Raw genomic sequence first — 59,983 nt, 5'->3', positions numbered from 1 at the left:
TGATTCTTTTTCCCTTCCCGAGAGATGGGAAACTCAGGAATGGACACAGAGAAAGCTGTGGACTGCATGAATGGTAACACTATGAGAGGAGCATAAGTATGTAATCACAACCAAAATCATCTTTCAATTGTGGGTGTCAAGAGACAGTTTGGGAAATTCAGACTTGTTCTCCCTCATACACAGAATACCTCTAGTATACAGAAAAGTTATGATTTTTCAAGAACACCCTGTGGAATTAAAACAGTGACTGACACACATGCTTGGCTATCCTTTATATATGTATATATATATGTGTGTGTGTATATAAGTGTGTGCATATATATATATATATATATATATATAAAAGCAATAATATCAAAAGACAGTGGGAGAAATTACTAATTTAGGTATTTTCCTGTGACTTAAATTAGCAAAATACTTTTTTTAGAAATATTTGCAGAGAGACCCACTGCTGCCACCTACTTGTACCACACAGTATCTCTTAAATTACCAGGTTTCTTTTTAGTTTGGATTATGTTATGCTAGTTTCACTTCTAGTTGTTCCCAGTCCTTTGTCTTAGCCTGAATTATTGACTGATAGGAAAACTTCCCAGTTTTGAAGAACAGCTGTATAGTAATGAATCACTCTGGGTGGCACTGAGATACAGCTTTTAAAAAGAAGGGAATTGGCTATTTCTGCCCAGTTCTGCATGTCTTGTTTTCTCATTCTACTAATTGGATGTTAACGCTTAAAAAAGAGCAAGAGTTTATGTTCTGAATTTCTGCTCTCAGATGCGTGCTCTTTCATTTAGAGAAAATACGTTAACCTTTTTGAAAGAAAAGTCTATTCAAAGTTCAGTCATATGGTACAAGACAGTTGAGAGCTGTGAAAGAGATTGCTGAGGTACTGGCACTGATATACACATATGGTCAACACAAGTGTGTCAGCCGTCAGGATGCTCTTCCTTCCCCTGACTGCCATAAACAATGTTTCTAATTTCCAGATTTCTGTCTATGGGTGTGGGAGGATGTCATAGCTGTCCTGATTCCCACTTTTTAAAGCTTAGCACTCAATATAGCCACGTCTTCTGTTAAACAGAAATAATTCAAAATAGTTGTTTCAAAAATTGTGGAGATTTCACACATTAAGAACATCTATGTTGTAATTGCTTCCATCCAATTGTATGCCTTTCTGGTCTTCATCACAGATACAGCCACTGAATTTTCTGGAGGTTCATGTAAGAAAACACTGGTTAAAAAAGGTCAAAAGGCTCTTGTGGTTTTACAGCACTGGGCAACTAAGCAACATGCAACCATTCACTCACTTCCCCACCACTGGGGCTGGGGAGAGAATCCAAAAAGTGGCAACACACATAGGTTAAGAAATAAAGAGCAAAGGCTAGAAAACTTGTGGGTTGAGGTAAAAGACAGTTTAATACATAATGCTGAAGTCGTGCATGCAAGCAAAGCAAAACAAGAAATTAATTCACTGCTTCCCATGAGCCGGCTGGGAGTGTTCAGCCATCTCCAGGACAAGAGTTACTTGAGAAGACAAATGCCATCACTTCAAACATCCCCCCTACTCCTTTCCCCCCCAGCTTTATATACTGATCATGATGCCACATGGCCTGGAATATCCCTTTGGCAGTTGCAGTCAGCTGTCCTGGCTGTGCACCACCAGCCCCTTCACAGGTGAGGGACGAGAGTATGAGAAGCAGAAAAAGCCTTGGGTCTCTGCAAGCTCTGCACAGCAATAACAAAAGACATCTCTGTGTCATCAACACTGCCTTCAGTACTACCCCAAAACACAGTCCCATACCAATCACAGTGGAATTCACTCCACCTCAGCCAAAATCAGCACAGCAGGGCTTAGGCACCCCACAGTGGGAAATCAGGTGCCCGGGAGATACGGCCTGCACCATCTCAGGCCGAATTTCTCAATTTGAGAAGTCCCAGATATAATGCACAAGTACAGGCCTCAAAAACTGCTTTTTGGACTACGTCCCAGAAGCGGCTTGGGGTAAGGGTAGCAGAGCTGGCTGCCCTGGCAAGAGCCGTGTCCGGAGTCCCAGAGGGTGGCGGTGGTCGCTCCTGAGGCCGTATTTCTCCAGGCGGCTGGTACGCGGCGGAGCGGGGTAGGCGACTGCAGCGGGCAGGGCTTTGGGGCCAAATCCAGAGCACAGCCGCAGGGCCAGCAGACAAGCCCCGCCGGGGAAGAGTGAGGGAGCCCGGGCGCTCCCCAGCACGGGCGGAAAGGCAGAGCCGGGCTGTATGGAAGGCTTATGCCCCGGCGGGGGCTGACCCCGAGGCGCTCCGCGGCTCCCCGGAGCAGGGGTGGCCTCCGAGAGAGGGGCGGGGGCAGCCCGGGGCCACCCCCCGGCCGGGGCTGCGGTGCGGCGGCAGCGGAACGCGGCGGCGGGCGCGGGTTGCGGAGGGCCGGTTTGAGGCGGGCACCGCTCGGCGCGGCGCCGGCATGAGGGAGCTACCGCCGGGCCCGGGGATGGAGAGCGACATCTTGGACGCGCTGGAGGCCTTGGGGTAACCGGGGAGCGGCGGCGGCTCCCCCTGCGAGCGACGAGGGGCCGCGGGCGAGAGGCCGGAGGCGGGAGCGAGGGGGAGCGCGGGATCGGCGGAGGAGCGGGCCCCGCGCAGCGGCGGGTGCCGGGGGAGCCGGGCCTCGGCCGGGAGCGGGGTCACGTCGTGGGCGGTGGGCTCGCCCCGGCTGCGGGGCGGGAGGGCAAGGGAGCCCGGGCGCTCCGTGCGCTGCCGCAGCCGTGGTCGGCACTGGGGCGGCCGCTGGAGGCTGGCGGGGCAGCGGCTCTCGCTTGGTGCCTGCCCGCCTCCCGCGATGTGCCTCGGATGGTGCGGGACAAGCAGCTGTGCGAAGTTTGATTTTCAGTTCTGTTATTCACGGTGCTCCAGGGCAGTCACTTATTACTGTTAGGAGGAAACTTGACTAAACACTTGAGTTAATACTTGAGTTCTTCTCTGTCAGGTGTGTTCTGAGAGATCAAAGTCTGTTTTCACATACACATGTGAAAATGCCTGTCTCATATTTTCTGACAAACTGTTGTGTTTATAAATGACCAATAGTTTTTGGTGTGTTAAAAAAAAAAAAAAAAAAGAAAAAGTCTGAGTTATTCCTTGACAAAAGTGACATAGAAAGATTGATTCCTGTAAGTGTAGTTACTAACCAGCTTAGAGTAAAATAATTTGAAAAAATGTACATTTTATGTTACGCTTACTTCTTATTACTAACGTTCATCTGTCTGTGCAGGTACACGGGTGCCCTGTTGGAGGAGGAGGCCCTGAAAAAAGCAGCAGAAAATGGATTGTCTTCACCAGAATTTTTTGAGCTTTGCATTTGGTTAGGTTCCCAGATAAAGTCACTTTGTAATATGGAAGAAAGCATCACGGCAGCAGATGGTATATGAATGTTAATTTATTATTTGCTCAGTGGATTTAGACCCATACTGTTCAGCTTATAGTGAAATTACAGTGTTGAAGTTTACAGGAAACCTGACAGGTAGCCAAACTCAGGCTGATATTTGTGTGTATGTGGCTCTTAGATTAAGATTAATTAACAGTCTTGTTTTGTGAAGACTCTTTCAGAAGGAAAAAAGAAGGTGATTTGGGGTGGTTTTAGATATACCTAAATGTAAAAAGTACGTTCATGCCTGTAGTCATGTTTTGATGGCATAACTTGCAGTGGCAGGTGTTTTCCAGCTGTTCGTCCAGCGTGGTGTTCCGTGTGTTACACAGATTATTTCTGTCGAGTGCTGGAGCTTGGATGAGATTTTATACTTACGTTTTCACCAAAAAAGTAGTGGAACTAAAACCAATCACTGAAAATAATGGGTTCATGACCCCTGTCACTTCTTCATCAGAAAATTAGTTACATTGACACACTATTTAGTGACATATACTGTTCACTTCCTACTGTTGTTCATTTGTGTTCATGTCCTCACAGATTGCTGTAGCATTGCCTCATTCAAAGTATGAGTACAGGATACTATTAGGAAGCATGTCTGCTTGTATGTGGGACATTTTTAAGAAAAATGCTATTGGGGTGATAGGTGGTTAGTCTTTGGGCTGTTTAAATCTGCAATATAAATGTATTTAGAATAAATAAAAATAGATTGCAGTTTGATGTTTCTGTAAAAAGCCATTAATTGTGCATTTATTTCCGTAGGTGTGAAAGATATAGAGAGCTTCCAGCTGGAAATTAGTGGCTTTCTGAGAGAAATGGCCTGTCCGTATTCATCACTGGTGTCTGGAGACATCAAAGACAGATTAAGAGAGAAAGAAGATTGTCTTAAACTCCTGTGTAAGCAATAATAATTTTTCCCATTTGTAATACAGTATTTTATGTGCATGCTTTATCATAACTGTACAATTTACACTGAAGGGTTCTTTATGTATTTTTAAGTTGATGTGTACAGTCATTATATACCAGTTCAGCATGCATCAACTCACTTGTGCAAAGTGAGAAATAGAGCAGCATTAGAAAGCTGTTTAGCAGAAACTAAAATTTCTTTAAAAAGCATGGTGCAGCCTACTGAGGCCTCCTGATCTCTCTCTTGATCCAGTTGTTCCAGCTCACCTAAACTGAGACCTTCTTTCCTGTATTTGAGAGGTTTCAGGGCAGCTTGAACAGAAATGCTGCACAATTTGAAGGTGCTGAAAGCAGAATTGAGAGAAACAATGTCTGAGTTCAAGTTGGACTTGGACAAAAGAGTCGCAGCAGGAGCCAGTGTGATAATACGACACTGGCCAAGGAACTTGGGATCTGGCAGCAGAAGGGAGTTGAACAGTTAAATGCAATGTGTAGACTGAAGGTAGGAAGTCAGGTGAGCGGAAATTGAGGTAAAGAATAGGAAATATACTGACCTGTTCAGGAGAGAACTGAGAAAGTCTCCCTTTTGTCATGGTTATCTTACAAATGTATATATTGTAGCTGTACTGAGAATGTCGGTGCAGAAATACTTAAGTGTCTCTAAATCTGCTTTTCTCTCTAGTATTTCTAAGTACAGAACTTCAGGCTTTAAAGATACAGCAGAGCAAGAAAATTAAAGGCTGTCATTTGGAAAAGCACAGTGAAATTATTCAGGAAGTGCAAGCTATTTGTGATGCACTGGGTCTGCCAAACTCCACATCTTCTGGTATTCCTTCCTTGTTAACCAGTGTGGAACAAAAGGTATGGCCTTTTACATCTTCTCTCTATTGCTAACTGTAAGAACTGTCTCTGTAAGCATTCATCTTGGAGTTAAGGGCCCAGCAGCCTCACCCTTTAAAGCCCTATCTGACAAGTGCAAAAGAATTTTAATTCTGAAAATGTTTTAAGTTAAACTCTTTTTAGTTATGAGGTGAAGTATTTCAGCATTTCCCTGAGGTTGCAATGTACCTGATCGGACGTACTTTTCCATGCAAATTCAAGGTGTAAGTTTTCCCCTTACCCATTCAAATGTGCTGTTGCAAGCTGAAAGCTTGGGGTATTAACTGCTTGTGCATTTACATATCTGTAGTCATTTCTGGGATGTATTTAAATTTAATATCCAAAACTTTAATTAGTTCTTTTTAGTTTATTTCTTAATTGCACGTATGGATTTGTTGGTGGTATTGCCTTAGTTGCAGAAGAGAATGAAAATGCCTGAATTGCCAGTATTCAGGGAATACTGAAGGCCAGCTTAAACCTTAGTCTGCAAGATAGTTCTTTCTGTTGTGGCCCTCCATGTTCTAACTCATTTCACTGATGTGATATTTAATCTGATTTCATTACTGCAGAAAGTAAATAGGCTCTTGAGGTGGAATTTGTCAGCTAAAAGTTTTGGTCTTTATCTCTCTCCAGTGTTTGGGAAGAGAGTGACTGATCCCCCCTTAAGGGTAGAATAAAAACTCCCTTTGCTTCTGAGTCTTTGAATTTAATAATTTTACGTGATTGTGCTTGTTTCTTTCCCTCTTCCTCATCAACCACTGACCAATTGAACATTCAGAGATTTTGGGGTGAGGGCCTGTTACTTGCATGATTTTTTTACATCTGTCTTCAGTGTGACGAGACAAAACCTTTAATAAGTTAATTAATGAAAGGCATCACCCAGATGCAAATGGAACTGCCTATGCCTACACTACAGCTGTGCTTGATCTATTTAGTTCTAAGGAAATCTTTACCTATAGTAAATATTTTTGAAAGGATGAAAAACAATTCTAGCACTGTTCTGGGAATGAAGATGTCAGAGTTCCAGCTGATAACTAATGGCCTGATTCTGCTGATCTCCCTCTGTGAGTGTTAGATGTGTTTACACCCATGTGTGTTTATAGGCTGCAGCCATCACCAATTCCATGCTTCACTTCTCAGGTACAGATTTAGTTTCATCCCATTACAGGGGGAGGACTCCAGTTCCACAGTTGTGGGACAGCAAGACCAGACCTGGAGCACCACTTGCTTCATACACACGTAGTGATACCAGATAGAATGTTTACTTTGAATTATTAGACACCTGATACCTGCCACCTTTTGCAAAGTCCAACATTTCCTATCAGACAGCATCACAGGCCTGAATTGTGCATAGTGTTGCCATCCCAGCTTGTATAAACTGTTACACTTTCAGAAGTACTAAAATGAGCAGAATCTTAAAAGTGTGTTATCTTTGGTTTTGGTTGTTTTTGTTGTTTTTGTTGTTGTTGTTTTTTGGGATGTTTTTTGTGTGTGTGGTTTTTTTTTGTTTTGTTTTGTTTTTTTGTGGGGTTTTTTTGTGGTGTTTTTTGGGGTTTTTTTTTTTGTTTTGGTTTGGTTTGGTTTTGGTTTTTTTTTTTTTTTTTTTTTTTTTTTTGTGTGTGTTTTTTGTTTTTAATAATGCTGCCTGGACTATTTTCCAATAGTTTTCAAATCTGTCAGTTCCACAGTGGTTATACCACTTGTGCTCACTACAGGGTGTAGAAAGGTGGCAGAAAAGTTTATTCATCTTCTGTGACTTCAAATTAATAGTGTAATTTGTTCTCTGTGTGTTTCATCCCTTACAAACAAGGATTTTTTTTTCTTACTTTGCAGGAGATTTTGTAGAATTTCTGCTATATGTTTTCTTGTCTGTCATCCATTACTTTATTATAGGACAAGTTTGGAGTTACTTTGATAGATGACAAAGTTGGAGACCTACAGTTATAGGTATAGGTGCTTTAGAAAGGTGGTGCCACCAATTAAAATTCATTGGCTTTGTAAACATTTCTTAAGAGCACCATTTTATTACTTTTTTTTTTTAATATGCTCACACAAAAATTCACTTGAAATGATCCATTCATTTTTCCAAATATTTTTTGGCTTTTGATTTAACTAGGTTCTGCATGAAGTTGCACTGTTGATGTTTAGTATTGTAGCATTCATAATACAGACTTACATACTGATCTAGTATTTTTATTTAGTGTATCTGCAAATGTACCTGAAGCTTTTCAACATGTCTACTCTTTGTCTCTGTCTAGCATCTTCAGCATTGTCAGTAGCTGTGGGAGTAGTTCTGAGAATAGTTTGGCTGTGCAGCAGCAACTTCCCAAAGGCCAGATCACACACTGTATTTTGGTATGGAATATTAGAACATTTATTGCTTTAAGTGATTTTCCACTTTATTTAAGAGACTAGTATAAAATCAGGATTGCTGTCTTCATTCAAAATGAGTTTTATAGTAGCTCAGACTTTGAATGTACAATCTTAGCAAGCATCTTTTGCTGTATCTTTATCTCCTGTAATTACCCAGGGTAGTGGTTATCAGTATACCTAAAAATTATTACAGCTTTCTACCACTAAGTATATCTTATTTTATTATATAGTACTGAAAATCTAATAGTAATTTTTCAGTTGTTTAAGATGCTGTTCCCTTGTAAAGTGTATTTACAGAGGGGGAATCTAGGAGGCAATCTGAAATTTAGTGCCAAAACCTCCATAAATTCTAAATGAACAATGATGAAAGATTCACAGAAGTTCATGCCAGTGTTGTGCTTTGTAATAAGTACTTACATCTGGCTGTTTTCCAATCAAGATAATGTGAATTTCATGCCTAATTACCAAGTGACATTCTAATACTGTTTATTTGAAAAAAAATTTAATGTGATATTATTCAAACGACTTCTGAACTTTTTTTCCCACATTTTTAAAAGTACTCCACTACTTTTCAGGTATCAGTAGAAGGAAAAGAAACTACGAAGGGCTACTGAACAAACTAAGTGAAAATTAAGCTAACATAAAACGTAGGTGAAATGTGAGAAGAATATTTTTTAAAATATTTGGGTATACATCCTGGAATTTATGAATATTTAAATTAATGTGTTTCATTTAACTGTTTATCTGTAGTAATTTTACAGATGTAATGGTGCCTGGACAGTAAGTATTAATGTTACTGCAGGGAACAAGACCTTGGAGTTGTCCTGTTCACCAGACATCAGGGTCAAACAAAAATGTATTTAAAGTTAGATAAATACTGAATTTATCTGCAGGTATATGAAAGAGAGGCTTAAAAATATTTTGTGCTTAAGATTTAGGTGATCCCTCTGCAACTGTGCAGTACACCTTATGACTAATTAAGGGAACATTCTTTCCTCACAGTTTGCTATTTTAAATTCATAACAAGACACCTTTCTGCAGGTCAGGTTTTTCCAAAATCTCGAAAAACCCTGGAACTGTATACATATCTGATGTTTTTCTGTGCAAAAGGTGTTAAATGTAAAAATTACAGCTCTGTTTAGATAGAAGATGAGGATATTTAATAAATACATTAATATGGTAATGAAATGTAAGCTAATTTTTTTTCAGTAGTTCAAAGTTACAAAACACATGAGAAATACCATGTTCAATGAAGATATACTTTATTTGGTAACAGTAGAATAACTGTTTATTTTTATGCAGCAGATTTGAATTTGGTATTTTTGTCTAAAGCAGATCCAACAGCTTATTTGTTTTCATTTTATAGAGAGTGTGTGAACTCAAAGCAATCCCATAAATTCTTAGTGTTACCAAGATCATTGATGACACAGTATGTCAAATAGTCAAATATACTTGTCTACACCTAGTTTTAATTATTTGGTTTGCTTTTTACACCTGATTATGTAAAAACATTAGGATGATTTGGCTATTACAATTTGTTTTATGTTTCTTTAAGTATGTTGTCACTGCTCCTTTTTCTGGGCAGTGCATTTGTTTTCGTTCCCACTTACATGTGCAGACTTCTTTCTGGGTTGTGGTGGGTTTTTTAAACTCCTGCATATCCTTCTCAATCCAGGGCAACTGTCACGTGTGGAAATATGGGTTATAGCGGAGATTCTCACATCCATGGTATTCTTGTCCTCTGGCAGATTGTTGTGTGTCAGAGTTCCTGTACTCATTGCTCTGTCATCAGTCATGGCTGGACAATGTATTCTGCAGCTGTAAGGCAGCTCAGCTTATTTCTCAATTATAGCTGTAGGATTTCCCCACCAGCCCTGCTGGTGGGAGTGAGGAGTAAGTGGAGATTCACTAATCTGTATATGACTTTACAGTGTGTCAAAAACATAGACCAGGAGCATAGACCAGTTCATCAGTGAAGAGATTCCTCCTTAACTGTTACTGATTACTAAAGCTGGGCTGGAAAGAAATTACATACGTATTCTCTTTAACTTGGAAAGAAAATATTGCAGAAATTTGGGGGTAGTTTCTCAGTCAATAAAGGATTGTTTCATTTAGCTGTTCTTGTTTCTTTTAGTTCTGATTTTCATAGATTATCTTCCTTAATTGTTCTCTCTAAACTTCCTTTTCACTTTTCAGTTCATGGAAATCAGTAGTATGCAGCAGTGATGGACTTGTGATGGCACCATGTATGCCTTTTGTATGTGGAGCCCAGTGTGTGTTTACCTCTTAGTTGTCCTTGCAGCTGCAAACTTACAATAATTCACTGTTTTTCAGATCTTCTTTGACACTCTAAACTGTAAATTACATTGAGGATTTTTAATTTTTTTTGTATTGGTTTTTGTTTCAGCAGCTGGTCTCATTTTGATAGACTCTCTTCCTTTCAACCTTTGAGGTAATATTTCTGACCTCAATGGTATATGAATAGACATCTCTTGCCCAATAGAATTTTTTATTTGTCTGCTGTTCATTCCTTTTTCTATACTAATTACTGCTCTGTTCATCTCTTGCTGTCATACTGATCTTATTCTATTGCTGGTTATTAACTTCAACTTTTGATTCTTCCGACATTTATCTGAATTCAAACATAGTTTGTGCTTAGGTACATTTGCATTTTGCAGTGGAATATGGCACTGTGTACGTGCTTCAGTAAAAAAAAAAAAAAACAACAAAAAAACTTCTAAAAAGCATTTAGAAGGCAAGATGGCCTTGGAGTGTTTTTTGTAAAGAAAAAGGCAATAGAGAAGCAAGAATTATCAGAGAAAGAGGGGTGTTGGGATTAGTATGGTACATGGAACCAAACTTCACCCCTTAGTGTAACCTCTTTTGATATGAATAGAAAACAATAATAGGGAGTGTTATAGTAATTAGATAGCTAGATATTTTCAGATACTACTAGGCTGTTTCTAATAGAGTCAAAACAGTGTTTTCCCTTTTGGTCACTGGACAGTATATTTACCTCAGACTTTTTCTGGGCTATTGTGTTTTTAACCTGCAGAGTGCTGCCTAGTGATGATGTAAAAAGCAAGAACAAAATACATACACCTTGGTTTTCACACAAAATTTGAGATCAGATTTTTTCTTCATATACATAAAAAAAATTGAGATAATTACAAAAATCCTGACATATGAGAGTTGATTTTGTAAATATTTCTTTTAACAGTTAACTAGGTGCTCTAGAATTTGATTTTTGACTTCTGTAATTTTTTTTCATAGCAATCAGTAGAGATGATATTTGTGGAACATGTGAAGCTCAAAACTGAGCTTTGAACCATGCCTTTATGACAAATGTTATGTAAATGCCTGTGTGCCCACAAGAAGTCTTATAATCATTACAAATGTATCTAATGCCTGTCCCCAGTTACAGGTTTTACTGTAGATCATGCAATACCTTAATCCTTCCTTAGACATATAAAAGAAAATTAACTCTAGTTTTATTCATTTTGGTTGGTTCCCCATGGTTATTTACTAGAGCGAATGAAGATGCCGTTCTCTCCATCAGACTTCACAAAACTTGGATGAACAATAGTATGCATACAGTTAACTCCAGGTGAAAAATCAGTTGGATTATGTTCAAGTTATGTGCAAGTGTTGTGGGCATTCATGGTAATGATTTTAGAAGAGCTTTGCCAAAGGAAGTTCACTCAAGAAGAAGTGTAGAGGTTTCTTGTAATGAGATACGAGAATGCAGTGGTGTTTGGAAGGTAGAGAGAGCATATTTCATCTCTGATTATTTAGGGCAAGAAGTAGTGGAAGAAGTATAAGCAAATTTGATTTGCAGTGAATGCAAAAGTCTTAAACATAGTGTTAGCTGGAACCAATTATAGGATTAAAGTAAAAGGTAATGAGTCAAGAATGGCTGCAGACCTGTCATCCTGCCTTTCTTAATAGCACCTATCACCGGATTTTTTGTGGCCCAGTTCTGTTGCCAACATTTGGCAACAGAACTCCAAACTTCAGTTGTTGTAGGTACAACACTTAGTAGTATCTAAAATGAATAATTTAGCTAGTCCTACTTTCTGTATGCACTTGATAAATTTGCTGTGTAACTGTTGTTCTCTTAATGGGAGGAGAAGCGATGGGCCATAAAATATTTTTTCTATAGAAGCTAGTCATCTTATAAAAGTATTCAGGAAGTCTTTTTACAGTGGATCATAAGCTGGAAGATGTGTATCTATTTTCATGAGTCTGCTAAAACAAATGTGCTGTGTTTGATCTTCCAAGTAGCAAAATGAGATTGTGATGAATTTTGCTGAAATAAATCTAAATATCATTTGTGTTCTGAGATGTATGTGGTTTTTTTCAGATAAAGGACATTCTCTCAAAAGTTAAAAATAACCACGTGGGGAAATCACTGCTAACAAAACCTCTGAACTCTGACCAAGTGGTAAAGAAAAGCTTCTCCATTTCTTTCTAGTATTTAACAGGATGGTCAAAATAAATGCATATGACTTCATTTAGCTTTGCATTTTTACACTCACTGCTCTATTGCTGAATATTAAAATTAAAATTCAATTGCTAAATACTAACAATGGTAATCAGATACTTCCAGAATTGACATTATAAAACAGACCTTGTGTTGATTCATCGATTGTTCACTTTCAAATCATTTTGTATATACATACTATTGTAGCATTACATAGACGCTATGTAGTTTATAGTGGTCACCTCAGGATAGGCATCTTAGCTGATGGATGGGGTTAACTTTGAATTGACTCACATAACTTTATATATTTGACTGTTTGAATTTCTTACTGTAACACTGCAGGAAAGACTGGAAAAAATCAACGATGCTCTTTGCAGTGAGTACGAGTGTCGACGGCGGATGTTGATGAAGAGGCTTGATGTGACTGTGCAGTCTTTTGGCTGGTCTGACAGAGCAAAGGTAAACTTGATGTATTTTTTGCTTCCTGTAGGTGGGAGTCTGATACTGTTCCAGGAAACTTCCTATGGAATATGTATACCATGTAAATATACAAATACACTTCCATCACTGTTACCTTTTTTCCAGCCTGTTTCTCAGTTTAAGTTGTAATACCCAAATCTCAGGTGTTGAGGAAGGGGATGGATTTAACCAGGTGGCACAGTCCATCATTTGTGACTGTTAATAGCTTCACAATTAGAACTTCTAGCATCCTTTGTTGGGGTTTCTCACTTTAATTAAAGTTCCCATCTCCCTGTTTCCTTTACTGTATCTAACACCGTCCAATGAAGTAAACTAGGACGGAACCTCAGCATTTCTCATGCAGATGCAAAAGTAAGACAAACGGCAGGCCTTAATATAGATTGGGTGTAAAAAATGACTTCATAAAGTCTGTGAGGTTACAGTGCCTGCCCCCTATCTTGGATTCAGTGCTACTAGATGCACAGCTGTTCAGTTGATCAGATTATATGAATAGTAGCTTGCGTGAGAAAATCACACAATTGCTTGTAATCCTTCAAGTCACTAAAAATTCCAAAGCACTCCTCTGTATTTGTTCTGCTGGTATTGCTTTAATTGTGATAATTTCATTTGTGCTATTTCCTAGAACTCTCTATATTAAAAAATAGTCATGATATTTTCGAGCTGGAAATACATCTTGTTTGTATCCAAAAGAGTAGGGAGGTGAGGTACACAAAGTTTGTAATTTGATAAAGACACATAAGAGAAGCTGGAGGCAGATGTTTTTGTTCATGAGCTGGCAAGATCAGCTTTCCTTCCAAAGGTTTCTTTAGAAAGCTTAAAATGGATAAATCTTAAAACTTGGAAAGCTTACTGAAAGTATGGATTGTTACAAGTCTTGGTGACGTCACAATTTGTCATTGACACATGCAGAGTCAACTTCATGAAGTGTCACTGTAAGACATGAGTCTAGGTGCTGCTGTGCTGTGTTGGAATAGCTCACTGTTTATTTCTGAAGGGGCTGTGAAAGCTTTTATGCTGCAAGAAAGGAAGAGGGGGGCATTTAGCTCAGAGAAGCCAGGAGATGTCCCTACTTGTGTAACTTGCTTACAGCTGTACCAGTACAATTATGTATCTTCAAATTTAAAGTTTGCTTCTGAAATGCAGTTGATGTGACTGATGACTAACTTAAGCAGACTAAAACTTTGTCACTTGCTATTGTTCCATTCAAACAGTGCGAAAAACAGTGAATGCCCTTTTGAAATAAAACAATAGTTTAAAAAGATTTTTGGTGATCAAGTAGTCAGATGATTCATTTTCCTGTCATATAAAGACTGTTGATGTGAAATATATGCAGTTACAGAAATAACCAGGTTACATACTAATTCAAAATTACATACTGTTTTCAGTCTTTTTCTTTTTTTCCCCCTATTTCTCTTGAGGGATATTCATAACTTCTTTGAGAAGGTTTTGGGCATTGAAAGTGTTCTGGCATTGATGTCATTTAGAGATTTTATTTTTTTTAAAGCCAGGAGACAAATTGTTGTCTTTTTAAAATTTGTTAGCTTGCCTTTTTTCCCTACCATTAAGTAGATATTGATAAAGTTTCTCTGCTTTTGGTGATGTGCCATTTTTGGGATTTTTTTTTTTGTTTTTTTTTGAAACTTGTTCATTCTCTAAGTAAGTTTGCAGACTGAAATGGGTTCACAAATGATGGAGTCATTACCTAGCAAAACAGTCTTGTAAAGGTTCAGCACATATTGTCTGATCTAGCCAATATCAAATGTTTTATTTCACTCAGAAGGTCATTCTAGATTTTCCCAGAAAGTGTATTTTTTTCTTTTCTGCTAAATAAATGTAACATGAAAGCATGCTTGGTAAAAATCTAATGTTGTCCCTTGCTCAGTCTCACTTTTTCATGGCTTGCGTTAAGTGTTTTGCTGCATTGATATATTCTCAGTTTTTTTCCACAAATTTACCTTCCTTGGAAGCTGCTCTGTTTTCATCATGCTTAGAAGTGATCTGTTGAGTATGGTTATGTAAAGCCCTTGAGAGAGCAGTATGGACTCCTTAGGTTTTAGTCTGTAGACATGTTGGAAGACACTAAAGAGTCTGTTTGATGCCAGCAGATGGAGGAGTTTCTTTTGTACTGGTGCCAAGTTTCAGCATCAATTAAACATAATCAGCAGTGCTTTCTGTGTAATGGCTCCACCAGCAGGAAGAGAACTGGTGATAACTGGTGATAACCGGTGCTGTGTTTTGCAATATAGTTTGTATTTTCAGAAGCTACACCTTGTGTTCAAAGTGAAACTTACAGAGACCAGCACATGGTTGATAGTAAGTCTGTTGGTGTGTTTGATACCTGGCAAGTAAGTTGTGTTTGTTGTTTTCCTGTAGGTAAAAACAGATGAAATAGCACGGATCTATCAGCCCAAGCGCTATGCCTTGTCTCCAAAGTCGACCATTACATTAGCTCACCTTCTTGCTGCTCGTGAGGATTTGTCCAAGATCATGAGAACAAGTAGTGGGTCAACACGGGAGAAGACTGCCTGTGCTATCAACAAGGTATGCTCTTCTGGCATGTGGTAAATGGACATGGGATTTATAGACCCATTGAAAGGAATTCTGGAATTACATTGGTTTTGCTTGGTACCTAAATTTCATTTTTTCCATTTAAGAAAGAAAGGTTTGCAGTATTCCAGTAAACATTGCAGAAAGTACTTTTTTTTATATTTGTAGACTGTCAGTCATACAACAGGATGAAACAGAGTAGTGTAGATGAGGGGGAACAATGTGGGGGGGGTGTACATGTGTTTGTAAATGACCTGTTGAGTTCAGTGGTACTGCACATCTCAAGGATACATATAAGTATTTGTGGTATCAGGTCCTGGGCTACTTTGCCAAGATATTACTGTTTGGTTTGTAAACCCACATCTCTAGTTCATCAGTATATTATAAATGATTAAGGTTTCTGTAAAAAATGTAATTTTGCTGCAAAGTAAAACTGTTTGACTGCAGTAATGAATCCCCATTGTGCTGCTCTCTTGTGTGTGATAAAAGCTGAAGCTTGCGAGTAGTGATATGAGTTTCAGCATTCAAATGGTGACTAAACTGCTTTTATTGATCCTGTATTTACAGATTTTTCTAATGTTTTTTGCCTCATTTAGATACCCTTTAATATGTTTTGATCCTTAACATTCTGAAATTTCTTAATTATTGTAGGATCTCAGAGAAAGCTGGGGCTTTTTTCTTGAGAGGACTTTAGTTGGAGTGCCTGGGACTGATCAGGGAATGTTAACACTGATCACACAGAGTTTAGGAAATATGAACGTGACAACAGAAAGACCTACTTGGATGCATCTTTGTTTTTCAATATATTTATTTAGCTTTATCCAGGGCAGCTTTTCTTTTCATAGGTTGAACAGTACCTGCCATAGTCAAGATGCCTTTTTTTTTTCCTTTTCTTGGAAGTGTTACTGCAGCCTATTGCGTATTTTGGTCATTCTGGCTCTTTGTTGAGTTTCAGCAGTTTCTAATGTTAGGCAAACTGGTATTCCTTTGAGAACTGCACATCAATTTGCCAGTTTGTTTTTTGCTGGCTGGTTAGGTTTGAACTTGAAGAGCCACATCATAAGGAGTCTTTTCTATATGAATATATATGTGTGTTTGTATATCTTATATATGAAATATGTATATTGCTTATTGCAATATTGATACTTCAGGTGTGCAGTGTTGTTCATAAAAATCCACAAAAATTATATGAGCCAGTTAGCTGCAGTTATTTCTGTTCTGGAGGTGAAAAATGAGAGCACTTTCAGTGTTCTGTTGTGGTGTTACAAGGACAGGAGATAGTGATTCTGCTGTCAAGTACTGCACTGAGAGACCAAATTTCCTGAAAACAGCAAGCAGCATTTCTCTGTCCACAGGAGAAAATCCTGTGTCTCTTAAAGTTATTACTACTATTTTTTAACTCTGAAACTGACCTATTTTTCCATACAGGTTCTGATGGGGAGAGTCCCTGACCGTGGAGGCAGACCAACAGAGATTGAACCACCTCCTCCTGAAATGCCTCCATGGCAAAAAAGACAAGAAGGTGGTGGAAGAGGAGGCTGGGGGGGTGGTGGTGGTGGTGGAAGGGGTAACTGGGGGAGTGGAGGGGGTAGGGGAGGAGGAGGTGGAGGTTTCAGAGGTGGTGGAAGAGGTGGGGGTGGCTTCCAGGGTGGGGGTGGCTTCCAGGGTGGGGGTGGCTTCCAAGGTGGAGGTGGCTTCCAAGGTGGCAGGGGAGGTTATGGTGGCAGGGGGGGCTATGGTGATCCCTATGGTGGAAGAGGAGGGGGAGGATACCGAAGATACTGAAGTACCATAAATCTTAAGAGAGTAACTGGCAGAATATAGTGGTGGTGTTTACTGGTACTAGGAATTTAGATATGTTGACTTGGGTTTAGGTTAGAATTAAGTATGACCATATGAGTAATTTTGTTAGACCAACTGATGTTCTCACTGAGTTCTTTTAGTTAACTGAACAGAAGTTTTATACTTAAATCTGATGACTGAAGTCTTTGTTTTTCGTACTGCTTATATGGTGTTTTTTATTATGTCATTTTATTTAAAATAAGTCTCAGAAAACTGAATAAAACCCTTTTAAAACAAACAAAAATATATTAATGGTCAGACCTCTCTAATTATTGCATGTTGCATGTCTACTCTCCTGCTCCAAAATGTGTAGAAAAAACAAAGTAGGCCTAAGAACTGGATGAAACCACTTTTAAAAGACTCAAGAATGCTGCTTTCAGGCTTGTTCTCTTCATCTCATTGTTCTTCATTCATAGTTTTCATGTGGGACATGTAAATGAATTTTCATTTCAGATGTTAAAATCCTTAAGGCTTTGGTCAGAATTATTCAATTAGATTTGTTTATTCTTGCAGAACTTCACATTATAGTAACAGTGTGAATTAATACTCCTCACAAATTAATCAAATCAGGTTGGTTTTTTGTGTTCATAATCTATCAGACACTCTATAAATGGTCAGAGCATGTACTGTAAACTCATCATAGTGAGTTTTGATAGTGTCTTATTTTTATTTTACCTGTTTTCCACTGTTGGTGTTTCATAAAAAAATTTAAAATCAGATTGGGCAGAAAACCTGCAGCCATCATGTCTGGTATTAATTCCTGTATATATCCTTGTGTATCAGCTTTGAGACACAAAGTCTGAATAAGCTGAGCTTCCTAAGAAAGAACGTGACATTTCTTCGTCTTTTTTTCTTTCCCCTTGTTTTTTTAAATTATCCTCTTCTCCCCTGCCTGCTCTGCGTTTGGGAGCAGTATTCCAACTGCCTGGTCTGTAAGTTAACAAGGCGCCTCATGCAGCAGTTGCCTTTTCCCAGTGATTCCTCTCTCTGCCCACCTAAAAAAAGCCCTGTCTTGACATGGTATGGGTGCCTTCTCCATCACAAACACTGTTAGCCTAGAAGGAGTTGGCTGTCATACCATCATGGCTTAAATATATGTAGACAGGAATTGAATTTAGAGCTGTCACTTAAAGAAGTCAGTTTCTGCTGCCCAAGATCCTTTAGATCTCCCATGTTGTGAGGCTGCTTCTGAGAACAGAGGTGGAAAGGGGATGATGCCTGAGTTTGTTCTCTTGACAGCATTTCTCAGGGTCAAGTCACTACAGAGATTCAGGAAAGGATCTGATTAACCTGGTGTGTCTGATGATTAAAGAGCACAGCAGACTTGAAGCACTTGTAATTGTAGGCGTAACTGCAGGTTGAACTTTAAGATTTGATTTTGGATTTATGTTCCTCAGTTTCAAGTTCTTGCTGCACAAATTTCCTATTGGTGTCCATTGATATGCTTTGAAGATGTTTTTTTAGCCTTCATAAACATACGTATCATATCCTGTTTCATTGTCAACTTCATGAATGAATGTAAAGTTCTGTTCCAAATCAAATTATTATCTTTCCAAAGTTTTTCTGTTACTTCCTCTCTGATCAGTTTGCTTGAGAATGCTGCTTCTAATGTGATAGCTATGGCTTTACCCAGGCTTTGGGGTCGCAGCAGGTGCCTGACAAAATGAAGCAGAAGTTTTGCTTGCTCAAACATGTTAGCTGGGATGTGAACTTTTGCACTAATGGCTTAATGTCATCCAACTGCTAGCACTGTAGTTCCTTTACCAAATTTTTTCAATGCTTCTTCCTGGCCTAAACCCTTGGCAGCCTCTGCAGTCTGTACAGGGAGACAGACCCCTCATGGGTCATGTGGGAGCACAGTACTGGTTCTCTTGATTCTGAGCTTGGTTTTTGCCTAATGCTCTAGAATAGCTCCCAGACTGATGACATACCAAATGAGACTGCCGGCCTTGGGGGGAAGTGTTGGTCTCCAAAGGAATACAAAGCAGTCTTAACAACCAAAGCCTTAAGATTAAATTGTTTGCTGATCCCAATGTTACTTTTTGCTACAAGTAATCAGCAGTCAAGCATGTGGCTTCATCAAGGAAATGCACTTGGAAAAGCAAACTTACCAATGCTTAAAGGTTTCATTAGTCTTAGGATGCAAGGTTGCAGCGGTTTAGTTGAATTGTTGTAACTGCAGATGTGGATGTGCCTTGGTGTTTTTAAACTCATCAGGCCAAACTCCTACTACAAACTCCTGTTTGTAGTAGGCAGGACAGTTCTGAATGAAGTAAATCATCAAGTAAAGCAGGTACATGCCCACTTCAATTCTAACAGTTAAATTATTTCAGTATCATATTTTAGTTATATGTATGTAGACTGTGTAAAATATGGAAATACAAATAGGCTGGAGATTTTCTTTTTTAATCTGGCCATTTCAGTTTTTCTTAAATAACGTCAAAATGTGAAGCCAGTAGTTGAAAACTAAAGTAAGCACCACCATATTTCATGGAGGTATCCTTTGCTGTCCTCTTGTCAGAATGTATGCTTTTAATTTCTCAAATAATGCAATAACACCATGAAAGTAATTGATGTAAACCCCAAGCTTTGACAAAAAAAAGTATTTTCAAAAATACTGTTGCAAGTAAAAGATTTTCATATATATGTTTGTGAACATTTTTGTGTTTGTTCTCACTTAATGAATACCTAAATTAATATTGTTTTGTTTGTTGAAGAACTGAAAAAAAAGGTTGGGGATTTTTTTCAGGAATTGAGAGAGACATTTCTGTCAACCGCTGTAAACACTGAGGAATAAAGTACTGTATTTGAAATTACTTCCATCATCTGTCTCTATTGTGATTTGGATCCACTATCATCTGTTCCTCCTTTGTTTGTAAGAAAGAATTCCTGCTGGTGATTTACAGTAGTGATGAAACTTAACTTTTTATGGTAATGAAAATAACATATATTTTGACCAAAATGGAGAAGGCAGTAGATAACTTTACAGAAAAATCTTAACAGACAAGGTGTGTCACAAGTTTGGGATTTTGTCTGGGATTACTAAGGAATCTCAGTTATATTTTATTTTACTGAAAAAAAAATTAATAGTGATCTATATGATCACTGGTTTTGTCTTTACATAAACTAAGGAAATATCCTCTGATTACGTCTCAAGTTTTATTTTATTACTTTCTATAATTATGGAAAAAAACACAACTTGTTTTGCCTAAGACTGTAGGGCAGATTTGCCATACAAATAGGAGTTTCACCTCTTGTTGTCTTCCTGCACATGATTGAAGATAACTGAATGGATGCCCATTTCCCCATATAAAATTCAATTTAGGATATGGTATTTTGAGGTTTACTATAAGGTGAATAGCAACTCTTCAGGGTGCTACAGCTCTGCCTGAGCAATAGGCAGCGTTAGCAGATGCAACAGAAGCCTTGCTTAAACTCGGCTGCTGTGCTGTGAAATCTTATCAAAATTAGCACTCTTAACGAAAGTGATAAACTATGATAATAGAGACTGGTGCCTTGTAATACTTGGAATAGTGAGTAGCAACACAGTGTTTGTACTGTGTCAACCACTAAAATACCAAACAAATAATCTGCAAATACCTAGCTGCCAGTTTTCCCAGGCACCATTCCAAGGCTCAGGGGAGATGAAGCTGGTCTAGAGACTGGTACTAGGTTAATGCTGCAGAAGGGTCTCAGATGGCAGTCAAGGAAGATCAATATAGGTTGTATAGATTTCTGTGTGATACAAAATCAGAGGCATGAAATGCAATTTTAATTTTTTTCTATTATAAATACTAAACCAAAATCTTACAATTTATAGAAAACCTTTACAATCTGTACACTTTTTCAATCTTCTCAGACAGCATTAAACTTTTTCAAGTTGCCAGAGATCAGTTACAACAAATAACAGATACTGCTAGAACAAAAACGTATTTCCAAAACATATATAAGCTAATCTAAAAGCAATTGTATTTAACCTGAATATGAACAGTAGCCCTGCCTTGTGAATTATGATATTACTCAGTCTATTTACTCTTATCTTTAAACAATCAGAATTCATGCTTAAAAAGTAAATGGAGAATGATGCTTATTCTTTCTGCCTTCATGTAACTACAGCTGGAACTAGAGAAGGAAGAGGTGAGTGTTTCCATTTCACTTAGCCATGACAAGATAAATTTCAGTATCACTGTTTGATAACATGACTGCTAAACAGCACTTTTTATTGTGTCTTTTTTTTCCTAACATAAAGCAGCTGGAAGATTAACACAGAGGCAAGTAATTCTTTCATTGTCAGTTTTAACAGTTTCCCTGTAGTCGGGCTCTGCTTATAAGTCTTTCATGCAGGAAAAAGGAAGTCCCAAAAGAAGGGACTAACAGCACTTTAGGGGAAAAAAAAAAGGGGGGGGGGGAGGGAGGGGAGGGGGGAGGAAATAACTTTTAGGGGCTTTGGGCAAACAGAGACTCTGAAGCTGAAGTTATCCAGGTATCAACTGACTTCTTTGAAGCAGGAAGTTTTCAGCACACATGAAGCACTGCGCACTTGTTCTATAAGACATATTCCTGCAAACAGGTCCCTTTTAAATCTTTTCAGATTGAACAAGCAAACTTCACAGAGAAACATTAATTAACAGCACTTAGGGCTGTACAAATCTGTGGTCATTACTCAGTTTGGATTATTAAGTACCTAGTTACATAGTAGCCTTTGGGCCAGCTGCTGATGTTGAGGAATTTTCCTTTTAACTAGGAGGTTTTGTTCATGGTTTCCACACTCCATCATAGACAAAGTATATGTACATACACAAATTCTATTCAAATCCAGAATTTAGACCACCAGTGAGCAGTTATCTTCGCTCTACAACAAGATTATGAGTCTTAGCTGCTCCTCTGGGGTATTTTTTAAATAACTGAAAATATATTCAGCTTTTATCTTGTTTAATAGTTGTAGAAACAGACTTTTATTTGCCTTTTAGAGATACACCTTGCTGTAGTTCCCTGAATAGTGGACAAAATCAAGAAGCTCACAGAAAATGGGCAAACTAAGTTCGCAGACATGACCTGACAGCCATTCTGATTGCTTCACTGATCAAAGTGCAATTCCATGTTACTTGTTAATAATTCAGGTTTAGTGTATGAGTTAAAAAAGCTGCAGTCTTCAGAGCTGTTTTTTTTTCTGTGCATTTCAGTTATTTACAGTAATGTTACAGAAAATCTACTACTACTACTCTTTCCCTCCATTTATTTTTATTTATACATGGAGTTGCAAGCACAATCCAATTTCAATACAAGAATTTTGGATCACTGAACTGGCAAGTAGTTTCAAATTATCATTATAAATAAAGCATTCATGTACTTGATAATGACTGTAAATTGTGGATGGAATGTATATTTATGCCACTTTGAACACAAAGCACAAGGTGCTATTTTCATTGACTAAATTTCAGTCTATAATGGACCTGGTAACTTAGAAGTGTTGAGCATTAAGTGAACTTTGTATGTGTGATGACAAATATCTGATAAATACAAGAAAGTTTTATACAACTCTAAGTGTACAGATTCCCTTGGAATGTAAATGCAATTTTCAAATTGGCTATTTTGACAAGTAGATTTATCAGTAATGTGAAAGACTTTTCTCTTGACAATATGTACACTTTGTGTCTTTAAGTTACCTCCCTCACACCTTTTACTATACAAAATTTACAGACATAGGAGCACAGTCATCTTGACTCTTTATGTAAAGTGCATGTGAAATCTAGGAGAGAGAAAATGGAGAAAACTTGTTAGGAGCTCTGAAATACAGTAGCTATTGCACAGGGATTGCTGTACAGTTTCCCTCATAATATGACTCTAAAGGTGCTGCTCAACAATGGCATCTACTTTGATGTGAGAGAAATATAATCAACCTCGTCCCATATCTACTGTATGGGGGCAAGAAGTTACCCCTTAAGCCAAATAAGTGGAATTAAATGTTCCAAGTCATGGCATGGAACACAAAAATGGAAGCAGTATTCAATATCAAGTCTCTATAGTCTCACCTCTGTTACCTTAAAAAAGGTAAAGTGTTTGAGGAGCAGAACTTCTAAAGCTCTGAAAGATGTTTAAAAAAATTGTCAGTTTATCTTAAAGTGTAAGGATCAATCAAATATCATTAGCTCAGCTAATTATTTTAATGTTCTTGTTAATTTTTGGAATTAAATGTGACCGTTCACTTCATGGTTTTAATTGGTTTCAGCTCCAAGAAGGAATTGTTTTTCTTAATGTAGTTTTACTTAGCTTTATCAAACATTTGTTTCTACAAAACTGAGCTTGTGCCAAATTTGAGGTGACAGAGTCTTATGAATAACTACTTTGTCAGAACATTTGTACAGTAAGGTGTGCTGCTGGCAGCCAAGCAAGTCGCTGGGAAATCAATATGGTCTTCAACACAAACAGAGACTTCAGCAATACTCTCACTCCTTTTAAAAGCAAACCCAGAAGTTGCTATTTTCATTGCACAGATAATGCTAAATTACCTTACAAGGTCAAAGGAATGATTTTATACATTTGGGAGTGCGTATTTAAAAGAAATGTGTTGAGTAAAGAGAACATTTCTGCTTAACATCCTTCAGATTCTCTCTCCATTTCACTTGGTAAGCAGCTTTATCACAGCCCCTCTTTCATTCTTCAGTCTTACATTCTTCCATTCCATAGGAGACTTTCCTCTCATCTGCTAGGAGCAGTCTCTGTGTTGTAGACTGTCAACTACATGGTTTCTTTTCTGGATTGTGAGAGATTCAATGGTTTTATGTGCCTGTTCCAGTTGAATCTTTAAGCCTTCATTGTCTGCCTTTAGAATATTCCTTTCCTAAAAAAACAAAAAAAAATAGAGAATTGTATTTTATAGTGCAATTGTTCGAGGACTGTCTGGTTGTATATTTAGGTTGACTGCCATAAACATAAATCGGTCTGGCTCTCGTCAGAGTCAGTAACTCATCTGAATATTTCCACGGTCCCTGCTCTATCCTTTGTGTATACTCTCACAACTTTCCAGCAGCTGGTATCTGATTCATGTCCACAACCTGCACTAATCCACCCTCCACTGCACCTCTTATAAAAACAGTAGTCTGGGAAAACAACAACACAGGTCACACTTTACCACTCTACTGCTGCAGAAACTGATGTACCAGAAGTGAAGCCATTAATTTATAACATCATCTGCTGTTTAGTAACTGAGGTCGGAATCTGATGGGGAATGAGGGGTGAGCGTAAATTACGGGATTCACATGAGTGGGACATTTTAAAGAATGCATTTTTACAAGTCACATCCATGCTTCACAACCTTGTTGTACTGAATACACTGCAGCTTGAAAGGGAAGTGGTTTGTACTGGAAGATTGTCTTGATCTCTGTCTTAATAAAACATTCATTTTTCATAAAACTTTCTCAGTTCACTTTATCAGCAACAAGGGGTATTTTGAAAGTTACTGTCATCATTCAAAGATTAGACCTGTTGTTGGACTGTTTCCACGTTGCTTCATCACAGAATAGTAATAAATATTGAGTAAAAAGTATGAAAATAAGTCTTTGTTCCTCATAATTGTAGCTGGATCCATCTGTTAGTTGCACTGTTGGGACTGTAATAGTCTCTTTAATCTGTCTGGAAAGGTGTTTCTACAAACCTGAATTTGGGCCATTTGTTTGAGGTGACACAGTCTTATGAATAGCTATTTTGTCAGAACACTTTAGAGTAAGCTGAGACACAACTGAGCTGATGCAGGTGAAATCTAGTAAGAAGCACTATGTCTGCTCACAGCAAAATTTCTTGGTGGTACTTACACTTGTCAGTTGAACAAAAGCAGAGCTCCCTACCCTCCCTACCCCATATATTCTGTCACTTAGGGGAGCAGAGGCCACCAAAATCAGGAGGAAATTTAGAACTATGTTCCTCATTTTATGGAGTAACATTCTATCCTGAGTGATTGGATTATATTCACATTCTAGAGCTGACAGGAATCAGTGTGATCATAACAACGGCTTCAAAGCCCTATACTGGCACTAAAATTTATCATTTAAATGAAGCACTGCTGGCAGTTAAAGTGGCTAAGACTTTGATGCCATTCATGGATTGTTTAATTGCAATTAAATTGGAAGTTAATTACACTGGAGTAAAGTGATACATTCCCACCCAGCCACTCCCCCAGACATCAACCACTTGACCGTACTGCTGTGTAAAACAGAATTTGTTCCATCATGTAAGCACCTGCTCGAGTTCCTGGTATGAGGGTTTATAGCTGTGATGCTCCTCCTTAATTTTCTGGCTGGAGTCCTTGTTTTCCCATTTAACAAATCCCTTTCTGCGGCCTAGAATTGGGCTTGGAAATGTGGATGCTGGAGCTGCCTGAAGATAAGGATTTTCTGGCATCCTGTATTCCTTCTTCTCTCTCCGCTTACGAGACACGTCACCAGCCAGCAGTACAGGATCAGTCTGTGTACTTTTGTGGATCACAGCTGGTTTCAGTCTCACTGAGATTTTCTGAGCTGAGGAACCCATGAGCATAATGGTTCGATCCTTGCTGTCTTCATTGTGCTCCACTACTTCTCCATTAGGAAAGGTGAATGATCCTTCTTCTTGTCCTTTAAAATATATATGGTAAATTGAGGCAAGATCTAATCCCAGTAAACAAGAAACAGGTAATTAAACATGTTATTAATAAACATTTATTCCTTACTAACTTTTACATTCATTGCTCTCCAAAACAAGTGTCATTAGAAGTTTCTCAATGTTGTGTCTCTTGAAACGACTCTTTGCCCTGTCTCGGTAACATAAATATGGATCAGTAAGAAGAAAACGGGTGTGGCATCAAGGTCAGCTTGAGAAAAAGCTTATGGGTAAGAGGTGGTTATTATGTAGTGCTGCAGCCATTTCAGACACAGAGATGCACACAGTATCAAGAGAAAAGGGGGGCACTGAGCTCTGCATATGTGCTAATAGGAAGCCTAAGGTGAAATCCAGCAGTATGAGTCTTAAATACAACTCAAAAGGTGGCAGGAAGTAGATTTGAAGAACATTACATGACAAGAGCAGAAAAGAAAAGAAAAAGAGTATGCTGAGAGTTGGAACATCAAAATCAAAAAAAAGCCCAGAAGTAGCCTGGTGTTTTTCAAGGACAACATTCCTTTTTTGGAAGCCTACACAGTAATATACAGTAAGAAAATTTTATACAGCTTGTTTGATATAAGAAGAAAAGAACAGAGACGTGTAGATTTTTCATTTCTGATTCTGTGAAAGACAAATCTATATTCTTATATATTCAGCTACTGAAGTGGAAAAAATAAAGAGAACTGGTTGTTGGGTTTCCTAACACAGAGATATGTAGGAAAACTGACGTTGTAAAGCCCACATTAAAATCTGAGTCAGCATTGTAACAGTGCCGTAATCAATGTTACAACTTGCTAAAAAGCAAGACTTGTCACAAGATGAGAGAGTTAAGGAAATCTGTCAGGTCTTCATGTCATGGCATCTAGTTCTCATGAGAGTCTGACAGAAGATTTACTCATTTTTTGGTAGCATTTTTGCACCATACATTGTGTAGTGGGATGAGAGGTCTATCAGAAAGGGAGTCCATCCTCACTCAGCCTAGAGCAGGAATGGTGTTACTTGATACAAGCTAATATACACCTGGTTCTAGTTTTTATGTTGATAAAACACTGTAGTTAACTAACAAAACCTAAAAGGATGCTGTATAACTCAGATTTAAATGAAAAAGGAGCTAAGGAAAGATTATCAACATATTTTGATATTTTCTCACCATGGAATTGTTCTTTGACTCCTACTGGGCAGAGGCTTGAAGCAAGAGCAGATGTTGGACTGCTGTCTGCAACTGAAGTTTTGGGTCTTCTCTTGCACTCTATCACAACCAGGTCTTTGCATTGCTTGTGACAGTTCATTCCACAGTCTGTAAAGAAAACAATGTTTATGTGATTCAGTGCTCCGGTGTAGCATCTAAGCTAAGGTAGTTCTCACACTACTGCCTTCCTGGGAAGCAAGGACCTTTCTTTGCTGTTCTCTATGTGCATTACCTGTAACAAGATACATCTGTAAAAGACCAACAACATCCCTTTGCCATATATATCTGAAACTCCTGTTCATTAAATATAAAGTAAAAAATGGCACCGTTCAGTCACAAAAGCGCTCTGACTGTAGGAGCTGCAGAGAAAGCTGACACGTGTATGAGGAAGAAAACTGCAAAACAGATGTTGACAATGTGCAGTACAGTATTCACAGAGTGGTGGTGTTTGTGTCCAAGGGTCTGTTTCCAAACCCTCTGAATTCAGTGATGTCTTGCAAAGCATTAGAGCTGTCAGTTACAAGCTCCTTCATCTCTGCATTTCTTGTGTCATAGATTATTGAATCATTATTGTCCTCCCTGGGAGTTCAGATTAAATAGGTCTGTAGATATAGCCATGGATCTCAGGATGATCACAGGTTTTTGTCATTCACTATCAAGTACGGATTAAAATTAACAAAGTATAAAGTACTTTACCTTTGCATCTGTATCCTTGCTTAATGACTCCCCATAGCTGAAATTCAAACAAACAGAAAGCCTACATATTAATATACTTCTCTGCATGTTTGATACCTCCAGATAAAAAGAAAACTAAAAGCTCCACTCTTAGTTCTAAGATACGAGCACTTGCAGAATATCTTGACTTCCAGTCATAAGATCAAAATAGAACTATTTACCCCTTTAGCATAAGTTAAATAGAATATATTATGTGTGTCAATGACAAACAAAATATCTTGAGCTAGTCTACTGACTACATCAGCAGATCTGGCAGTTCCTCAAGAAGCTGTGGAGCTGGAGTAGATGGAGAATTCTTCTGTCTCAGCACCCCTGTCTGATCTCAGCTAAACACAAGATTGGTGGGACAGTCAGTTTCTATTTAACCTTCTGTGCCACAGGCTGGGGCATCTCGTGTCTGCATCAGGACATGAGTTCTAGCAGCCCCATTAAGTGGAAGGCTCTCCATTTGGAAGTCTTGCCTGAGATTGTTTTTGGTGACACAACCAAACCCCACAAAGTATGAACCATGTTTAAACATACTGGCACTGCCAAGAGGGGAGTAAAGGGTACCTTAAACATTTACAGAGGCAGAAGTCTGGTGTTCTATATAACTTCAATTATGATTTATATAGATCCATTTCTGTATGTGACACAAGGCAATTATGAGATAAAACAGCGTAATTCCAAAGAATGTTAATATAATTTACTAAAAAGTAAGCTTACAAATCCAGCACAGTTGTCGCAGAAAGTGGGCCTTAAGTAAGTGGTCTCTTGGAAGTTGTGAGCAAAGCCAAGTCCTAATTTGGAATAGATTGAGCTAGCCCTCATAAAGTAAGCTGTTATTTCATCCCTGCTAATCAGACCTTCCCTGGAAATAAACAAAAAAAGTTGTTTCTGAGACATATATTTTGTTAAATGCATAAGGAGAATTAAACTTTTTTTTCTTCACATTTTGTAATAGCAATAGTTTAATGAGCAAAAAACTAAAGTGATCTCAGTAATCTTGCCAATTGCTTCCAAAATATATAGAAGCTTATCTACACATTTAAACTTCAGACTGACAGGACAAATGGCCTATCTGCATGTGTGAGGCAACCTCAGAACTACTTCATAGTAAACCTCTGAATAATCACTACTGTATTTTTCCATGCTCTAATATGTTAAGAAAAATGTTCCTGGTTTTATCAAAATATACATTTGCCAATTCTCTATTTTTAAGGAACAGCTTTATCATAGGAAAATTCTTTAGCAGTATATACTGAATATAAATTGACAAATGTTTTTTTTTCTGTTGTCTGTTTTTCCTTCTAAATCAGCTTGGATACCACTGCTGTAAACCCAATGAAGATGTCATTCACAAGACATTTAGAAGATGTTTTTATCAGTTATGTTTTCACTTCTGTCTATGCCTGAAGAGGATGCTTTTAATACCCTAATGATAAAATACTATTTAAATACAACCCCTCCTAAATCTCTCCCAAAATAGATCCTACAAAGTTGAAAAGCAGATACTCACCAGTCCTTAGCCATTACGCAAAATGAGAATGGGAAACTGGCAGCAATCTTTTCAAATTCTTCCTGGGAAATGTATCCATCCTGATCATGGTCATAATTTTTGAAGACAGACTGTGCAAGGTAATAGCATAATAGTTTATAATGAGGATGGTCTGAGTTTCCACTTTTGAAAGCCTCCACCTTACTTATGGATTTCCTCTCCTGTCTTCTCACAGTGTCTATTGAACAGTGCAACAGTCAAATTGCTTTTTTTGTTTGAGACTAAAAAGCATTATGATTTCTTGATTTGCAGCAAAACATAGTTAAGTCAACACAGGCTGGACTAAAAGCTTCACAACACAATGACAGCTGATTTTTACTTCTGCTTTAAGACCATTCTGTCCAGGCCCACATACACAATTTGTACTCATGCTCTCAATTAGTGCTCTCAATGGTGGTTTCTGTGGCCAGATCAGTGTAGCTGTCTAGCTTACTTTATCAGGTCAGTGCTATGAGAAAATCAGTTAGATGACAGAATTGTCAGGCAGACACCTACTTCCAGTTGTGGAATGTATTACTATTTGTCGCTGGCTGCAAGGCAAGGAGCACAACTAATACAAATTTAGAAATATATTCCAGAACAGAGTGTATCAAAGGATGCCTCACAGTATAAGAAGTGCTTACAAAGAAAAGAGATGAAGCAGGAAAGCAAGGATAAACTCTTTACTTTTCTACCTCCACCAGTTTTGGAATCAATCACCTTACTTAGTAGTTCCCCATAAAGCAGGGGACCCAAAAGAAAGAGAAAAAGCAATTGCTGCTTGTAACAAAGCAAATGAGAGGCCTCCTGTCAGACTGCAGCAGGAACAAGATGTTGGAGGCCCTGGTAGAAATGGACTCCCTGGCTCCCTGAAGGAGTGCCTCTGGCAGTACACAAACCAGCATTCACACCTCCTGCTGGCTCTTTACCCACTGAAGGAATTTCCATCCATGCCTCATGGCCGCTGCTGCTACTTACAGGTAGGCAAAGTATCTGTTTGTGAGGACACAAGTCCCATCCCCATATTTTCTCATACCTTGAGATTAAGACTACAAAGATGTACAATAATATGAAGTACATTGGCCAACCTTACTTACATCTACCATCCTCTGAACATGTTTGCTGACAGTTTTTGGATCAGGTTTTGGGGCCACTCCCGAGGCCCAGTCTGCAACAACTGGTGGTTTCGAAGGTGTCATAGGCTGAAAAAAAATTGAAAGGAACTTGCTTAGTACCACATGGAAAGAATTTCAGTATTATGCTTCTTCAATTTGTGGCAGTGGACTATATGACACAGGACTGCAGAAATGACCTGTTGGACCCAACATCATTCTTTTGGTAATCACATGGTGCTTAAGCTTCCTTGAACTGTTCAAAAGAGCAGTCATTCCTTAAGTTGTCACAGTTCACTGACAGCCCTGTAAAATCACCATCTTTTCCGAATTTATAAAACAGGAACAAAACTACCACATAACACTCATGGGTTTCATTATTTGAATAATAAGAATTCTCCATTTAAAAAAAAATATTATCAACTGCCACAATTAAGACTGATGTCATGTCTCTACATAGCAACTTCATTTGTCTTTGTGTTCATATTATAAAACCTGATATGGTGTCAAATCTGCCATATATTCTATCTTAGACTCCATCATCGACCAAACAATTTGCTCTTAAATGGATTTCACTCAGTCTACAAAGCTAAAATGCTTTCAATTTAGCATATAATAAAATAAGCTAATACATTGAATATAAGAGATAAAATTTTCTTTTTAAAAATCCTCTTTTAAATTAAAATCACTCATAAAAGCCCTCCTTTTGTTAAGGATCTGTAAAAGCCCTTACAGCAGCTCGGTGACTTCGTGGCTCTCGTGCATATGAAAGTTCATAAATTTCATCTTCTGTGTAGTAAAGATCAAGGGACAGCTGAAAACAAACACATTAGTTTAATCCCAGAACAGTCACTAGTACTTTACAAACTTGTTACTAGAGTACATTCATATTTTTTGGCGCATTATTTTTTAATTTAGATTACACCTAGAAATAAATTAACTTGAGCTGCAGAGGTGTTCACAGTGATCTGAGATGTGTCCGGTTCTACATTCCAGACTGTTATTGCCATTATCTCCAGTTCTACATTCCAGACTGTTATTGCCATTATCTAGAAATCTGTAACACGGACTATTGGGAGTTCAGAAGCTCCTGCATTGAAATGAAGTATTCCTTCTCATTTATGTCCTATCATACATACCTGCATGAAATTATGATCGAAGTTCCACATATTTGTAATAGCCATTTTTATAAAACATTATTTAGAAGAAAAAAAAATACTTAGAATAATTTCAAACAAAACATTTAAAACAAATAGCAGGAAGAAGTAAGAAGTTCACCACTTCATACAGCTGTATTTCAGGCCCTGGGCATGTGTGCTTTATTTCACACAAGAGAGCTCCCCGAGAGCACAAATAACCTCAGGCACATATGCATTTTTATCTATTAGCTTTTTCCTGAAACAGGGCTTGTAACCAGAAAGTGGAAGTGGACTATCTGGTTTTTCCAAGATGAGATACTTGTTAAGGCCACCAAAGCTGAGAAACAAGACAGGAAGATTTACTGTTTTTACAGAAAGTAGTATTTTAACTTATTAGGAGAAGCTCAAAACTAGTGTTTTAACAACATTCTAGGTAGCATTAATTTTTTAGTAGCATGGCACTGACTAGATATGACTGGGAGTAAAATACATCAACTGCATTTGACTAATATTTATTTTAGACAGTTTCTTAAGCACCAGATGAAACTTGGCTAGTAATGCGGTATCTTGAGGGACTGAACTTTTGTGTGATTTTGTTTTCAACACAAGGAATCTTCCTTATTGAAAGTACAGAGAGTACATACTACTATAGTGAAGCAGAAATAAACATTTCCTTCCCTTATAAAAATAATTGGAAGCATACTGCTGAACTGACACCTCTATGCAGGCTGCCAGATAAATAAGTAGCACCAATTTTTTCTCTTCTCTTCCTGTACATTTCCCCTTTAGGGGAAAAAAAAATCTTACAATCTTATTATGCAGTCTTACAATCATATTCATAATTGCTTAATTACTTAATGGAATTCTCTATTTAGTTGTTTGATAGATATATGAGATTTTTAATTGGATGTATTTATCTTATCTAACACACTTACTGTCAGCAAGTGAACAAGGTCCATATTAGCCTCCAGGGGAAGTGGCATTTCCTGGAGTTGAATCAGCTCATCTATGTGGTTATACAGAGAATATAGTTTGTATACATTAATTTTTTTGTCCTCCAAGTAGTCTGGCATACCCTCATAAAGAGATATCAAGTCTTTCAGGTGGACCCCAAGGATTGGGATCTTAAAGTTACTGCACTCATTATAGGCACGTCGGTAACTATCATAATTTCTGTAAGACGAAAGCAATTCTGTCATTTCATTAAACACCTAAAAATAAAAAGAAAACCAAAAAATCAGTGCTGGTTACTGTTTCTCTTTTTGTCATACAGCACAAGAGCTTCCCATGTTATTGTTAAGGAATTTACTCACAAAGACTCTTGAAAAAGATTTTAAGACTTCAAATGAAATCTAGGTATTCTAGATATCCTATACCCACAAATTAGGTACTAATATGCAATTATTTATATATAGCCTAATCTATAATGTTGGCCTCCTTACACTCCCCATTTAGTCAAATGAAAAGAAATATGATTCTTTCGAATCAGGGGAATCTGTATACAGTCAATGTGCAAGCACCACACAAGCTCTCTGACATTCATAAAAGCAGCCATCTTCATATTAAAATGTGGAATTCATTCTCTAACTTTCAGATCACCATCTGGAAATCCTGGAGAGGTCCTGGCAGAGAAACCCTACGCTGTCCCATGATCCCATCATGGTGTGATCAGAAGTCATACTATAGTTCAAGGTGGCATACCTGTCTTTTCAAGAAAACTTTTTCCATGGAAATGAACTAGAAACAGTATCTTGGGTTTTTTACAAAGGCCAAATTAATCTCCAGTCTAGCAGTATAAATATTTCCCTTGTTTAAAATTATACAGGTACAAAGTCGAATCATTATAATATAATATAATATAATATAATATAATATAATATAATATAATATAATATAATATAATATAATATAATATAATATAATATAATATAATATAATATAATATAATATAATATAATATAATATAATATAATATAATATAATATAATAATTTATATTATACTATAATTATAACAATCATTATATTATAATAATAATCATCATATAAATAAGATATATAATAAAATATATAAGATCAATGGATCAATGTTTTCTCTGGGAAGTTCCTGTCAAAGTTCCTGATCTTTAATTTTTACAAATTGTTTGACATTGTTAAACCTCTAAGTGTGTTTTCAAGTCATTAATTACCAGACTTTTTAAACCTGCTTTCTATTAACACCTGCATACAATTTCTTGATAGAAAAAGTGATTCAAATGATGTGCACACATGCAGCCCTTAAAATGACAACATTTGGCAAATTTTGCTTGCTTCTAAATTAAGCTTTCTAACTGATTTTATAGATTCTGATAGCTGTAACCATTTCCAGTGGGAGGTCACACTTCAGGTCTTTACTCCAGGTTACTGTTCATTTCAGTTGATCATATTGTGATCAAAACAGGCTTTTCAGATCCCTTTACACACTTCCAGGCTCCAGAAAGGACAAAGTATCTTATTCTCTTAAGTCTCTTAAGAAGCCACACAAAGGCTTCTTAAGAAGCATTGACTAAAAAATATGCCTTCCTTCCCTTTTCTTAAACAGCCTTCTTCAGTATTTCACAAGAATTTAACTGGAAATTAAAATCGATTCCTAACATTCCACCACGCTATGCGTGCATTAGGGCTAAATTTGTTCAGGTCTAAATTAAACAAAACCTGTCAAATGGAAAGATCATATCAACAAAACCAGTCCTTTCACTCGAAGTGCAGAGCTCTGTGCTAGCTTTTACAGACTAAGGATGGTAAGCATTACTACAGAAGACAATAGTTTTGTTTTCAAATATTCCAAGATCCAATTCTCTGTTTTCATATTTGAATATTATTCTGTACTACTGCACGTAAAAGAAAATGCAACTCATCACAACTGAGATTAAAGGAGAAACCTTAAGAGAATCTGTAGAAGAAAGGTGGGGGTGCAAGAAGTGTAGGAGTAACTGGTGATGTAGACATGAAATAACAAATAAAAACCCTTCAAAACCAAAAAAAAATTTGTTCTGTCTTTCCATCTTATCCAACAAAGTAAGATTGCTTTCAGTGTGTGCAGTGACAAAGAAGTTAAAGGTTCTCTTATTTGTGAAACTTAGAGAAGCAATACTAACCTTAATTACATCATGAGGAACACATGAGCTTGTTTCCTTGAGCCTGGAAATGGAACTGTGACAGAGACCTCCAATCACTGCCATTAATGTGTTGAAATTCTGCAGCTGGTGGAGCTTCTGTGTTGATATAAAAAAATCAGCATAATTTAAAGGTTCACGTTGTTCAATGTGCACCCCCAAATTTTAATTTCCTCTGTTGTCTTGCTCTGAAGTTTTACAAGTTTGTGCCATTTGACTTCATGTATTTTGGTAATGAGTTGTGATTTTACTGGCTGTAACATGAAAACATGAAGTTATTCTACTGTGATTAAATCAAATATTACATTTTCAGGTCCAGTAAGTCTTCGAAGAACTTCCTCAGTACTTCCCCTTCTTCCCACAGTCTACCACAACTAGGAAACACTGTTTATTATCTTGGTTATGACTGCAGTTGAGTTAGTATGCAAAGAATATGGATAGGACCATAGCTCTCCTTTTATCCAGGAAGGTATTTCAGGTGGAAGGCTTCCAATTACAGCCAAAGCCATGAGAGTCACTCATGCTTTGGAAAGCTTCACAGGCACAGCTGGGAATCTCACATGCTGATTCAAAAGCAAGTCTAGTTTAACAGTGAAAATAATTTCTTCCAAATGAACATGAGGAAGTCCTGGTGCCCTGACACTATAATATCTGAACACTTAGTAAGACAGCACACATACACAAATATACATGTGGTGGGTATGAACCAGGAGACCAGGGCCAATGCTCCCAGCTCACCCTACAGTAACAGCATGGGAAGACTAGACAAAAGGGTTGTATCTGAGAAAGACAAAATAAACACCAAACGTGCCAGATTTTAACTGACCTGTGCAACATGAATAAACTTGATGAACACTTCAGCCCGAAGCTGTGGTGTTGGTCTGCTGAGAACCATTAGCTGCACCCACTGAGAGATACCATTGCAAAGAGAAATTGATCTTTCCATTGTCGGATTCTCTTTCACACTACTATTCACAATGTAGTTCTGATAATCTGAGAACTTAAACAAAAGAAGCGTAAATGAAAATTCATGTTGTTTCATATGCCTCATGACTTGTGTGTGGACAGAGATCTGCTTATCAAATGAAATATAAAATATGTATTTTACACCACAAATATCCATAAAACTGAAATCTTTCCTTTGTGAAAGCTTTGTTAAATTCAAAGCAGGGGTTCTGACTAATTGGATTAATTGAAAACATCTTTTTGCCCTATCTCAGGAGCCCTGGCTCTTATAAACCCCAGGATGAGTAGAACTGGGGATTTCCTCCCAGCCTCAGTGGCTTCTTAGATTCACTGAGTCCAGACTTTTATAGGGAAGGTTAAACTGAACTTAATCTAATAACTCAGCAATAGTTTAAGGGAGTTCAGTGTTCGGTTTATGTATTGTGTGGCTGGGGCACACTTCTGAATTAAGCAACACTAATAGAAAAAGAAAGTTCAGTGTGATTAATATGAAACTGAGATAAAACCATTAAGAATGAGGGCTACAGATTCCTTAATACTTTTAATACAACTTGTGAGATTCTCTTATTTAATCAAGGCAATCTAAAATTATTCAGTAGATACCTGTGACACACTTTTTAAAAAGCCATTCTTACATTAAGATTAAAGAAATCATTTGTTTTTGTTGGTGCAATTTTTATCCATTCTGTTGATTTATCCATTAACAAAACTACACATGAATTTGAATCATCAGAAAATGTGACATGGGATTTTTACACTCATTCTTTACTATGACCACTAATACTAAAATATTACCAAAAACACTCATAGCTGTAAGAGGTATACATTTCTTTCCACAGGAATATGTGGAATAAAACTGATCTCTAAGCAAAGGTCATAAACTGTCATGCTGTTGTTTGTGTCTCACTGTCCCTCTCTCACTTTCTCACAGCTTTATAAATTTTTCCACCTGTTTAATAAGAATTATTAGCACTTTAAAAGCAGATATGACAGTAGAAACCTCTAGATTTGTCTTTCTCAAATTAAAAATGGAAGAAATATAAGTAATTAGTAGAGCTGTCTCTGAGATTACAGAGTACTTACATTGCAATTACTCTTTGAATTTTAAACCCCAGTCAGGTTTTGCTGGATCTTGAAATTTAAGCAACTATTTTATACAGATAGATAATTTTTCAATATCTGACTACATAATTACGGACTTCATAGTAGTTTCAGTACAACTATGAATTAGTTTATATTTTTTTCTCAGCAGTCATCTCCTTCGGAAAAGATTTTTTTTAAATGCTGAAGAAATTAATCTCTAAAATGCTACATGAAAGTTTTGAATTAATTGTGGTGCACAAATTTATTAATGAGGTCAGCTATAACAAGCTTGTTAGTGGCAGATATAGTAAAGAAGTTTAGGTACTTAAATATTGCAAGAGTCTGTTATTGTGATGGCTAACTTAAGAGCCTCAACAGGAATCCAGAATCCAGATTCTTACAAAAGACTGTGACCTTCCTGTACTTTATGACTACAGATTAAAATACTTTCCAAGCACCAGCATGCCTCCAGTCATTACTCTGTGAACACTACTTCTTGCATCCTAATTTGCTGCAAGATGGATGGTATCTCATGAAAGATTCTTCTGTACACTGTGCATGTGATCAAATATTCCCTTCTGACTTTCAAATGCCCAAACCTGTAAATAGTTATTTCAGTGACTAGTGACACAGTTGGTCTTTTTCAGTCTTTCTCCCAGTATATGATGCCATATTAAAATAATTAGAAGATTCTGTGCCTTAGGGCACCATAAACACATTCTCCAAAGATTTAATTAATATAGCTAATTATTAATTACATATTATTTTCTGACCGAAGTCTTGGCAAGCTCAATTTATACGAAGACATATACAGGTACTCTGCATATAAAATGTACATTTGAATGTAACTGTTGGAACTCCATGACACATCTGACACTCTGACTAAAACCACACTTGTTATACTCATTAATTACCTTATATCTGCACAGGGGTTTTCAAAATGGTAAGTTATATAAGCTTTGCATATTATTACTGCCTACAGGCAGCAATCAGTGCATGACTTCGGTTCTACAGCTTTTTGAGTTGAACACAAAACACAGAGTCACGTACTGTCAGCTCAAAATAAAGTACATTAAAACACGACTGTGAGATCTTCCACCACCTAGTGAGAGCTCCTTTTCTTGCATAGGTTCAGCTTCATATTGTAGTGCTACAAAAAAACCTCACCAAAAAGAACTAAATAGCAGCGGCAGCAAAAAACAAAACAAAACAAAACAAAAACAAAAACAAAAAAAAAAAAAAACAAAAAAAAAAACAAAAAAAAAAAAAAAAAACAACAAAAAAAACCCACTGAAAAACCCACTTCGCTTCTAGTCTTATGACACAGACTTTGCAACCCCCCTAGATTTTGGTCTCTAACATTCACTTTTCCATGTGAAATTCTATCAGGTTGGAAAAGAGGCAATGTTGTAGCATACAATGATGCAAGTTAAGCCAAAGTGCATAGGGAAGTTTGCATCTTATCAGCTACAAACATTACTGAGAAAACAAATCAAATTACAGAAAAAATAAATTAGATAAATCCTCAAGAATTGTTTGGCATATGAAAGCTTGTATAAAAAATATGTTTATCTCCCCTTACATTAAAAATGGCATTTTCTAAAGTGCTTTCTTATCTCTAGTCTTTATTTTGTGTGCACAATAAAAAAAGGCAAGCAGAGTCCAGTGGCCATCTTCAATGCCATCCATTATTCACTGCACAGGATTGCTGCACTGCTCACTACAGCCACAGAAGGTTAGCATTCTAGGAGAATATTCCAAGTTTCCTTCATCCCATTTCAGCCTTATTACTGATTTGAGTCAAAGGATGATGACATCCCTTGTTCTAACAAAATAAGCTTCTTTGGAAGAAGATCTTGGATTTGGAAGAAGGTTTACTCCTCTTCCTTCCAACTGATCTTGCCTCAACTCTTCCACAGTTGAGGTTCATTCTCTCACTCTCATATGGTTGTAGCAGAAGGATATCTAAGTTATGTAATAATCTAAGTTCCACTGGCCACTTTCAATACTAGTAAAATAAAAGAGTCTGGAATCAGATTCAGCATGTCCAACATCTTGTATGGCAGAGTCGATCTTGTAATGCTACCTCTCTGCCATATTTTCTATATCTTTCCCATATTTGCTTCATATAAAAAGATAGATAGATAGATAGATAGATAGATAGATAGATAGATAGATAAAAATAACTTACTGATATTCTTCTGAAAGACTTAAACTCAAGATAGGTAAGGTGGTCTGACAGCTCCTCTGGCTCAAGGTGATCAAAAAGAAGTGAGACTTTCCGTTTCTTACTGGTGTTGGCCTTTACACGCTGTGTCAGCTTTCTAGACCAATCCCTAGAATTTCTTTTAAAACACAATTACTCCAAGTTATTTACTGAAGAGCAAAATTTTCCTCTTTCCCTAAGTCAGAGGTAATGATGTTTTCATGCCTTACTGCAGTACAAAGTGAATTATTTGAATTTCTAAACAGCAAACTCCTTTCATGCATTAGAGATTATATGACAAAATGTTATTGTTAGTCTTTATTGTATTGATGTAGCATCTTAAGTACAATACAACTGCCTTACTAAACAGCCTGAGAGTCTATATATTTCTGCAATGAGTTCTAAATTTTCAGAATAGCTGTCTGTAACTTTGTTTTCATTGAACACATCCATTTAATAATTCCTAGATTTCCTTGAGCATGCTCTTGAGTATGAACTGTCCCCCTTTGCTATTGACCCACAGAGTAATAAAATTTATTTCAATTTGAAAAGTTAAATATCCTCTTTCATAACCAGATACAAAATGTGTGCCAAATTCTGCTCTGCTTTAGCCTGTGCATTTCCAAACTGACACTTGTTTTGTCAGTGCACCGTTCCACAGAACTATCTCACCCTCATGTAACAGGGAAAGATGCCTTCCCAAGAAAGAACTATGTGATGTACAGCTCTACGATTTATTCTTGTCATGACAAGTATTTTATAACCAAAGTCATCTCAACAATATCAAGAGTCTGACAACGCAATAAACTATATCCTTGCTTACCTTTGTTGCTAAAATATAAACACACTTTTTTTACCTCATCTGTCACCCAATTAAATCGTATTCTCCTTTTTCATTGATTTCAAGTGATCTGGCAAAACCTCTAGGCACTGACAAATTTTCTAAGTTCCCTGGATAGAGTGAAACCTAGCTGTCATAGAGAATCAGCACAAAGTCCACGCTGCAGCTAAATTCAACTTAAGCCATTCCCGAAAGGCATTCTGTTCCTCTACATAATGTATATTTCATCTGTATTGAAGTATAAATTCTTCTCAGGATAGTTAACATATGACTTACGAGAGACATGATATTTGAATAAAGGAAATTCAGAGCAAAAGTTTGTTTTCAGAGTATATTGAGACTTCAACACTCACATTTGAGATGTATCAATTAGACGACAATGTAACTCTTCACCATTAGCTCGAACCACCTCTTGAAATTCCTGCATAGCTGTGGATAGTTTAGAGTCCATTTTGAACATGATCCAGAACTCTGTAATCCAATACCTATTAAAATCAAAACAGACACATCCAAAAAAAAAAAAAAAAAAAGGGTTTTGATCTAGCTAGGCTGAATGGCTGGGACTGTTCTTGTAGTCAGTTCAGGTCAGCTGTTCCCACTGTGTCCCTTCCCACCCTCAAGCTCACCCCCAGAGCCCACACTCTGGCAGGAGCAGAGTGTGAAACTGAAGGCATTTATACTGTGCAATCACTGTTCAGCAACAGGTAAAATAATGCTGAATTTTACTCACAGATTCAATGCACAGCATTATAGAGGCTGCTATGAAGAAAGTTAACTCCATCCCAGACAGACACAGTACCCAGCACTATACATGTAAAAAACCTGTGCTTGTCGGAAAAACGGAAATGCACTTTCTTACGGATGCACATATACATGAATTTGCCTGGAAGCAAAAATGTTACCAGATCTCAAGCAATACTAAAGCATTCTGACAGAGACTGTAACAATCTGCTCTGAGAGAATAAAATCATCACAATTTAAAACAAATTCTACTTTCCTTTTACTAATAATTTCCCCCTTTGTGTAAAGAAGAGGTACCATCAATCTACTAGAGCTGAATATATTCTTTCTCCTCTGTTTTCTCTAAACTGAGATATCAAACTTTACTATACTTAATAGGTAAAAATAAAAGAGTTCCAGGACCATTACAAGTGATGAAGTAGAATTACTAAGGATAATTACCTACCGAGGCAATTGAGCTTTGCTTAGTACAAAAATATCTGCAATATCCCACTTAAATTTTAATAGACCTATATAATAATATTAGACATACTTCTATCATATCCTGAGCACTGTCAATTTTCACAGACATTTAAGACAGAGATTCATATAAAATCAGTTCAAAACTGTGACCTGGCAACTCATGCACTGATTTTAACAAATCTTCTAAAAGTCCGTTGAACCTTTTTGTGCAAAGCTGCTACAGTGAACCTTGAAATGCTAAAGCAGACTATCTGCTTTTCTTTTTAATGTCAATTTCAGATATGCAAAAACGTATTTATATTTGTCACATGGACGACTGCAAACTAACGACTAATAGCTACCGACCAAGAATATACTTACCTCACAAAATAGCATATCTTTACACACAGCATGGAAGAGTTATTTTCTAAAGCATTAAGATAGGTAGAAAACTGTTAAGGAAAAGCACATCCATTCACATATGATATAAAATGTAACATGCTTGATACTTCCCAATCTGTAAGCAGTAAGAATCATCCTGCTGATGGCAAATATTGTATCAGATTAGGGGTTTACATAAGTAAATATACAAAGTATATACACAAAGTATATCCCAATGTTTTTACCAAAGTTTATTGCAACTATGACTACAAGGAGTAATATTGAAGCATTTGCCAGAGTACTGAGTAGCGTTATCCAGTGAAGGGATTCTGTTTTCTACATGTTTCTTTGCAACATGCCTCACAATTTCTTATAAACCTTATGCACTGACATGTCATTAAAATTCAAAATATTCATACCAAATTTATCAATCAATGCATTTATGAAGCAATCCTTTTCAGCTAATTCACTAGAGATTTAGAAAAAAAAAAAAAGAAAGAAAAAAAAGCTATTTTCTTTTAAACATAACCAGTGGTAGACAGTGGTAGAGCAAAATTTAACATGCTCTCCATAGTAACCTCACCTTTCTAGCTACACAACAATTTTCATTTGACTTGCTCTGGCAACTGAAACAACCAACCTTATTTTTAGTCTATTAGTTCTTTAAAACATGTTTTGATATTGTAGCCACTGTCTGTTGAAGTAATGGAAAATCCATTTTGAAAATGTATTATGCATGTCTTGATTCTTCTGATGGAGATGACACACATATTTTCAGGCCTGAAAAGCATAATTCAATGAAAATGCCTTGTGGACCCACTCACAATCTGATTGCAATTAACTGCAGCCTAAATCTACCACAGCTGAGGGGACATGTGCCACGTGCCCTTTAAGCCTGCTTACATTAGGCTGACTATAGAACTGGTGAAGCCTGAGTAGGTTCCCAAATATTTTTAAGGGGCCCTCTCTGAATGTCTAAAATTAGATGACTTACAAAGAACTTGTAAGCACCTCAAATCACTCCTATAATTTAGGGGATGGAAAAATGGTGCAACTGGAACACATGCAAGGTTTTGCAAAATACAAGAGCCTAGACTACCTGATCCATTCAAAACTGTCTTTAACTTTCAATGTCTTTACAGGGAGATATACACAGAGTTAAAAACCAAGCTTGCAAAATATGCAAGTCTAAGAAAAGTTAGAGTTGCTTTTCTGGTTGTAGAAAATGTTCCATCTCAGAAAGAAGAAGCAAGCACTGACTGTTTCATTTTCCAAGAGCCCATGAGCCTAAGTGAAATGCAGCACTACACCACACATAAGCTGTAGCTTAGCACACTTGATCCAACACCTGCAATTAGAGAAGCAGCAGGACAGTCCTGCTACAGACAGAGTCAATGCCCCAGTAAAGCTCTGTTGTCAAGGATTCTGCTTGCAAATGCCTGGAAGATACAGAGTTTGAGGAAAGAAAGGATTATTAAATTGAATTGTACCAAAATTGGATGGAGATCCTTAGCATGACAGGTCTCCATCCTGTACTGTGCTCACCTAATTAGGAGTAAGCCTTTTGTAAAGCTAAGAAAACAACCAACATATTCCACGATTAAAAATTCCAAAGGAAGGCCAGTTTTGTGAATATGATCTAGTAGCTACATTGTGAAAAATCTAATTTGCCAGAAACACACATGTATGAGTCCAGGCACTCAACTCAAAATGGAAACAAACAGAAAGGAAAAGCTTGTAATTTATTTCAGCAATTTTGGGGGTGTGTAAGAGGAAGAATTTTTGTTAAAAATTTTCCTATCCCAATGATACAGTTTTGTTCTTTGCTCTTTGACTTGATAGTGGACAGTGAGAGAAACAGATCTCAAACTTAGGCCCAGGTTCACAGTACCTAACTGAGGTGCCTACATTGATCTAACACCTGCTAGATATTCCCTCCACAGCCAACAGAGGGTGAATTATTCTACTTAAAACCAGACTTGGAGTTTCATCTTGTCCTCTGTGTATAACAAGCTAAACCTGACAAATAAGAAATGCAAACCCTGAACCGAAAAAAAGCACACCACACAACTAAAAACTGTAAAGAGCAAGTATACAATTTAATTAGTGGAATAATAATACACCCAGATTAAATATCCTCTACTTACCCATTTCAAACTTGTCAGGCTATCAAGTTACCTTAAAAGCAGGTGGAGATTACAAAGGATATAGATCAACAAGTTTCTGAAGCATGTCTGCAGAGGAGATGAAAAACTGATGCATGGCCAGAATTATTTTTAGCAGCTGGTTGTTTTGACATGCATTTCCTTCTAAATCTAAAAAACAAAAAGGATTATTCATATTGAAATCTTGCTATACCTTCATAATTTGCAACAGGCTTAATCCTAATTCTATTCAGGTCTGTTCATGTATGCTGTTTCAAAGATGGCAGTAACTTACTAATTTAGGGAGTGCATCATTTTTCTGGTGAGAGCCATATAACAACAACTATATTTCACTAATGTGTCTGGAAGGCCCTTTAAAAATAAGGGAAAAATAAAAAGGCAAGCAAAAAAGCAGCTGTGTCTCAAAAGCAGTCTGAATACGCAGATAATTATACAAAATTATCTAAGCCCAGCAATGCACTTAAATGCTTAGCTTTAGGCACATGAACAAAAACTTGGAAACAAATCATTGAACTACAGAGAAAAATAGTTCAGTTACTGATCCATATCAGCCAGTCACTGGTATGACTACACTTATCAAACAGAACAGCAATATTCTCAAGTGTTTGTGAGCTTTTTTGTACAGGTGACACACATAACAGCAAAGTGCACACACAGGATAGGATCATAGATGTGCACAAATACACATGGAATGAGATACAACACGTGCTTGGAACCCAGAGGTTAACCTGTGCATACTCCCTGTGGTAGACCTAAATGCGCTGTGCATCAACTTGAACTATGCATTACAAGGGCTTCAGCAGAAGAAGGGCTTTAGACTACATCTGTTTTCTGGGTCTTGTGGGGTTTTTGTGCATATTCCAAAAAGATCAAGGACATGAAATGTAACAGAACACTTCAAAAAGTTTCCATTTCTGCAACAAACCAGTGAAAGTGTGTGTAAATATTAACAGACAATGTTCTCCCACAGCCAGCCGTAAGAAAACCTAAGAAACTTGAATTGGAATTTGATGCCCTTTCAAATACAAAAGAAAATTTATCTTTTCAAATAATTTTAAATAGATTAACCTCTACGGGAATAAATCTAGTTGTCTCTTTAAAAAGTAGCTGGAACAAGATGGAGAAGCAAAACATAATATGGCAAAATGGAAGAGGGATGTGAAAGATTTCCAACGTATGAAATGACATCTACTGCTAGGGAAGGCAGGGAGAAGTCACTTTAACTTGCACATCACCAAAATGGAACATTATATTTAGCCCATTTGCAGAACAAGATAATCCACACTAGTTACTGGGCTAGAATTTCTATGCCCTTCTTCAGGGAGACACCAAATATATCCACCCCTAGTGATATGGGCAGGGGGAAGTCTGCCTGTCCTAAAGCCCCATGAATGAGAGCAGTACAGACCCTAAGTAACAGGAGTTCTCGATCTGCCTCTGCTTCGAGTTCTCAGTTTTACAGAACGAACCAAAGTTTATGTGTTCGTTGTTCGTATGCACACATAATTTAATTCCTTACTGAAAGAATCCTTCTGAGATACAAACTGCCTAGGTATTACAGCATGAGCACTGAGGGCAAACCAGCAAATTATTCATCTAGAGGGGTGGGAAACTTCCAGAGGAAGGCTGAGACATCAAGAATCAATACTTATTCAGGCCTTTAGTACTTGGCATTTTGTAGTCTTTGAGTGTCTTCACAAAGAGTAAAATTATTTTAGGCCTTGCACACAGAGGCCTGTATCAATTTTCATCCTTTGACAAAACTTGGTGTTCTGCCAGAAGCTCCATCCACTAGCTCCTGTTTAATCAGGAAAACAGTTCAATATATGTTTAACTTGAAAGCCAAATAGATATGTGCACATATACTATTGAGAATATACAGCTTCTCCTAAATGCTTAATATAGATCATTTCCAGACAACAAAGACAAAAAAACAACACACTCTCTCCCTTAGCACTTTCATTGTGTGCATTCCAAAATCCTCTGCTATGACATAACACAGGTAGCACTTGGCTGCAGGTTCCCATTTGAATTTTTGTCTTCTAGGTCTCTCTTCCATTTAGGTTTTTCATGTCACAAAGGTGCAGAGAAAAACAGTATGTTCTGCCTACTACTTGTAATTAGGTCAACGCATTTATGGTGTTTTCCTGCATAATGGAAGTGCATTTATGCTTCATCACATGCAGACCTAATTATCTTGCAACAGAGATACACTTCATTACAATGACATGCAATTATTTTGCACCCATTAAAGCAATACTAGGTTTGGGGCCATCTGTTCTCTCACCCAACTAAAAGGCTTACCTTCACAAAAAAACCCATTGTATGGGTTTTAAAACACAGCATAAAATACAAACACTCCACAAAAAGAAATCTAAATGTTCCCAGTACAGCTGAGCACTGAACAAGAAGCCTGCATGGCTTGTACTAGAATACAATTTACACATGATTTACACACGACTGTGTACCAGCACACGATTTACAATGGTACAGCATCTTTGTGCAAATGGAGCCAGTAAGAGGGCTGTCCTGGCTGTGCTGCAAGCTGCCTCTGAGTGCCTCTGCAGCATTCTCCTGAACCCCCAGCAGTTTGTTTTAAAACTCCTTTTCATTTCCGTTTGTACACCCGCTTCTAACCACACAGCCTACTGTGCAAAACCACTGAGTGAATACTAACTCAAGTGGGATGGGTGTGTTTCAGTTAGTCAATTTACATTAAAGAAAGCTGCAAATTACTGCGTAAGCCTTAGCTTTGTCTCACTGCAGCAAAATACAAATAATCAACTGGTTGCATGTCTTTCTCCTGTAAATTCCCTTATTGTAGTAAGATTTTTAATAAATATACTCTGAAACAAAAAGGAAAGCAGAAGTTGAATATACTTTTCCAGCATTCTAACTCCATGGGTGACAGCACAATGACAGTTAATGGTAAGTATTTTATGACCTATGTAGCAGCAGAAAGCCACTAAAAACTACAATTACAAAAGTTCCATTTCTTACTTGAGACTCAGAACACACAAGGGTAAGAACATTCTAATCTAGGCCCATCAGCCACTGTATTGCATGATCCTCCATGAGTGATTCCTTGTAATCCGTAATCGGTGATTTAGAAATAGCTTAAGTATCACCTGCTTCTTGAATGCTTTACAGAAACAAATTACTCTAAAGTCAGGAAGTAAGGCTTTAAGAGCAAACTACCTGCTTTTCACCAGGCTCTGATGGCCATGAGCCTGTGGTAAATAACAGAAAGAATATGTTCAATAGAGAAGATTGCTGTACTGAGACCTTCCCTCTGATGCATGAATGCATAAGGCAGTAGTAAGAATGCAAAGGATGTCTTAACCAAACCGAATTTTGCAGGAAAGAAAAGTTAGCTTTTCCAGGTATAAGAGGCCTTTATTTCATAAGCACCATCTTTATTTCATAAGCAGGTTCCAACTGTATCACCTAGAGTACAATTTGAAATGAATCAGAAGTGAATCACAGAGCACTGACATCACATGATCAGTGACTAAGCTACTAAGAACACGAATAACTTCTTGTAAACTCCCTTAAGCCTTCCAGTGGTTATCAAAATGTAGCACCAAAAACAACATAGTGCAAGAAAGCATCAAGCAATTGCCAGAAGTTAACTGCAAAGCCGAAAGTCGTGGGATGTTATTCTGATGTGCTACACAGAATTCTTCAAGACTTCTGCAGATTTTTTTCTAGTAGTTTAAAGAAGACGGTGTGGGGATGATGCTATAAATGTCTGCAAAGATTATTAAATCAACATGTGATCTGAAAACTGAGGGAATATGTTCTTAAGGTCTCAGGGTTTCAAAGACCTTGATGAAACACACAGACATGTACAAAATATGCAGATACATGTGAAAGTGCATGGTAGGGTTTAGTGACTGAAATGAATCAGCCATATGTCAATGCATCTGCCCCACATGTGAGGTGCAGCACTGCAATATAACTTTCAAATGGCTAGAAGCAACCAGAACTAAATAAAATATTCAATGAGTATTTTACAAATGCTCCCTGGAAATTCCCTTTACAAACAGGAAATAGTCTGTTTCCCCTCAGCTTAAAACTTATGCAACCCATAGTAGCCTTCTTACTCCAGACTTATTACTTCTGTGCTGGAATTTGATACCCTGTAACAAGAGCTAGTCATTTAATTCTCTTCATTAAAGTGAATACACTTGGTCAGAATCAGATTCATAAGAAGCCACCATCTTCCTTATCAGTTATGAAACCATTCTTGAGGGTCAGCAAGCAGATTTAACTTAAACTGATTTTTTAATGACAGCTGAACACTCAGTTGATGGCAGATATCAGGGCTAGGAGCCAATATATTCTATTCTGCTGCTCCAGTATAAAAACAGCTTTCTCAAAATCGTGCTTCAGAACCAGTTTAATTTGTTCTTGAAATTTTACAGTGATGAGGACTTCACAGCTTTTGCAGGTGACTTATTCCAGTGCTTGAGTTTATCATTTAAGAGCTCTCCTTTCTGTCTAATCAAATATTTCAGGCAACTTGGGCTGCTTAAACCCAGACTCCAGCAGACAGAAAAAATTTTCTTTATCAATATATTTTCTCTGTTTAAGGGTTGCATCCTTCAGCTACTTTCTGAGCTAAGAAACACCAATCTTTTATTTTTTTATTCCTCAGAGGCAAGGTTTTCTAGCTCTCTGCTCAACTTCGATGTTGTTTTCTGAACCCTTTGTAGCTCGCACCATTATGAAGAAAACCTGAATATGGTACTAGAGGAGAGCTTAGCACCAGAGTTAGAATATTGTTCTTAATATCCTTTACATAATACCTTTATATACACCTACATTTTAATGTAAGTAAATGTGCATGTATAATATATATATATACAGAAAATATGAAAGTACACACATCCCTCTATGCATACACCTAAAGTTTCTGCAGTGATACAATATCATTAATTGTAATTAGCACCATTTTCAATTTTGAGATTCTTTTCTGCAAAAATGCTGTATATGAAGGACTTTACCAAACTGTTTTTACAACTGATTACTCAAATAGAACTTTGTCTTCATCCTTAGTGAATTTTTCCTTATTTCAAATCCTTGTCTTAAGTGCTTAATATCTTTCAGAAATAATATAACTTAATAAGAATGTCCTTACAAAGAGAACACCGTAATAAGGTAATAGAATGCCTTTTTTTAGTTTTAGCTGCAGCAGAAAGCAGGTGGAATACTGAGTTCTCCAGCTTACATTTAATTCTGTACATGATGATGGTATTCCCTCTCATGCCACAACAGTGACATGATGTTTAGCAGACAGTAGCAAAAAACTCACCAAAGTTTTGGTTTAGTTTGTTTGTGTCTTTTAAAATCAGCTTATTGTCCATACATACTTGCAATTATTGAGTTTTACATGAATTTATTTACAGAAGTAATTGATCTTAGGAAGAAAAACTCCAAAACTAAACTTAGAAGAAATCAGTATTTTCCTGAATGGAAAGAACTGCACTACTTTGTGGTCAATCCTGCACCAACAGCTCTCTAAAAAAGCCAAGTAAACACACATCGTAGAAGAAACTCCATAAACTTGGTGTTTCTTCAAGTCTACTGCCTTTAAACTCCCTACAGTATAGAGGGGGGAACCCACTCCTGTTCCTCCAAATACTCATAAACAATGCAGATACATCCAAGACAAAAGTAAGGATAATATGCATCCAAAAAGAATAATAACACTGTTTTGCGGGAGGGTAGGGAACATGAGGGGAGAAAAATCTCTAAGGAAAATCATTACCCTCTCTCAGAAACAGCTTTTGGAAAGCAGAAAAGAACTCTAGGTGGGTAATTTGAAATGAAAACAAGGAGATAAAAGCTCTTGTCAAAAGCAAATGGGATGATTTTCAGAAATTAAAATGTACTTTGAGAGAAACCAAATGCAATGTGGGTGGAAAGCATTCCATTAGCCTTGGAAATTCAGATGAGGTACATAGAAGAAAATAAAAAGTTTGCACACACGGACGCACACCACACATCATTCTACAGTGTATTTAAAATATAGATTTTAGCAAATTTAGATGCAAACTTTTAAATCAAAAAGTCTTTTTCTCCAAAGCGTACAAAACATAATTTGAGCATTCAAGACTTTTTCCAAAGCTTTAAGTCATGATACTGGAGCCATGAGATTTTTTTGAGCTGCAGGCAACTCTTGAATAATTCAAGTGTAATGCTTGGCAACACAGCTGTGCTATACCATAGGCACTGATGGATAGGAAAAAAACAGACTCCCAGAACAGAACCACAAACTTCTGAGACCAGTGTCCCTGTGTGACCACTGAACCCAGATGTGTGCTTCACCCTTACACTGCAGTGTTTTACAGCAAGCTTCCCTCTAACTGCATGATTGATCCTGGGGCAGCTAGGCATCACATCCGAGGAGCGTGAAGCCTGTCCCACCCAAAGGTGCAAACTTGAACAAACTAGCAGACACCAAGCTGCTTGCCTCTCAAGGGCTTGAAGAAGCTGCAGATCTCTTGGGTCCCACTTCCTGACCACGATTTTCAATACTGCTGCATGCTCCAGCTCTAATCCTGCTCTAATATTCCCCACTTACCATTTCACTTACATACCTAAGCTTCCTAGTCTTGGCTTTAACCTCAGGTATACTTCTGGAACTGGTGTTTACAGACTAACTTTTAACCCAGCAGCTGAGGATGCCTTCTCACACTGCCCCACCAGCAAGGAGGCTTGAGGGACACAGCCAGAAGAGCTGACCCCAACTGACCAATGGGATATTTCATGTCATACGCTCAGCATTTAAAAACAGGCTGCAAGTTTGTCAGGGCTGCTGCTGCTGCTGCTTGGGAACTGTCTGGTTATCAGCCGGTGGTGGGCAATTAGAATATTTTGCATTGCTAAATAAAAGTTACACTGATTTTTCCTGAAGTTATATTTAGAGGCATAAAGATAGAATTTGCAGTCATATCCCTGTAGTAAATATAAGTAAATAAAAGACTGTTTTATAATGAAAAAAGTCTAAGTTTCCTTCATTTGGTTTTATTGCTTACTTCTTGGCTTTGGAAAATTGTATTGAAAAAAGTGAAGTCAAATTTGCTAAATAGAACCTTATAACATATATTAAAAGATACCTAAAGTTCCTTTTCTTTGAGATTTTTTTTTCACATACATCAGGTTAAAAAAGAAATCAGTTTCATTTTGGTACAACCACAATTAACTTTAACAGTCAGCTAAACAGCACTTAGAATTCTCCAGAGCAGTAACTACTTTTCTGTTCCCACAATGTCATGCTTTCTACAGAGCAGTAATGACTCTTCTGTTCCCACAATGTCATTAATTGAACATTAACATAGTTTCTGTTGCCAAGCAATACTAAGGTTTCTGCACTGTATTTGACCAAATAGCACTCAGATTACTTAACACACAATGATCAACAGCATTTTCACAGAGAACAGCATAATGAATAAAATTTAACTACTTTGGGGGGGGAGGGGGGATTGAAGACCTCAACATTCAGCCCAGGCCTCAAGAGCAAGGGATAGAACCCTGCAAGTTTGTGCAGCATGAGACAGAAACAAATGATTGTTCAGGCAAACCTGAGACCAAAAAAACAAATGGCCATAGTTGCATTCTGCGGGTGTGCATATGTCTTGAAAGAATTTATTGCCTTTGAAACAGAATTCTATACTGGAATTTGTTATACAGTAAATTTGATAAAAGGATAAACTCAGTAATTGAACTGTGATTGTTTTATTAGTTAATTGTGTGTTTGAACAAGACTGGAAGAACGTATTTATGTTAAAAGTAGAGCGGGATTTTTCCAGATAACTGATATGGGAAAAACTGGATAGTTTACATTTTTTCTCTATTTTAGAGGAGAAAACACCTGCAGCTCTAAAGAGTGAACTCTAACTTTCCTGTTTCATTGTTTGCAAGCTAGATGCAATATGTAGCTGACTCTCAAAGAATTCCTAAGTCTCAATATGTTTTTGTATGATATTGATATGAGCAATATAAAAATATTATCAGTTCACATAACTACACAACTCAATAATGTAGTTATTTTTTATTACAGAAAATGTGAACCATGATTAACTTGTATTGTTTTAGGTAGCTTACACCTAAGAGGCCACCAGCACCAGCACCTTTGTGAGACTTCTGATTTCTACCAAAACAATTCCGTGACACCTTTCACCCAGATTGGTCTGGATGTAGTTTCCAGTGTTTCTAAGGTTTGTTTGCAAACATGTCACTTTATCACACATTGAGGCAACAAGCTATTTTAGCATGGATCAAACACTGCAGAACAACTTTACATCACAACCTATTCCTAGACCTAGCTGTCTATTATGCCATTAGAAATTGCAAATTGCATTAGTTTCACATAAATTCTATTAAGAACATTGGTAATCTTTGAAGTTGTAATTTTCCACTTCCTTTAAGTCCTCCATGGGTTAAAATTGACATATATGTATAAACAAGTAGCTTCACTGCAAACAGTTTATCGTGGATGAGGTTTCACACGGAATTAAGGTACAAGGTCTTAGAAATATTTTTGTTGCTTTCCTAAAGCCCTTTACCTACATCTCTTTAAAGAAACCAAACACAGGGACACTGCACTGTGACATGTATTTGAAGATGATACTTCTTGATTTCTTTATAACTCAAGTGTCTGAATTGTAGGATAAGCATAGGTCATCCATATGCTACAGTAAATATACTTCCAGCACTCAAATATAAGAGGCAAAGAGTAAGATCTTGTACTCAGAGGTTAAGGAAAAAAACACCTTCCTAACAAAAACATCTTGAACTCTCACAAAATCTTCAGCTTTTAAACGATCCGCAGGTTTTTTTAGGAAGATGTAAGTGTTTGAATAAATTATGGCTTTCAAGTGCACTCTTGGAATTGTTTGCTAGGTAATTCTAGGTAACATTTCAGGACTTTGCTACAGACAAAACATGGACATATCAAATTAACACTATGTTGAAGACAAATGTTGTCCTGATTGCACCAGAGTCTTTAAACACTTGTAAAAACAATTTAAACAAACATTTTGCGTGGGCAAGGAAAAGGCCCTCTGACCCTACACGGTTTATAAGCTTGAATGCATGTTAAAATAGCTCATTGGATCTTTGAAAGGTATGTTTGTTTAAAAAATAAGCACCCTTAAACTTTACTCTAGATTAAAAAAGATAGATTTATAAGATAAAAATAGACACAGTCGAAGCAAAGAAAGAGACTTCCTACCATGCACTAACATATTGTGAAGTTACAAAAAAAAGAGAAAATTTTCTAGATTAGAAATTGACTTCACAACACATATTAAGAACTTCAAGTTCACAATAGCATGAGGATACCCCAGGGTGATAAATGTCATGAACATTTAGCAGATAAAAAGTTAACAAATTAGATACCAAGTGAAGTGAACACTGCTAATACATTTTTCCTCTCTCATCTGTAACATTTTCTAAACTAAATATTTGTAATGTGTTTATGTAGTCTCACAAAGATTACTATAAAAACTAGACAAAAAAGGATGGCTGTGCTACTAAGCCTATGCTTCCTCTGTTCTACTGACCTGCCAGCAAACTAGACACTACTGTGCTGGTTTCAACAACAAAGCTGATAGATTAAGTGCCTTTACAACTAGCAACAAAAGAGACAAGAGCCATATTGACTTTCAGAGAACTGTCTGCCAGTCAAAAGTATATTTTTTTCCAGGCATTTTACGTACTACATAATGGAAAAAAATGGAGGGGATTAAAGTCACTGTTCTATGTAAAATTCCACTCTAGAATCACAGTCACTAATGAAGATTTCCTCCAGAATAAACTATCTCCCTCCTGAAGCTGTCATATTCCAGGCCAAGATCTATTAACTACTTCTCTGCTTCCCTGAACTTACAACTTAAGCCATTTTGTTGCCAATGGAAAATCTATTTTTAATTATCTCTTTATGAGCTTTTTGTTCAGGATTAATGTAGATGATGTAGAGGTTGCACTGAATTTAACCTTTCTGCAGGTACTGTCTTTTTAATTTTTTTTAATAATTTTACCCTACCTCCTGCTCTTCCTCTCTATGCACTCTCCTCCATTCTTTCTTTCTCTTTTCCTCCCTTTCTTTTCTATGGCAAACACATGGGATGCTTGCGCTCTACAATTCTTCTCGTCAATCCAGATCATAGCAGTAACACCATCCTGTAGCTACTTACAATGTTGGGAGGTCTTCTGAGACACCTTTTGGAACATGTTTTAAATCACTGTCCTGTATAACCAAATCTCTTCTCTCAAAACTGGTGAGAGTGGTTTCAAGTCTCTACAGATCTTCTCCTAAGAAAGGACCAATATTCCTTTCTAAGACACTTCCTACCTTCAATCTCTCATTGTGCTATTTTATCCCGAAGTCTTGCTTCACTTACATCCTTGCTTTTTTTTTTGCCTTTACTTTTGGCAACTCATTTGCAGGATGATTCATCTTTGTCATCCTGATTCAAACTTCCATGGGATTTGAAGAAACCTCTACTTTTAGCATCTCCTTATCACACTGATGAACAAACACTGGTATGATGCTACTCTTTCAGATGTAGTGACCACCTACATGACTTCGAACTACTTCTTAAGACCCTCACTGTTTCTGTTGCTAAGGCACACGCCTGTCATTCATCAGTCCAAGCTAAAGAAGACCAAGTTTGAGAGGTGAAAGAGCACACATACTAATGACCCCAAAGCAGGAATTTAAGTTAACTGCACTGACTAAGATTTTGGATTAACTTGGCTGTCTGGACAAAGTCTTTCTACAAAACATCTTGGAATCCATTTACAATACTGCAGCAAAGTTGAGTCCTCTTACTCTTAATTTTGACTTAGCATATCCCCTTCCTCCTTTCTTCTCCTAATCCATGGTGTAAGATAAACTATTTATGCTTGTGCTCTTCACAGCTGTGTGTATTGATTCTTAATATCTTCATGGTGAGACCTCCTTGTGATATTCTCTGTATATACAGCAAAAGGCTGCCTACTTCTCCTTACAAACCATTGCTGACAGCAGCCTCTCTTACACGCTGTTTGCTTTTTCCACACTTGTATAATTGAGTCATGAATATAAACTCAGCTGCATCCATTACAGAGGAATTGTATTTGTACAGATAAGATCAGCAAGTGCAGTATAATGCTAACAAGATACAGTATATATTCTGAAACATGACACGTCACCATCTCTATCTACTGCCTCTTGTTCTCCTTAAGAATAGACAGCAAATGAATCAATGGCTCTTTCCAGAAGGTAAACTTCAAATGTACAGTGTCTTGGGGGGGGGTGGGGGGGGTGGTTCTGTACTTTAAACATCTGAATAAAACTTGCTCAAATCACAATAATGACTTCCTAGAATAATATACAAAATATTATAGGTCAGCAAATCAAAGACTGAAGACACAATCTCAGCCTAAACAGAGCTATTAGCATAGAGGTTAGAAGATTTCAGTACTATCCATGAGAAGAAACTTGCTCAATCATTCAGATTTCTTGCAATCATTCTGCAGCTATGCTTTTTCCCACCATTTTTCTCCCTGACCCCAACCCTCTTCAAAATCTCAGATTAAAGTTTTTTTCACCTCTCCTTTTATTGGTACAATAATGTGAATGAATTTTGCACTGGTTTTGGTGATATCTACAAGAGCCTTCTTTAATGAACTTCATTATGCAGGTTATCTCATGTTGTAACAGTTGTATTTTTATTTAAATATCCTAATGGGAAGTTCCAACATAGCACAAGAACATGCATAATTTCATAAAAGATATATAAATACAAACACTACGATGAATTGTCCAATTAAGGGTCTAAACCTCTGCAGCACACAACATGATTTTAGCAGTCCTTAGTGAGTTCTAATGATGTTTGCTGATGCACTACAATTCACCTTGCCCTACTTATGTACAGCTTGTCAAGGGTCAAGAAAATCCTATCTAGTGGACTACAGTAAATTTTCTAGCTGAAGTGTGAAACCCTTAAGAAAGACAAGAAAGCAACATGCACGTGTAGCTGAACTGCACAGGTACACTTGCTTTTCTTTGTTACCTTAGTCCTTTTATTATACTGATGCTCAGGAATCTGAGAACACCTAAGCATGTCTATACTGCTATACAGAGTACTAGCCAAAAATAATTTCCTACTCGGGGTTTCATCTGCACCGCTTTAAATCAATCACTTTCATAACTATACTAGATTTTTATAATGTTCCATTTATATTACTGTTTCTTTCATAAAAAGTGGAGACATTAATACTGGTCAAGTAGTCACAATATTACAACTACCTGAAGGCCTTATGTTTTAGATATCTTATCCCTCTCCCATTAAAATGAAATTTATAAAAATATCAATCAACATTTGCTGAGAAATTAGGGCTTTATAGTAGTGCAGTGTCTCATAATAATGAATTGGGAAAGAAAAGAAGCAATAAAGAAACAAGACATGACTGACAATTCCATGTTTCACCAGCTTTTCCCAGACATGCGTTTCTCTGTGCACGCTCATTAGAAGGCTTTGAAGTTAAAAAAACCCTCGTTTTAAACAAATGTGAAAGATTAGTCATTGTTTACAGAGTATTTATGCTCTGCACCAGTAGATCAGCACGATGTGTTACTATTTAACTATATAGATAATTATTTTAGAGCTGAGTGGGTGTTCAAGTACATTTATCCTCTAAGGACTACTGCTGAAACTTTGCCACATGTACTTCCAGAGTAGCTCAAAGCACTGAAAGACTCAGCATTAACAAACAGATGTGCTAGTTATAAGCAAATTATTCAGAATCACTTTAAGTGTCTTCAGTAATAACATATTTTAATAATATTGAATATAAACACATTTGCTAATGAAAAAATACACAGCTTAGGCAATGGTTACACTTATCCATATTTGAATTCTTATTGTAAAAGGACAAATGGACAACCGATCAGTTAAAAAAATATAGTAGTGATTTCTGGTTGGATTCTTTCACTTTTATAAAGAAATAACTTTAAATCTATACTGATAATGCAAAAAGCAATCCAGTGTAATCTCACCTAGCTTAAAAACTGCCCTCGTTGTTCAAAAATGTTTAATATGATCATGCAGCTTACACGTATTATGAGAATGTTATTGCAATATGCAAAAATATAATGATTACTTGCTAAAGTTTACAAAATTGGTACTTGTAGGAACAACAAAACTACTCTTAGAAGTATAGATGACTGGAATTTGTCTGGTTCCCTCAAGAAGAAGCAGTAGTTACTCTAATCTCCAGCATATATTACACACTTCTGCATAAACACATCCATCAACCAAAAATACAATCACCTGTAGCACAGACAATTCTCAGTTAACACCTTTCTACTCCACCAATAAATCAATTTAATTCCCTAGTAAGTGATTTAAACATAGCCAGGACAGAAACAAATTAATATGACTAAAAACCTCCAGGCACTCACCAAAAGAGTGAATGCAGGTCTCAAGAAGGTCTTCCAAAGTGGCTCCTTTGGCCAGGTGCCCCAACGGCACCATCATGACCTGAGTGTGGTTTGAGAGGCTAGGACAGTGGCTGGTCTGCTGCAGCTCCAGCTCTGCTTCAGGGGCAGTGCTGCATGCTTGGGCAGGTTGCCTGGAAGAAAGCACAATAGTGAAGTTAATATAAGAGGATAGAGCGGCAAATTTTACACTGCCTGGGAAAGGAGGAGAGATTTAAAGGACAATTAACTCCTTCTGGTTAGGGTGCTGAAAGACATAACCCTCCCACTCAATATGTACACCAAAGGGACTGCCAAGTAAGTGACTTTTTTTCTGCTAAATGTCAGTTGCAGACCACATGGTTATAGAGCTCCCTGAATGATCTGTCAGGATTATCAGAAGTCTTGTTGGAGAGTATGCAGTAATCTACCACCAGATGTTTATGTGCCCACCAAAAGTAAAGGAGAAAAAAAACCCCCAAAATTATTACACACATTGGAAAACACCAGGCTAGCTTTATTAATTTAATTTGAAAAGTCACTGTTAAATAAGAAAAATAGAGGAGTATATCACAATCAAAACAAATACATTAGTTTGTATCTATTCTATACTATTATTTCATATTAAGCTGTTTTAAAATAGTATACATGAACAAATAAATGTATTGAATAGCAATTGTAAATGAAACCAAAATAAAGCACATATCCAATTTTAGTCTTGTGTTTTGACCATATAATACCTACTACTTCAAGAATGAGTACGTTTATGGATAATATTAAAGGCTATTCATTGCTTGCATAAAAGTTCATATTTCTGTATGAAATAGTAAATTGGAATAATATTGTATCAATGAAAAGTGATGAAATGCAAATACCAGGAACCACTGCAAAGTCTGACTTAAGAGTATAACCATACAGTTCACAAAAGAACAAGCACTGCTGTTTCAATAAAACTTGGGTTGATTTCAGGGACTCCTGAAATTTCAGGGATTCTTTGGGTTTATTTCAGACACTCGCCTTCCTAAACACAGCCTTCCTAAACAAGTGACTCCGGTATCTTTAAGCTGCTACCTTAAGCTTTCACATAACTTCTCTTGGAACACTATGCAAGACCCTATTACAATCACCTGACAGTCCCAGGAAGAAAAGCCATAGAAATACCCCCAGTGTGCATATGACCTACAGAGAGCAGAGGTAAATTCACAGACATCCCCGAACAGTCACTCCTGCATGAAGTTAAAAACATGCCTGCCTTATGAAGACAGACTGGACCCTACCTAATCCCCGAGAAAGTCCAGCCTTATCCTTACCTTTCCGTTTCTCTTGAATGCTGGGAAAGCCACGAAACTGACCCCGGTGTCATTTACAATCCAACACTGATCCCAGGCCTCCACAGTTTCAAATTCAGGAAGATACACGCCTGACCCTTCAGAGGCAGTAACCATCACTGAGCTTCTGCATAGTTAGGCTGACAGTAGCTGACATGCAAATGTTCTCTTCCCTTCCCCCTTTTTCTCAATTTCCCTCTTAACTTTGTGATCTGACTTCCTGTTCTCATATAAAAAGAACAAGGGCCTGATCAGCTTTCAGTGTTTTCTTTTAACAAGCTTAAACCCCTTTCCTAGCTTAGTTCCCGCGCCTCTTCAACACAGGGCAGGGGATCCCAGCAAATAGTAACAAAGTAGGAGTTAAGGCAGAAGATATTTCAGGCTTTGACAACACCCGAGGGAAATCCTGAGGTTTCCACTCCTGGAAAAAAGTTTACAGTAATATTGTGGCCGACTTGGCCACGCTGGACAGGCAAAGCTCAGCCGGTGGCACCTCTGGTTATTCTTTAGACAGATCCTCTCGCAGCAGTCACCCGACAAGACAAACAGATGAAAGCGGGACTGACGGGCAGTGGGGGGGCGCCCGTCCCACATTTCCTCTGCACGCCCTTGGCAGTGGAGGGGACATCCCAAAGAAGCGGACTGACCCGGCACAGGTGCCACTTCCCCGGCGGGGCGGTGACAGCCGCGGTCCCGGCCCCTGGCCCGGCGGTCCCGGCCGTGCCGCAGGCACCCGAGCCCGGGCGGGCTCAGCGCCGCCCCTCCCGCTCGGCCGACACCGCAACCTGCGGCTCTTCCACCCCGCGCCGACCCGCCTGCCCGGCGCGCACCGGCATCCCAAAGCGTGAAACAAAATCCTCCCCCGCACACCTCCTCCCGCTCTTCTTTCCTCTCCCCGTCCCACTCGGGAGGGCCCCGGCCGGGCCCCGCAGTACCACCCCCGTGCCCCACGGCACCCCCGCCAGCCCCGCAGCGGGGAGAGCCGCGCCCGCCCCAGCGGGCACCGCACACTGTCCGGCGCGGCGGCGTGACCCCGACCCCGCTACCGTCCGCCGCGAGGAGGGCACATAAAGCAGCGCGACAAACTCACTGGTTTTCTCTCCTCTTGCCTAAGGTCCCCATGCCGGTGGCAGGCGCAGCTCCGCCGCCCGGCTGGCGGTGCCAGCAGCGCAGGGAGCGGGGCTGCGCGGGGCGGAGGAGGCCGGGTGGAGCGGCGCGGCCCCGCGCATCGCCGCCTCCCGCCCGCCTCGCCGCTCTCCCGCTCCCGTCTCGCCTCGGGAGGAGTCTGAAACCGAGTCAAGTAGGGCAGCGACGGCGGCGGCCGCCACCCGTGACGAGCGCTGGCGAAGATCTTATCGGCAGGAGGAAGTACTGAGCCGGGGCTGCTCTTCTCTGAAGCCGCCGGCTTTACCAGGTACCCACACGCGCTCCCGGCTGTCACCGCCCGGCTCTGAAGCCGCCACAACTTTTTTTCCACGGCACCACCCCGGCCCGGTAGGGCAGGGCAGGACCTGCCCTCCCCTCCCCTCCCCTCCCCTCCCCTCCCCTCCCCTCCCCTCCTCTCCTCCCTGAGCAAGCAGCTTCCGAGCCGCCGGGGCTGACGCGTGGCTGAGCCGCGCCGGCGGAGCCGGCCCGGCCGCGGCCGCAGCGAGGGGCGAGCGGCCGGCACGGCCCCGGGACGGGCGGCGCCCGGCGGGGCCGGCTCGCGGGGAGTGCCCGGGTCGTGCGGCACTCGCCGGGGACACGCGGCTGGCTCACCCGGTGAGCCTCCGTGCGGGGCTGAGGTGCCCACCTTGATGATTGCCATTTTAAAGGCTTATCCGGCGCCTTACGCTGTCCCTCCAGTTTATCTGCAGAGCAAGGAGAAGGGGCCCGGTGGGGTTTTTTTCATGGTTCTTGTATCGCGATTAGGAGTTTCTGAAAGCTCTTCAACGTTGTCAACTTTTCCATTTCTTCAGAA

The 59,983-nt window shown here is 38.1% G+C and overlaps 2 protein-coding genes across 7 annotated transcripts; one reads left to right on the top strand and one right to left on the bottom strand.

Annotated features, from left to right (window-relative positions):
- The first annotated feature begins 1,957 nt into the window (after positions 1-1,957).
- On the top strand, positions 1,958-19,729 carry FAM98B (family with sequence similarity 98 member B). 2 transcript variants are annotated; one of them, XM_066188326.1, is made up of 8 exons: positions 1,958-2,114; positions 3,257-3,405; positions 4,172-4,306; positions 4,998-5,176; positions 11,931-12,011; positions 12,393-12,509; positions 14,904-15,071; positions 16,506-19,729. In XM_066188326.1, the coding sequence occupies exons 2-8, from the start codon at positions 3,378-3,380 to the stop codon at positions 16,860-16,862; spliced, it is 1,065 nt and encodes a 354-aa protein (XP_066044423.1). In that variant the 5' UTR covers positions 1,958-2,114; positions 3,257-3,377; the 3' UTR covers positions 16,863-19,729. The 2 variants fall into 2 exon arrangements, with proteins under 2 accessions (XP_066044423.1, XP_066044422.1); XM_066188325.1 differs by lacking the exon at positions 1,958-2,114 and adding an exon at positions 2,224-2,517.
- A 209-nt stretch (positions 19,730-19,938) lies between these two features.
- Positions 19,939-59,436, bottom strand: RASGRP1 (RAS guanyl releasing protein 1). Of its 5 annotated transcripts, none has more exons than XM_066188316.1 (17): positions 59,114-59,436; positions 56,681-56,850; positions 43,266-43,371; positions 41,057-41,119; positions 39,847-39,978; positions 38,638-38,791; positions 35,224-35,397; positions 34,380-34,496; positions 32,180-32,455; positions 30,839-30,919; positions 30,091-30,195; positions 28,976-29,085; positions 28,183-28,327; positions 27,439-27,499; positions 26,704-26,850; positions 25,155-25,528; positions 19,939-23,760 (listed from the first exon to the last, which is right to left on the bottom strand). In XM_066188316.1, the coding sequence occupies exons 1-17, from the start codon at positions 59,143-59,145 to the stop codon at positions 23,626-23,628; spliced, it is 2,382 nt and encodes a 793-aa protein (XP_066044413.1). In that variant the 5' UTR covers positions 59,146-59,436; the 3' UTR covers positions 19,939-23,625. The 5 variants fall into 5 exon arrangements, with proteins under 5 accessions (XP_066044413.1, XP_066044415.1, XP_066044412.1 ...); XM_066188318.1 differs by having other exon boundaries at positions 27,439-27,475; XM_066188315.1 differs by lacking the exon at positions 59,114-59,436 and adding an exon at positions 58,006-58,401.
- Between the last annotated feature and the right edge of the window lie 547 nt (positions 59,437-59,983).

The sequence above is a fragment of the Chamaea fasciata genome, unplaced genomic scaffold, assembly GCF_029207755.1.
Source record: "Chamaea fasciata isolate MVZ Bird 193981 ecotype frontalis unplaced genomic scaffold, bChaFas1.0.hap1 SCAF_7, whole genome shotgun sequence".
Lineage (NCBI taxonomy): Eukaryota > Metazoa > Chordata > Aves > Passeriformes > Sylviidae > Chamaea > Chamaea fasciata.
Note: the sequence above shows the minus strand (reverse complement) of the source record. Positions and strands in the feature narration are given on the sequence as shown.

Excerpts from the sequence above, each read along its gene's own strand:
- FAM98B (XM_066188325.1), top strand. The coding sequence starts at position 2,453 with ATGAGGGAGCTACCGCCGGGCCCGGGGATGGAGAGCGACATCTTGGAC. Across the intron at positions 12,012-12,392 it reads CTCTGAACTCTGACCAAGTG|GAAAGACTGGAAAAAATCAA; the intron begins GTAAAGAAAAGC and ends GTAACACTGCAG. Across the intron at positions 12,510-14,903 it reads GCTGGTCTGACAGAGCAAAG|GTAAAAACAGATGAAATAGC; the intron begins GTAAACTTGATG and ends GTTTTCCTGTAG.
- RASGRP1 (XM_066188315.1), bottom strand. The coding sequence starts at position 58,058 with ATGACACCGGGGTCAGTTTCGTGGCTTTCCCAGCATTCAAGAGAAACG. Across the intron at positions 41,120-43,265 it reads CTTCAGAAACTTGTTGATCT|CTATCTTAATGCTTTAGAAA; the intron begins ATATCCTTTGTA and ends ACAGTTTTCTAC. Across the intron at positions 35,398-38,637 it reads AGTCTTTCAGAAGAATATCA|TTCTCAGATTATCAGAACTA; the intron begins GTAAGTTATTTT and ends CTTTTGTTTAAG.